This window comes from Trichosurus vulpecula, chromosome 3 (assembly GCF_011100635.1).
Source record: "Trichosurus vulpecula isolate mTriVul1 chromosome 3, mTriVul1.pri, whole genome shotgun sequence".
In the NCBI taxonomy this organism is placed as follows: Eukaryota; Metazoa; Chordata; class Mammalia; order Diprotodontia; family Phalangeridae; genus Trichosurus; species Trichosurus vulpecula.
Genome location: NC_050575.1, coordinates 391129534 through 391201622, shown reverse-complemented (window position 1 = coordinate 391201622; position 72089 = coordinate 391129534). Strand labels below are relative to the sequence as shown.

The 72089-nt window shown below is 45.4% G+C and overlaps 1 protein-coding gene across 1 annotated transcript; it reads right to left on the bottom strand.

The window, feature by feature from the left end:
• Positions 1–35874: 35874 nt before the first annotated feature.
• CPNE7 (copine 7) lies at positions 35875–71197 on the bottom strand. The gene is made up of 15 exons (XM_036751017.1): positions 71024–71197; positions 61060–61242; positions 60019–60093; positions 56489–56563; positions 56099–56182; positions 52247–52336; positions 51641–51739; positions 49762–49848; positions 48185–48244; positions 45709–45842; positions 45418–45472; positions 44410–44461; positions 43711–43844; positions 36652–36888; positions 35875–36012 (listed from the first exon to the last, which is right to left on the bottom strand). The coding sequence occupies exons 1-15, from the start codon at positions 71195–71197 to the stop codon at positions 35875–35877; spliced, it is 1677 nt and encodes a 558-aa protein (XP_036606912.1).
• Between the last annotated feature and the right edge of the window lie 892 nt (positions 71198–72089).

Sequence of the window (72089 nt, the reverse complement as noted above, 5' to 3'; positions counted from 1 at the left end):
CAAGCAGCCAGAAAGAAACAATTTGAGTATTGTGGAAACCCAATCAGAATAATCCAAGATCTGGCAGCTTCTACATTAAGAGATCGAAAGGCTTGGAATGCAATATTCCGGAGGTCAATGGAGCTAGGATTAAAACCTAGAATCACCTACCCAGCAAAACTGAGTATCACACTCCAAGGCAAAATATGGATTTTCAATAAAATAGAGGACTTTCAAGCTTTCTCAGTGAAAAGACCAGAACTGAATAGAAAATTTGACTTTCAAACACAAGAATCAAGAGAAGCATGAAAAGGTAATCAAGAAAAAGAACAAGAAAAAGAAATTGCAAGGGACTTACTAAAGGTGAACTGTTTTGTTGACATTCCTACATGGAAAGATGACAAGTATGATTCATGAGACCTCAGTATTAGGGTAGCTGAAGGGAATATGCATACATATATGTTTATGTATATATATATGGGTGAATGTGTATGTATGTATATATCTATGTGTGTGTGTATATATATATATAGAGAGAGAGAGAGGCGGGGGGAGAGTGGACACAGGGTGAGTTGAAGATGAAGGGAAGATATCTAAAAGAAATAAAATCAAATTAAGGGATGAGAGAGGAACATACTAAGAGAGGGAGATAAGGAGAGATAGAATGGGATGGATTATCTCCCATAAAGGTGGTAAGAGGAAGCAGTTCTGTGGGAGGAGGGGAGAGGGCGGATGAGAGGGGAATGAGTGAACATTGCTCTCATCAGATTTGGCCTAAAGAGGGAATACCATACATACCCAATTGGGAATCTTACCCCACAGGAAAGAAGAGGGAAGAAGATAAAAAAAAATGGGGGGGATGATGGAGGGGAGGGCAGATGGGGGTGGCGGGTCAAGGGAGAAAATTCAATAAAGGGGGATGGGTTGGGAAGGAGCAAAATATAGTTAGTCTTTCACAACATGAGTATTGTGGAAGGGTTATACATAATGATACACATGTGGCCTATGTTGAATTGCTTGACTTCTTAGGGAGGGTGGGTGGGAAGGGAAGAGGGGAGAGAATTTGGAACTCAAAGTTTTAAAAACAGATGTTCAAAAACAAACAAAAATGTTTTTGCATGCAACTAGAAAATAAGATACACAGGCAATGGGGCGTAGAAATTTATCTTGCCCTACAAGAAAGGAAGGGAAAAGGGGATGAGAGGGGAGTGGGGTGACAGAGGGGAGCGCTGACTGGGGAATAGGGCAACCGGAATATACGCCATCTTGGAGTGGGGGGGAGGATAGAAATGGGGAGAAAATTTGTAATTCAAACTCTTGTGAAAATCAATGCTGAAAACTAAATATGTTAAATAAATTTAAAAACAAAACAAAAAGAAAAAAAATGTTTAGTAGGTCTGGCTAGCTAATTGCTATCAACCGGTAATCACTAGCAAGCACACTAGTGGGGACCTCTGAGTGATTAGACTAGAAAACTACTCCCAATACCTGAAGCTTACCGAGAGTAGAAAAAAACCACATGCTCTCCGGGGACCCAACCTGCCAATATGAACAGGGACTGGGAATATAGCCCAGAGCCTGAGCTATACTTATATATGTACATGCTATCTCCCCTGAGAGAACCTAAGCTTCTTAAATGAGTCTTTATAGGATCCCCTCTAGTGGCTATTTCTGGCAATTTGCACTCATAGGCTACAGGCTGGGTCCCCAAGGAGGTTACTATTACCCAAGGTTCTGAGAGTATTCTGTAGGTCTGTAATCATTTATTTATTCATTCATTCGTTCATTCATTCATTTTTTTGAGCCTGGGTCTCTCTGCTTCATCGAGGGCCTGATCCTACTTTTGAAGGATATGGAAACTTTGACCTGTTCTGTTTGTGATCGAGGCCAGTTCAACCCTCCTTAGACAGCCTAAGCTAACAATGGGGTGAACCTTGTTCCCAGGGATTCATCCCATTGGTGATAGACTCAACACAGAGACCCAATCAGCTTTAGCCCTACTGTAGCTCAGCCTGAGTCTGAGACATCTACTGGCCTCCACCTCTCAGAAGTAGAGATTATAGGCATGTGCTGGTGGTCCTTTACTTCTAAAATTATGGCTTAATACTAGTGTGTTTACAACCATAATAGTCAGCCACTAGATATAGTTAGCCAAAAGCAAAAGCATTTACCAAGATGGCAAAGTAAAAACCATAGCTATTTTGGGTGTTAGCTTAGGCTAAGGAAGGGTGAACTGGCCTAGATCACAAATGGAGCAGGTCAAAGCTTCCATATCCTTCAAAGACCGAATCTGGCTTTCAATGACATAGAGACCCAGGCTCAAAAAAATAAAGGAATAAATATTTTGGTGGGGTAAGCCCAAAACCTGAGACCCATTGTCCAACAAATACACATAGTATCAATGGGTAGGGTAGGCACAAACCTAGAGTACACTGGTGGTAAGGGAGTTACGTGAGGAACATATCTGGCCAAGGCAGTTCATGGAACTCACCATAGGGTCATAAAGGCCTTTCTCATCTCATCTCACACCACTCTTTCTCTGGCCTTGGTGTCTCTGCTAAGCAGTTTGATCCCTAGGCAAGCTCCTCTCTGCAGCTCACATCCCAGTTGCAAGGACTAATTCTCTCTTTAAACCATTTATCCATGGTTGGCTCTCTTCTCTACTTCCAAGGGCTGCTTCTTTCCCAGAATATCTCTCTCTCTCTCTCTCTCTCTCTCTCTCTCTCTCTCTCTCTCTCTCTCTCTCTCTCTCTGCCTCCCTCCCTCTCTTTCTCTCTCTCTCTCTCTCTCTCTCTCTCTCTGTTTCTTTCTGTCTCTGTCTTTCTGTGTCTCTCTGTCTCTGTCTCTGTCTGTCTCCCAACTTCTCTGTCTGCCTCTGTGTCTCTGTTTCTCTGTCCATCTCTCTGTCTAAGCCTCCAGAGCTAGATGCTGTGTCCCCTACTTGGTAAAAGTAGTTTCAATGCAAGACTCCATCAAGAATGGGGGAGATGAGTTATGGTAAAGAAAAACATCATCTCTTTACTTTGCTGCCTTCTGGAAAAGGTTCAGAGGTCACACTCCCACAGCACCATTCCAGCAGTGACCATCCTGAAGGCTGAGGGTCTGAGTTTCTAATGACTCCCAGGGGTGTGGCCAGTCTTCTGACGGGCAGTAATAGCTTGCTCTTGTAATTCCATCAGAGAAACATTTTCACACTTTGAAAAGGAGTACCAGAGTGTTGATATCTCTTTAGGGGCAGGTAGGTGGCATTGTGGCCTGGCACTAGGCCTAGACTCAGGAAAACCTGAGTTCAACTCTGACCTCAGACATACTTCCTAGCTGTGTGACCCTGGGCAAGTCACTTAATCCTGTTTGCCTCAATTTCCTCATCTGTAAAATGAGCTGGAGAAGAAAATGGCAAACCAGTTCAGTGTCTTTGCCAAGAAAACCCCAAATGTGGTTACAGAGAGTCAGACGTGACTGAACAAGCTACCTCTCTCCGTGATTTGATCCACTGGGGTGGGGTGGAAATTAATTAATAAGGAGACAGTTACCCCCTTTGGGCTGGCTAACACAGTGCCTGATTCATGATGACACTCAACAAATATTATTAATCTATCGCAGATTCCTCCATGTCCATTTTATTATAATTGTATAGTAAAAAGAGGACTGGATTTGAGGTGAGAGAATTTTGACTTGAATCTCAGCTTTGCCATCTATTTGACCTTTGGCAATTCCTATAACTTTTCTGCACATCATTTTTTTCATCTATAAAATAAGGGGACTGGGAGTGATCAGTAATGTTCCCAGAGTACAGATAAATGTAGTCCCTATAAGCTCTAGGGATCCTTAGCCTTACAGGCAAGTTGGATGGTACAGTGGACAGAGCAACTGGGTCTAGGGCCAGCCTAGACCCGAGTTCAAATACAAACCCACACAAAATTCTACTTCTTGCAGGCCTCTAGGCCCTAGCCCTAACTCTGATACTTAATTCACTAGACGGACAGCAGAAAGGGTATTGAACTTTGGAGTCAGAAAAAGCTGAGTTCAAATCCTGCCTTAGGTCCTTATTAGTTGTGTGATCCTGGACAAGTCACTTAACCTCTATTTGCCCTGGGGATAATAATAGCACCCATCCCCCAGGGTTGTTGTGAAGCTCAAATGAGATAATAACTGTGAAGTTCCTGGCATGTAGTAAGAAATATATAAATGGTAGCTATTATTATTATCATGACGCCCACTCGGACTGATGAGTCAGGTCCCATAGAAGACTGGCTGCATCTCTCCCTTGGGTCCTAGGGGTATCGCTGAAAGATTGGCATGTATTTCTCTAATGCTCCCCAGCTTGAGTCCTCTTTTCAGTGTGCTCTCCCCAATATAAATTGCCAGGTACAGCCAGTATCTACTTTATGTCACCATCTAGTGATCAATGATCTGGATCACTTTGAGCAATAAACATCATTTTAGCTTTAACAAAAGGCTTTTTGCTGAGAAGACGCAGCAAGAGCATAAGTACAAATACATTTCCCTTAACATCAGGAGCCCATTTTCCAGCTTTACCATTTCAGTCCTTGAGGGGAGTGGGGTCAAATTGAAAGCAGTTGCTATAAGGGTCCCCCTCCCCACCCAAGTTCACTTCCCAATATGGCAATGAGTCACTATCTCTCCCTTTTGGCTGCCTTCCATCCACTGCTATTCTGGGTCAGGCAGGTTGCTCCTCAAAATCTACCTGCCTGCAAAGTCTGCAATGGACCCCACCTTTGGCAGCTCATCTTCCCCATCATTTAAAGTTCACAAGGGCACGCTATAGTCATATATTCCTCAGAACAGGAAAGAATGGGGGGGGGGTGGGATAAAGGAACCAAGGCCCATATTCAGAGGTCACCTGTTGGTTCAAGTGAGGAGAGGCTTAAGGCTTGTCTTCTTCACTCAAACCAGCCAGACAGGAAAGAAGTCCAAATCATCTGCCGAGTACCTTTTCTAAGCCAGAAGTCAACCAAAAGGTTCCTCTTTTTCATGCAGTAAGTAGATCTGAAACAATACCTGTGTATGCTCTGAAGTCCATGGGGATTACATAACCAGAGTAGTCAACAAGCATTTATTATGTGCCAGGTGCTGAGCTAACGGCAGGAAATAGAAACATAAGCAATGAGAAAGTCAGTGCTTGCCCTGAAGGAGTTTCCATTCCTAGGGGCAGCTAACATGTAAGAGATGCTTAAGGCAAGGTGGGGGCGGGGGAGAGTAATGAATCTTGGGGTGGGGGAAGAAATGATGGCAGCAAAGTCTAGAGGGCGGCCAGGTGAGAAATGAAGACCACCCCGTGCTTGCTCACGAGAACTTGGCCATTTGCCATTGCTCCTGCAAAGAAGTATTTAGGGCGACTGTGTCTGCAGAATATTGCGTATTTTGTCAAACTTGCTACCTCTATCTTCGCTTAACTGTTTTTGCTTAACTGTTCTTCAGTACAAGGAAGCATTCAGTTGCAGGAGTTCAGGAGGTGGCAGGGTTGGGGTGGAAGTAGATATTCAGAAATGATTATGATATAAAAATAATAGACGTCAATAAAGTTTATTTTTAAAAAATTAAATGAGATTAGAGCAGATTATCTCTAAAACAGCTTGAAAACCTATGATCCCTTTGTTTGGAAAAACCCATCTTGTTTCAGTCAAACTAAGGGGTAAAGAGGGATTTTTTCACACTTGGTCAATGTAATTTGGGGCAGAGGTTCTTAATCAGGAGTCCAGGAATGGATTTGAGGGGGAGGGGTGTCCATGAACTTGGATGGAGAAAAAAACCACATCTTTATTTTCACTATTTTCACTCTAACTGAAATTTAACATTTCCTTTGATTATTATTTTTTTTCAGTTTTTTTAAAATTTATTTAATATATTTGGTTTTCAGCATTGATTTTCACAAGAGTTTGAATTACAAATTTTCTCCCCATTTCTACCCTCCTGCCCACTCCAAGATGGCATATATTCTGGTTGCCCCGTTCCACAGTCAGCCCTCCCTTCTGTCACCCCACTCCCCTCAAATCCCCTTTGCCCTTCCTTTTTTGTAGGGCAAGATAAATTTCTACACCCTATTGCCTGTGTATCTTATTTCCTGGTTGCATGCAAAAACTTTTTTTGTTTGTTTATGAACATCTGTTTTTAAAACTTTGAGTTCCAAATTCTCTCCCTTTTTCCCTCCCCACCCACCCTTCCTAAGAAGGCAAGCAATTCAACATTGGCCACATGCGCATCATTATGCAAAACCCTTCCACAATACTCATGTTGTGAAAGACTAACTATATTTTGCTCCTTCCTAACCTATCCCCCTTTATCCAGTTTTCTCCCTTGACCCTGTCCCTTTTCGAAAGTGTTTGTTTTTGATTACCTCCTCCCGTATCTGCCCTCCCTTCTATCATCCCCCCTTTTTTATCTTCCTCCTTCTTTCCTGTGGGGTAAGATACCCAATTGAGTGTGTATGGTATTCCCTCCTCAGGTCAAATCCAATGAGAGCAAGATTCACTTATTCCCCCTCACCTGCCCCCTCTTCCCTTCCTACAGAAGTGCTTTTTCTTGCCACTTTTAGGCAAGATAATTTACCCCATTCTATCTCTCCCTTTCTCCCTCTCTCAGTATATTCCTCTTTCATGCCTTAATTTGATTTTTTTTTAGATCTCTGATTATTATTTTAAAAGCAAAACATCATTCTGAGAAGCAATCCTAGGCTTTATTATGCTGCCAAAGGGATCTATCCATAAAAAAAGACTGAGAACCTCTGGCTTAGGAAAACTAGCACCCCCTTGAGGCCACACAGGGTTATAGCAGAGACTGTTCCAGTTACCCAGACAGGGGACAGAACTGAGGTCAATAAGTGTCAGATTGCCAGTTGTTTTTGGCAAAGGTACTGGAGTTATTTGCCATTTCCTTCTCCAGCACATTTTACAGATGAGGAAACGGAGGCAAACAGCGTTAAGTGACTTGCCCAGGGTCACTAGTAAATGTCTGAGGTCAAATTTGAACTCAGGAAGATGGAGTTTCATGACTCCAAGCCCAGCGCTCTATGCACTATGATGCCACCTAGCTGCCCGTGGGTACCAGGGCATAGCTGTGATTGATGATTCCTTCCCATCTGGTGTTTCTCCTTAAATACATGAGCAGAACCTTTGAGGAGATGGTCTTTAAGAGCCCCTTAACCTCCTGTGAGGAAGGGAGGGTGGCTATTATTCTAGCCAGTTGTAGTGAAAAGACAGATGGGGTCAAAGCTGAGAAATGGGTCCAAGTGTGAGGCCTTCTACTTGCTACCCTGTTTGACCCTGGGAAACTCAAGGGGCCATAGATTTAGAGCTGGAAGGAACCTTAGAACATACCTAGTCTAGTCTTGTAACTCAGTTCACTGCTGAGGAAGCTGAGGGTCTGTGATGTTGTCTAAGCCATACAGGTAAAGACAAATCCAAGTTTTACCTCTGTCCTCCATGCCCTCCATGCACCTGTCCACTCAGTTTCTTCATTTGTGAAATGGAGGCATTGGCTTAGGTGGTGATCTCAAAGATCCCTTCTTGCTCTAAACCTGCTGACCTGTGGCACACAGTGGAAAAAGCAGGGGCTCTGGAATTAAAGAACCTCCTCCTCTGGTGCTTACTACCTGCGTGACTTTTGTGGTTCTGTCATTTCGGTAGTGCCTGACTCTTCATGACCCCGTTTGAGGTTTTCTTAGCAGAGATACTGGAGGGTCTGCCATTGCCTTCTCCAGCTCATTTTACAGATGAGGAAACTGAGGCAAATAGGGTTCAGTGACTTGTCCAGGATCACACAGCTAGGAAGTGTCTGAGGCTGGATTTGAACTCAGGAAGATGAATGCTTCTCTCTGCACCACGTAGCTGCCCTTAGGCAAATGTGACCCTAGACCAATCATTTAATGTCCCTGGGTCTCATTTCATCATCTGTAAAATGAGGAAGCTGGGACTGGGTGGCCCCTCCAGCTCTAAATAGGTGATGCTATGACCTCTCTCAGAGCCCTCTTTGCAGGTTGGGCATCTTCCTCATCCTCGACCTGTGATCAGGGCCCTACCTATAGCACCACACCAGCCAGGAGGGCCACTACTGTCCATGCCTTGGCCCAGCTCCCAAGGAAAGCTGGGGAGGGAGCTGGTGGGCCAGGAAGTTCTGCCCAAAGAGTCCTTGTTATTGCCAAGATCAGCAGACTCTTGAACATCACTGAGTGAGTGAGTAATGTGGGGGTGGTGGGGAGGGAGGGGGGAAGAGCAGGGAGCTGGTGAAAGGAGCCCATCAGTCTGTGCCAATTTAGCTGGGATCTGTTGAGCGTGGTCCAGGCAGCAATTATGATCGGCTAAGAGTTCCCCAGGCTGTCTCCTTTCTTCTCTAGATACTGTGACAAAGCGAGATTAGAGTCATTATTTTGCTATCCATTTCAGAAACAGCTGCTCCCCTTAAAGACTTTCTTCAAAGTCCAGCCCTAAAAGAGAGCAGCATTGTTCACGCCTCAAAAGGAGGCTTAGGATGTGCCGCTGGAAGGGCTGTCTACACAATTGCCCACTGGGTGCTGGCGGCTCCTGGGGCGGCCCCCCCTCGTTCTGTCTGGGGTTCTTCATTTTCTCTCTTCTTGGGCTCTCAGAATGTCCTTGGGATGAATGGGGCCTGATGCCCAAGTGGCCAAGCTCAGGAGAGGCCAGGCCCAGGAAAGAGGTGACAATCCTAGACTCAGGCTTAGAACTGAAGAGTTTGAAGCCAGCATTGATAACCAGAGGAGGTCTATGCACTCCTAGCCCTTTGGGACAAGCATTGTACCCAAGGAGCTCTGAGGGCAAAGCAAGAAAAAAATGAATGCCCCCAGTTGGAGACAGGTGCCTCCCACCAAATGAGAGAGGAGGGCAGGGGTGGTCAGAGATGTAACTAGGATGAGGCAACTTGTGCTTTGCCCTTGAGGAGCTGATTTTAGAGGGCACTGACAACACCCAGTCTTTTGGCAGCCTGGGATGAACTCCTCCCCCATCATGCCTTACCCATTAGCTTCTTCATATCCTGGCTATGTCTCTGCCAACAGGGTGCTATTCTGCCCTTCCCACACCTACCCCCCACCAACATGTGTACATACGCAACTAAGGGTGCCTTTCATGCTGCTTGCCCTGAACATGGCTTGGGGGGACTTGCCCCAAGCGTACAAATTTCAAGTTCTAATTCTGAAACTGGATAATCTTCTAAGAGGTGGTGGTGGTGGGGTTCCCCACTTCTAAAAGTTTTTATTAAAATAAGAATAATTCACATTTTTTACAGTGCTTCAAGGTTTGCAAAAGTGCTGTGTGAACATTATACCCTCGGAGGCAAGTGTTTACAAGGTAAACTCCTTCAGGGCAGGGACTGTTTTTCCTTCCTTCCTTCTTCCTTTCTTTCCTTCTTTTTCCTTCCTTCCATTCTTTATTCCTTTCTTCCTTTCTTTCCTACTTTTTCCTTCCTCCCTTTTCTTCTTTATTCCTTCCTTTCTTCCTTTCTTTCCTTCTTTGTCCTTCTTCCTTTTTCTTCTTTATTCGTTCCTTCCTTTCTTTCCTTCTTTTTCCTTCCTTCCTTCCTTCCTTCCTTCTTTCTTTCCTTCTTTCTTTCTTTTTTCTCTCTTCCTTTCTCTCTTTCTTTTCCCTGCACTTGGCAAAATGCCTACCAGATTATATGCCCTTAATGAATGCATGTTGATTGGCTGATCTTCATTTTTAGGTGAGTAGCCCAAGACTTAGAGAGGTGAGGTTATCTTGCCCAGGCTCATATAGCCAGGAAGCATCAGAGGCAGTTTTTGAACCCAGGCCTTCCTAAGTCCTAAACTCTACCCCTCTACCCTAGGCTGCTTCTTAAGCAGGAAGGCACCGGGTGACTGAGGGAATTCTTGTTCAGGGTAGGCTGGATGGCTTCTGAGGCCCCTCCCACTTCTGACAGTCAGTGACCTCCAGCCATGGTGGGCAAGGTGAATTACCTCCTGGTTAAGGCTTCCTACAAGACCAACCCCTGTCTCCACCTGGGAGGAAAGAGTCTTGGCTTTCCAGAGGCCACAGCCAGGGGGAAGGACATCTGCAGTAAGAACAACAGTGGGTACCTAAGCTCAAATTGCCTGGGAGCATGTTGGCACGCAAACCCAGCCTGATTTTATACCACCCACCACTCCTACCTGTCAGTCACCATCCTTGGGCTCCTTCTGTCTCATCCAGATAATCTCAGTGTCCTCCTAAACCCCTCACTCCCACTCACCACACACATCCCATCTGTTGTCAGATCTTGGGATTTCTACCTTTAGAGCATCTCTCCTGTATATCCCCTCTGTCCACATATGCAGACACTAGCCTCATTTGGGCTCCCATCATTTCTCATGTGGACCATAGAAATAGCCTCAAGTCTATTCAATCAACCAATCAATAAACATTTATTCAGTGCCTACTAGGTGCCAGGCACCATGCTAAGTGCTGGGCATACAAACAGAGGCAAAAGACAGTCCCTGCCCTCAAGAAGTTTACAATCTAATAGCGAAGACAATGTGAAAACAAATATATACAAAGCACACTCCATACAGGATAAATAGGAAGTAACAAAGAGAAGACACTGGAATTAATGGGGAGTGGGAAAAGCATCCTGGAGGAGGTAGGATTTTAATTGGAACATGAAAGAAGCCAGGGAGACTCCTGAGAGTCCGAGTGGAGGAGAGAGAGCATTCTAGGCATGGAGGACAACCAGAGAGAATGCCCAGAGCCAAGAGACGGAGCGTCTGGTTTGTAGAACAGCCAGGAGGCCAGTGCCACTGGATGGAAGAGTACATGTGGAGAAGTAAGATGGAAGAAGACTGGAAAGGGGGTGGGGGAAGGGCTAGGTTATGGAGGGTCAAACAGAGCATTTTGGATTTGCTCCTGGAGGCAGAAGGGAATCACTGGAGCTTACTGAGTGGGGGGTGGGAGGGGAGGGTGATGTGATGGAATCTGCACTTTAGGAAAATCACTGAATTTGGAGCAGGACTTGGGGTGGGGAGATTCACCAGCAGATGTTGCAATAGTCCAGGTGCACCAGAGCAATGGCGGTGTCAGAGGAGAGAAGGGCGTGTATTCTAGAGATGTTGCAAAGATGAAATCCATCCTCTGCTTAGATGCCAAAGTCATCTTCCTAAATCCCAAGTCTAACTCTCTCACCCCTTTGGTCCATATACGCTAATAGCTCCCTAGTACTTCCAGAATCAAATATGAAATCCTTTGTATGGCTTCTGAAAGCTTTCATAACTTCCTCCCATCTTTACTCACTACTCCCCTCTATGAATTTCTACAATCCCACTACACTTGCCTTTCTCTTCCTCACACATGACCCTCTATCTCCCAATTCTCCCTTTTCACCGGCTCTCCCCCATGCCTAGAATTCTCTTTATTTGTCTCCTAGCTTACTTGGCTTCCTTCAAGACTCAGCTCAATTCTCACTTCCTATGATCACCCTTTCCTGGTTCCTTCCTCCCTGCTTAGGGACCCTCTGAAATTATGTTCTGTACAAATGGTGGGGGCAGAGGGGGGGCAGAAAGAACACCTTACATTCACTCTTCCTTCCTCCCCTGGTTCCAAGAATTCTCAGAGCCCATTCAGGACTGCCCAAGGTGGAAAGGGCCACCAGAACCAGGAGGTGCCCTCTCCTCTTGCTTTCCCCTGTGGCCCAGCCACTTGACTGCTCATAGGATTTAGAAGCCATGGGAGTCAACAGTTCTATTTCTTCTGATGAGGTGGAGGACCACCAGGCCTTACCATCCACCCTGCTGTTGTCTCTTAAGTTACTCTAGACCTCATTATTTAACCTGCATCTATGCCCTGCAGTGCCATGGCACTAGTCATGTAATTTAAGGATCTCCAAGTGGTGTCATCTACACCCACGATGCACCCTTCCAACTTGAAAGACTTTCCATCATTGCTGCAGCTCAACTCTTTTAATATGTTGTCTCCTCCAGTGAGAGCTCCTTGAGAGGAGGGACAATCCCATTTTTCCTATTTGTATCCCCAGCACTTGGCACATTGCTTAATAAATATTTTCATTCATTCATTTTTACTGTACATAGTTATTTGCATGTTGTTTTCTCCATTAGAATGTGAGCTTCTTGAGGGCAGGGACTATGTTTTTGCCTTTCTTCATATTCCCAGGACATTAGCATAGCACCTACCACATAATGAGCTCTTAATAAATGCTTAATAACTCACTGACTGATTTCCCCACTGTGGCATCCCTCTCCTTCAAAATACGGTTGGCAGAGGCATTTCCCAATGGCCCTTTGGGTACAGAGACAAGTACAGAACAGCAGCTAAAGGATTCTTCTTAGGCAGAAAGCCTGGTGGGCTTAGTCCTAAAGGCAATAAGACAGTGCCAATGCTGTCTTTTAGATGGCAACAGAAAGCCATGAGAAGCATTTGGGCAAAAAGAAAAAGTTACATCAGTACTTTTTGTAGCAGCAAAAAAAATGGAAGAAAAACAGGTATCTATCACTTGGAGAATGGTTGAAAAGGAATGTGATGGTAATAGATTATTATTGGGCCTTAAGAAATGATGACTCTGAGGAATTTATACAAACTTAGGAAGACTTTTATGAGCTGATGAAGAAGGAAGCAAGCAACAATCTGGTACCAGCAAAGAAATAGAGTGGTGGATCAGCAGACTAGATTACATACACAATGCATAGTATTAAACGACCATAGTAATTTAGTGTTTGATAAACCCAAAGATCCAACCTTTTGGGACAAGAACTCACTATTTGCAAAAACTACTGGGAAAACTGAAAAAAAAAAAAGAGTATGGCAAAAACTAGGTATAGACCAACATCTCTAGGTACTTGATTTAGACATAAAGGGTGATACCATAAGTAAATTTAGGGGAGCATGCAATAGTTTACCTGTCAGATCTATGGATAGGGAAGAATTTGTGACAAAACAAGAAATAGAGAGCATTACAAAATGTAAAATGGATAATTTTGATTATATTAAATTTTAAAAGTTTTGCAAAAACAAAACCAATGCAACCAAGATTAGAAAGAAAATGGAAAGCTGGGGAAAATTTTTTACATGTATCTCTGATAAAGGATTCATTTCTCAAATGTATAGAGAACTGAGTCAAATTGATGAAAATATGACCCATTTCCCAGGTGACAAATGGCTAAAGGATGTGAATGGACAGTTTTCAGACAAAGAAATCAAAGCTATCTCTAGTCATATGAAAAAATGCTCTAAATCATAGTTGATTAGAGAAATGCAAATTAAAACAACTCTGAGGTACCACGTTACACCTATCAAATTAACTACTGTAACAAAAAAGGAAAGTGATAAATGTTGGGGGGGAGTTGTGAACTGATCAACCAGTCTGGAGGACAATTTGGAACTATGCCCAAAGTACTACCAAACTATGTATGCCTTTTGACCCAGCAATACCACTACTAGATCTGTACCCCAAAGATATTTTTTAAAGGAAAAATGGTGTACTTGTACAAAAATATTTATAGCAGCTCTTTTTGTGGTGGCAAAGGATTAGAAATTGAAGGGATGCCCATCAATTGGGGAATGGCTGAACAAATTGTGATATATGAATGTAATGGAATACTATTGTTCTATAAATGAAGATTAGCAGTCAGATTTCAGAAAACCTGCAAAGACCTATATGAACTGATGCTGAGTGAAGTGAGCAGAACCAGGAGAACATTGTACACAGTGATAGCAACACAGTGTGATGACCAGCCCTGATAAACTTAGTTCTTCTTAACAATACGATGATCTAAGACAATTCCAAAAGACTCACGATGGAAAATGCTATCCACATCCAGAGAAAGAACTATGGCTTCCGAATGCAGATCGAAGCACACTATTCTCTCTTTTTCTTTCTTGTAGTTTTTCCCTTTTGTTCTGATTCTTCCTTCACAACATGACTAGTGTGGAAATACATTTAATATGATTGTACATGTATAGCCTATATCACATTACATGCTGTCTTGGGGAAGGGAAAGGAGAGAGAAGAAAAAAAGTAGGAACTCAAAATCTTACAAAAGTGAATGTTGAAATCTAAAACAAAAAGAAAAATAAAAATAAAAAAAGAAATGATAAACAGGATGATTTCAGAAAAATCTGGAAAGACTTATATGAACTGATGCAAAGTGAAGTGAGCAGAACCAGGAGAACATTGTATACAGTAATATCAATATTACGAGGATGATCTGTGGATGACTTACCTACTCCCAGCAATACAACGATCCAAGACAATTTCCAAGGACTCATGATGAAAAGTGCTATTACTGTGATACTTGGAATTAAGATTACAGTTTAGATCTATAATAAAGAACCCTGTTTTAGGAGAAGTTGTTGACCCCTTCCTGCATTACAGCACACATCCGCGTACCAAGAAGAAAATGTCTTGCCACACATTCCCATAATCCCCCGAGGGACCCCCACTCTCTTGCTTCAACCTGAATTAGCACAAGACCCTGTCTCAAGACTAAGGCTTTAGGAACAAGGAACTGACCCACACCCAAAGTGAACAAACAAGTCCTGTTATGGATTCCCCAATCAGTAAAATAATAAGGCAACATGAATGCAGTTAGGCCTCGAGGGGCCTCAAGGCCTGTTCCCATCAGCTAAAAAGGATATGGTTATGCAAAGACGGACATTTGCTAACATCCCTGTTCCTTGTGCCCAACCCTTGAGCAACGACCCATACAGTCAAGAAAAATATCTAACTGCTGAACCTCTGCTTCTATACCCTTTTGCTTGCTCAACCATTAATAACATAAAAATCTCTCCCTGAGCTCTGTTCGGGGCAGCTCTGATTTGGGTTGCTTGTGCCCCGGATGGCCGCCGGCTAATAAATTCTCCAATTAAAACTTATACTCTGTGATGTGTCTTGCTCGCTGCCGGTATAACATTACCTCCAGAGAAATAACTGATGGAGTCTGAATGCAGATCAAAGCATAGTATTTTTCACTTTCTTCCTTTTTTAGGGAGGGAGTGGGGAGGAATCTGAGTGCTCTTCCACAAAATGACTAATATGGAAATATATTTTACATGATCACACATGTGTAATCTGTATCAGATATTGCATATTGTCTCAGGGAGGGGGAAGGGATAGAATTTTGAACTCAAAAAAATTTTAAATGAAAGTTAAAAATCATCTTACATGTAATTGGGGGGGGGAATAAAATATTATTTAAAAAGGAGGGATCAAGTACAACTTGCAAGTACAACTAGAACAATTTATACAATGTACCAAATAATGTAAAGGAATGTAATGTAAAGACATCAGAGCTCCGGCCGACGGAATGATGAGTTCTGACTCTAAAAACTGATGGTGAAACATACTTCCCTCTGTGCAAAAGTGCTGGACCACAGGCATAGAATAAGGCATATATTTTCAGGCATGACCAGTGTGCTGGTTCGTTTTGCTTAAATATTCATCTTTGTTAGAAAGGAGGGATCTGTAGGTGGGTGGATTGGAGTTATTAGGAAGTACGCAAGCAAAAAAAAATCAACAGTAAAACATTTTATTTTAAAAAGATCACAGGAAGGAAGTTGTTGTATAAATGAAAAACTCCCAGAAGATACAGGGAATGGGAATGGGAAGAATGTTACAAAAGCTGTATTCTGGGTAGACACCAAAGAGCCTCAAACCCTGGCAGAATCGCAGAGAAGCCTGCCATTTGGCAAGTAAATAAACAGTCATTAGTATTGTTTGGAGTTAACTGCAAAGGAAAAAGTTTAATGGATAACTGAAGACTGCTGTCTCAGTGGCGTACAAAAGGACTAGAGGGTCTGTGGGGAGGAAGCCCCTGGGCAAAATGGCTTTTCACTTCTAGGCAGGCTTGAAGACACAGCTACCAGGACATGGGATCGCCAAAGATCACTGTTTGGGAAATGGTCTTTGAGATGACTGGTTCTTTTTAGTCTTCTTTGGGAGAAGTAACAGCAGTAGCCAAATATGTGTGGCTTCCTTTCGTCCTCTTCTTGGGATCCTTAGCTTCCAAGGCTCAGCTCAAATGCCACCTGTGGGAGCCATCTCCAGTCTTCCTGATCTATGTTTTTCCACTGGACCCAAATGGCTCCAGAGGAAAGAGTGAGGCTGCTGACTTTGCACAGCCCTCCCTCACTTAAATCCAATTCACTTGCAATGTCATAGCATCACCTTCCTGATGTCATGGTCCTCTTCGAGAACAAAGAACAAACAACAGCAAATGCCACCTTACCCACAGGCTTCTCCTTAGGGCCCCCACAATTCTTAGTGCCCTTCCCACTACCCCACAAAATACCTGCGTATTCATTTGTATGTCTTTTATATTAACATTTCCACATATGTGTTGCTTCCTCACAATAGAACACAAGCCCCTCCAGAACAGGTTTTGTTTTTAGTTTAGTTTCTGTCTTTATAGCCTCATGGGCCTAGCCCAGTACCTGGCACATAAAAGATGCTTAATAAGTGATTATTGGGTAGACAAATGAATGAATGAGACCCTCCTTCACTTCCAAAAATCTGAATTCTTTCACTGATTCCAGTGATGCCTAGGGCAAAAGGAAAAGGCTGGCCTTGGGAAAACCTGCAACAAAGGTAAAGCTTACTTGGGCGCTCTCCAACTTCCATTCATTCCTTTTCTTACCATCCATATTTCTGGGGTTCTGCTTTATATCCCCACTCTTTGTCCTCTGCTAGTACCTCTACTTACTATATGTGTGTGCACGTGCATGCACATATGTATATGTGTGTATATATGTGTGTGTGTATACACAGCTATGTATACCCATTCATGTATGTACATATACATACATATATACAGAGAGACAGAGGAAGAGGGAGAGAGAGAGAGAGAGAGAGAGAGAGAGAGAGAGAGAGAGAGAGAGAGAAATACGGATAAGGACAAGAACTGGACCTATAATTTTACTTGCATAGGAAACTTCTAGATGAGAAAATTTCCTCTATAGATACAGGTCCACACCCCTGCAGCTTATAGTCTTTAACTGCCTAGAGTATTGAAAAGTTAAATCAGTTGGTCAGTTTATCAGTAAGCATTTATTAAGCACCTACTATGTGCCCTCAAGGAGCTCACAATATAAAGAAGGAGACAACAAACAAACACATATGTAAAAACAAGCTATACAGGGGATAAGTAGGAAATAATTACCAGAGGGAAGGCACTGGGGCCATCCAGCCAGAATATGCCCAGGTGGGAGGTGAATCCAAGTTGTCTTGACTCCAAGGCTGGTTCTCCATTTATTATTACACACACACACACACACACACGTATATACACACGTGTATGTAGCTCATCCATATAATTTTTATGTGTGCATAGTATGATATGTATGCATGTATACATGTTTGAGAGGAGGGCTTACCTTTCTTCTCAAATCATACAGTATGGTTAATATGGAGTTTAAAATTATCCAACCTATAATAAAAGAAACTGAGGCAGAGTTCTGAGCCAATGGCACTTTATTGGAGGGTCCATGGCCCCTCTAATGAAGCAGACCTCAGATCTTCCTCACAGTCTGAGATGCCCCTAGTCCCCAGGACCTTACTTTTATAGAGTGTGATACCCAAATATGCAAAAGAGTTATAGTAAAATACAGAATCTCATTGGTTGGTAGACCTTGCTCTTGACAGCCAAAAATGACAGATTATCAGGGGAGTCACAGGTTGGGCAAAGCACAAGACATCCCTGCTGACTAAGTAGTCATAAGATGGCTATAAGATGGTCCCTTCCTCATGTCGCACAAGAGAGAGTAGTCTGGAGATACAAAGATAAGTTGGGTTTTTTTTTTTTCCCAAAGAATCAAGGCATCCCACCCACACTAGGTTTGGACATGAGGAATTTGAGCAAAACAGGATGGAGATATCTTTGTCAGCATTCTTGCAGTTGTGCAAGTGAGCTTTATAACTGGTAAAAAAAAAGTAATGAACATTTTGTCAAAGTTTGAGGCCCACTCTAAAGGTCTACTATAAGAACCTATCTTACCTAGTCACCCCTATATGATTCTTGTAAAATATCAAGCTGATTAATACTGATTGGAATAGGTAGGGGTCCAAATGAATAATTTCTCCCATTAAGGGCCTACTTCATCGGCCCATAGAAGATGATGAAAAACTCCCCATCCCCATGGCTAGATACATCAGAGCCCAAGAAGAGCCACCACCGGGAGCCCAAAGGTGAGCTGCTCATTTCTCCCCAGCTCCTCCCTCACTCTGTCCCCCAGCCTTTTCCATCCTGTAATCACAAGTCATCAGACAGCATTCATGTGCAAAGCTGAATTCGGGAATGACTCATCTCCGGGGAGGTGTGTTTGCAGCATGGAGGGAGGAGGTCTGTGGGTGACTCCAGACTCATGCCTGGAAACTAGAAGACCTGTTGCAGAAATGCAACCCAGCTAAGCTGTCCCAGACTTAGGAATCCTCCCAGTTCCCCTGGGGTCCTAATAAGCAGACTTTCCCCCTGACTCGTCCTCAGAAGGACAGATTGTATCCTGGGGAGAGGAGTGATGAGTGAGGTCAGAGAGTTCTTCTCTCTTTGGTATCTCTCCTCACAGTACCAAGGACAGAGCCATGCAGCCAGGAGATTCTCAGTATGGGATTGTAGGTTTCCCGGAGGTTAAAAATACCCTGGCTGACATTCGGAGAACTCCCTCAAGCCCCTCATCTCTTCCTCTGCTCTCTGCTCTGCCCCACATCAGCTCTAAGTCCCCTTTGCCCGTTTTTTTTCAAAGCTTGCCTGTGTTCCATTAAATCACTTTCCTTTTCTGGGTCACAGAGCTTTAACTTCCCACAAGGATGAAGCTGGATCCAGGGCCACCCAGTTAAGTGAGGAAGATACCGAATGAGCATGGGGAAATCTTTTGAGGAGGGCGGGGGGAAGACAGGAACAAGAGAGACCTATCTGGGCAGTGACCCTGGATAAAGGCTTCAAGTTCATCTGGAGCTCCTTGGGAGGAGAGGAGAGGAGAGGTAGGCATTAGAGCAATTTGTCCCACCACAGAAGGATCATCAAGGCTGATGTCCCAAGAGGTTGGCAACCTCTGCCCCTCTCCCTGAGGTTCAGAAGCACAGTCTAAAGCCATTTCTTCATGGGACCAGATACCCTTCCCCTTCATGGAGAGCAAATGGAGATATCTGATGCCCCAAGATTTTCCCCTGCTCCCCTCCAATTCCTTGGCAAGGAATGTCATAGAGACTCTTTGGTAGTTGAAGGGATTCTTGGGTATGGGCCATTTCTGGGTACCAAAACAAATGTGGCTTCACAGGCCCAAGTGTTATTTTTTTAAGGCAATCAGGGTTAAGTGACTTGCCCAGGGTCATACAGCTAGTAAGTATCTGAAGCTGAATTTGAACTCAGGTCTGTCTACCTGACTCCACTGACTGTGCTCTTTCTACTGTACCACCTAGCTTCCCCATAACCCAACTGTTATGAGGATGAACATAAGTATGATAGGGACCAGACAAAACTGGGTGGGTCGGTGGGTGGGGGACAGGAGAGGAGACAAAAGGGAAAGAAAAGCATCTGGAACAATCACTTTCATAAGTTTATTATAGATTTTAGAACTGGAAGGGACCTTAGAAGTCCTCTAGTCCAGTCCAATACTTCCCTGAGAAAACCACAAATTGATATGTATTTTTATTTTAAAACAGATCCCTGAGAAAACCACCTAGAAACCCATTATTTATGTTGTATTGTATCTTTACATATTTTGTTAAACGTTTTCCAATTTCATGTTAATCAGACCCTCCTTGGGAATGTTGCCCTTAGCCTGTGGACTGCCCCTGAATCCAATACTTTTTCTCCTGTGCCACCTCATGGCTAGAGATAGAATCTCTTCCCCATGGTCACCCACCCAGCAAGGGTTATTTTACCATTCTAAGTGGAGGCTGCATCATGGAATCTTACCCTGCTGAGAGATGCCTATTCAGAGACAACCTTTCCTCCCCATATTTCTGCTCATGTCTCTGTGAGACAGAATCACAGCAGCCCCCGGCAGCCCCCCTCCACTGCTGGCTGCCTCCAGGCACCTCCACAGTTCCAACCTCCTTGCTCTTTCTCCAAGGGCTCTCGGTCAAAGCCCCTAATCTCACATTTTCTCTTCATTTTTGAGCCCCAAATAAAATAATAACCATAGCTGGCATTTACATGATTCTCTAAGGTTTACAAAGCACTTTATAAACATTATTTCAAAATCTCATTTGCTGAATGAGCCCAGGTCTGGACCTAGCACTTGGTATTGTAGTCTAACAGAAAGGGAGCTCATTGGAGTCTGAGGACTTGGGTTCAAATCCAGGCACCACCATTTACTGAGCAACCACTGGAAATTCACTTCCCCGTTCTGGGGCTGGCCTAGCTGGCCCCCTAGCTGACCTCTAAGGTCAGTGGGAGAGCTACTGATTAACTAACTGAGGCCTCTCAAGCCTGCTATGCATGTGGATGTGAGCTCCTTTGTGTCTGGGGGGAAATGTGAATTCACTTTCCTTTTCCACTGGTACATTCATGTCCTGTTTACTTCCTATCCTCCTCTTTCTTCTTCCAGCTCTCCCACCTCTGCCAAAGGCACTGTCAGCTTCTTGGTAAACATGTTGTAGATGGAAGGGCTGGGTGTCTTTGCCACCTGCTGCAGAGATACAGCCCCCACTGAGAGCAGTTTTCTGGAATTCAGTTACAGCTGGTGCAACAGGACCAACCACCTCCCAGTAAGCTACTCCCTGTAAGAGGCACAACTAGGGTGAGGCAATTAGGGCTTTTCCCCCAGGTGCTGAAATCTAGAGGGCACTGACAGTGTTTGTACAGGTAGAAATAATTGAACCTTTAAAAAAAATTACTGAACTTAAGTACTCAAGAGGAATAGTCAAAATAAGAAGCTGCCAGATGGTGTGCTTCCTTATCATAATTATCAAACCCCAGTTATGCTGCTCCCCCATTCTCTCACCACCCTATCTCCCCATCAGCAGCTTCACTGAATCCTCTGCCTCTCTGCCAGAGGGAGGCATCTTAAGGTCTCTTTTATGCTACTTGCCCTGGGGCATGTATTTTAGTCCTCTCCCTGGCAGCCAGAATTGCTAGTTATTTTTCTGGCATCTGGGAATATTGGCTATCACCATAGGCTCCAATTCAGATGGGGAAACTGAGGCTTGGTGGGTCGGCCTGCCTCAAGTCTCTCTCCGCTGCAATCCATCCTCCATCCAGCAGCCAAAGTGATTTTCCTGAGACAGCTCTGAGCATGTCACTCCCCTACTCAATAAATGCCAGTGGCTCCCTATGACCTTCAGGATTAAATGCAAAATGCTCTGCTTGCCATTCAAAGCCCTTCATAATCTAGCCCCTGCTATCTTTCCAGTTTTACTCTGCCTCTCTCCCCTCTGCATACTCTTCCATCCAGTGACACTGGCCTCCTGGCTGTTGCACAAACCAGACACTCCATCTCTCAGCTCCAGGAATTTTCTCTGGCTGTTCTCCGTGTCTGAAATGCTCTCCCTCTTCCTCCCTACTGACCTCCTTGGCTTCCTTTAAGCCTCAACTAAAATTCCATTTTCTTTGTTTTTTTAAAAAATATCTTAAAATTTTAGTTTATTAAATATATCCCAATTATGTGTAAAAATTATTAACTTTTTTTAGACAACCAAGGTTAAGTGACTTGCCCAGGGTCACACAGGCAGGATTTGAACTCTGATTCTCCTGACTCCAGGGCCAGTGCTCTGTTGGTGCCACCTAGCTGCCCCTGTTTTTTAGAATTTTGAGTTCCAAATTCTCTCTCTCTCCTTCTCTCCCTCCTCCCCCTTGAGAAGGCAAGCAATATGATATCACAAAATCCTATTTCCTACAGGAAGCCTTTCCCACCCCCTTTTAATTCTAAAGCATTCCCTCTCTTAATTGTTTCCTGTTTATCCTTTATACAGTTTATTCGTGCGCGCGTGTATGAGTGTGTGTGTGTGTGTGTGTATTTATATGCTTGTTGTCTCTCTCATCATACTATAAGCTACTTGAGGGCAGGGACTATCTTTGCCTCTTTTTCATATCCTGAGCGTCTAGCCCAAAGTAGGTACTTAATAAATATATGTTGATTGACTAACCTATTGACTCTTAGCTCTGAGCATTTAGGATCTGCTGAGGGCTACAGAGTCCTGGGTCAGTCCTCTGGCCCATAAGGATATAAGCACCACAGAATAAGACCGGGCTGCCATTCATCAAAGACAGCAGGAATGGAAGACCTGGGCTATAGATTAGTTTAGTAGGTCCCTTGCTCTCAGGGAACTGAGATCCTCTCAGAGCCTTAACTATATTGTCTATAAGAAAGGTTAAAGCCAATTGGCTAGAAAACCTTGGCTGGGCCCTGGGGAGAGTATGTATGTATATGGGAGAAGGGAAGAAAGTCATTACTGTTCCTTTCTTTTTATTTGGAGCAGAAATTCTTAACCTGCAGTCCTTGCACTTTTTTATTAATGCTTTGAGAACTGTACATCAAAACAATTGATTTTCTTCATAATCCAATGTATTTTATTTTATCGATTGAAAAACATTCTGAGAAGAGGACTCTGGGCTTCACCAGCCTTCCCGAGGGCTCTGATGCACATAAAAAGGTCCAGAGCCCTGTTCTGACGGGATCCAGAGATCTGGGGAGGCCTGGGATCGTAGAAGGACCACGTGCCTGGGCCACTCCCCTCCTTGCTGACTTCCAGTTCCTTCTGGGAGAAGGCAGGGCAAAGAAAGAATATTCAGTTGGCACTGAGGAGTTTTAGTCCCCAGCCTGCCAACATCACTTTGTCTCTCGAGGCCAAGGCATTGTTCTTAGAGAGGCTAAAACAGCACCAACTCCGGGCTGTGTGCTGCCCAAAAAAGCATGCTATCTCTGGACTTGGATTCAAATTCTGCCTTTGCCACTTATAGCTAGGTCTCAACTGGTGCCTAGAACCAGTTACATTTTATATAATTGTAACTTCTAATTGTGCAAATGTGGCCACATGTAACCCCTACAAAGGGATTCATTATTTCTACTAATCACTTTCTTAGGTTTCAGTCATCTAGACAGCTAGGTGATACAATTTAAAGAGTGCTGGGCCTGAAGTCAGGAAGACCTAAGTTCAAATCCTCCCTCACACACTTACTAGCTGTGTGGCCCTAGGCAAGTCACCTAATCTCTTTGTGCCTCAGTTTTCTCAACTGTAAAATGGGGATAATGATAACACCTTCCTCACACAGTTGTTGTGAAGACCAAATGAAACATTTGTAAAGCACTTAGCATGGTGCCTGGCACATAGTAGGTACTGTGTATGTATGTGTGTGTGTGTGTGTGTGTATATATATATGCTTATTCCTTTCCCTTCCAACTTACCTATCAAATGTGGATGATAATTTCTGTCTGATCTTACTCCTACATCTCTCTGCACTGTTTAATTAAATTCAATCTGAAAAATAAAAGATTTGGGCTTTTTAGTGGACCATAAGCTCAATTAGGAATCAGCAGTATAATGTGGCAGCCAAAAACTAATGCACTGGGACATTTTACTCTACTCTGCCCTCTTCAGACCTCATCTGGAGCCCTCGGTCCAAGTCTGAGCTCAATGGTTTAAGAAGACCATGGATAAGTTGGAGTGTGTCCAAAGGAGGACAATCAGGATGGATGGATGGACAGATGGACAGATGGATAGGTGAACAGGTGGGTGGGTGGATGAGTGGGTGGATGGACAGGTGGGTGGGTGGGTGGGTGGATGGATGGATGGAAAGATGGAGTATTTATTAAGCACCTTCTATGTGCCAGGTACTGTGGTAAGTGCTTTACAAATACAATCTTATTTGAGATGGTGAAGAACCTTGATTCCATGTCATACGAGGGTCATGAAGGAAATGAGCTTGTTTGGCTTAGAGATGACTCAGGGGAGACGAGATAACTGTCCTTAAGCATCTGAAGGGCCAGTGATGGGGAGGAGAGATCAACTTTGTTCTGAATGACTCCAGAGGGTGGGACCAGGAACCACGAGTGAAAGTTATAAAGAGACTTAGACTCAATGTCAGGAAGAGCCTCTTAACAGAGCTGTCCAAAGATGGAACGTACTGCCTCCAGAGGCAGCAAGCTACACCTCCTTCAAGGTCTTCAGCAGAGGATCACCTGTGAGGCGTGTCATAGTATGGTTGGACCAGATGGCCGCTGAGGTCCCTCCCAGCTGTAGACCTAGGATCCTGGTAAACCCTTGTTTCTGAGACTGGCTAAGGAGAGTAATAGTTGTAATGACGACAATCACTCTTTACCTATATTATCTCATCGGCTCTTCACTTTAAAATGCTTTCAACAGAACCCTAGATGGAAATTGTGGTGTCTGGACAAGCTTCCTAAAACATGCCTTCAAAACAACTTTGTGAGACAAACCCAATTGGAGACAGCAGGAGGAGAAACCTTGGGATACCAAAAGGCTGCTCTATGGAAGGGATGGGGTCAAGGGGGTCCAAGGCAGGGGCAGGCTAGGAGTTCACTGAGGTTATAGCTGCAAGGGAGGAAGAAGTTTCCTCTTTTAACTAATTATTCTTGTTTCCTTGGTGCTAAGCTTACTTGTTCCTATGCTGGAGCAACTAGGTGGCACAGTGAATAGAGTCAGCCTGGAGTCAGGAGGACCTGAGTTCAAATCCAGCCTCAGACACTTGACACTTACTAGCTGTGTGACCTTGGGCAAGTCACTTAACCCCAATTTCCTTGCCTTCCTCCCTCCAAAAAGAAAAAAGGCTTTGCCTTTGGACAAAGCCCTGGTCACCTTCCCCTACTTATAACTGGCTTTCTCATGGCCCTCCCCTACTCAGCACATGCACACATACACACACACACACACACACACACACACACACCAGGTCCTCAGTACCAATGCCAACATATCTCTCTTTTCACAGGGCATGGAGATAGAAGTCAATCTAGTCCAGCCAGGTCATTTTACGGGACTGAGATTCAGAAGGGTTAAGACACCTTCCCAAGGTCACACAGAGAGCAAATGGAGGATTCAAATGCAATTCTTCCAACTATATTCAGGGCTTTTTCCAGTGTACTATGCCCCCCAGAAGCCTTTGCTTTGGAGTCCAGGCTGAACCCCAAAACTAGATAGGTCACTGACATGGACCTAGGAAAAGATTTGTTCCTCCCTTGGTCCCTGACCGCCTTCTCAGACTGGAGGCTGGTGGTTTACCCAATTAGCATTGTATCCTGTCAGACTTAGGCTTAACCAGAAAGATCTTCCCACAGATGTAGATGTGAGATGAAATTTCAATGACCCGCCTCCTGTCCTACCTCCCTCAAGGCCTGAGATCTCATTAGTGTCCTTCCTTCTGGGTAAGGCATCTGGGTCATACAAGGCCCCTGTTAAAACTCAAACACCTCAGAAAGATTCATATGATAATAGCATCTTTTTTTGAGGCAGTTGGGGTTGTGACTTGTCCAGGGTCACATAACCAGTAAGCATTTAAGGTAAGTAAACTCAGGTCTTCCTGATTCCACCATTGGTGCTCTATCCACTGCACCACCTAGCTGCCCCTAACAATAGCCTCTTGAGAAATCTAAGGAATGCTGGATTTGGAATCAGGAAGACCCAAGTTCAAATCCTGCCTCACAGTTACTATAGGACAAGTCAAGTCAATAAACTCCAATGGCTCCCCATTGCCTCTAGGTGCAAATATAAAGTGCTCTGGCATTCAAAGCCCTTGATAACTAACCCCCTCTTACCTTTCCAGTCTTCTTATACTTTATTTCCCAACATGTACTTTTAAAAATATATTTATTTATAACATTTTTGTATTTTGAGTTTCAAATTCTCTCCCTCCCTCCATTTTCTCCCCCACCCACTGAGAAGGCAAGAAATATGATATCAATTATACATGTGAAATCATGGCAAATGTATTCTTATATTAGTCATGTTGTGGGGGAAAGCAAGAAAAATAAAGAAAATGAAAAAAATTTGCTTCAGTTTGCACACAGAGTTCGTTAGTTATCTGGAGGTAGATAATACTTTTGATCATGAGTCCTTAGGAATTGTCTTGGATGATTGTATTAACCTAAGTAGCTAAGTCTTTCACAGTTGATCGTCATTTCAACGCTGTTGCTACAATGTTCTCCTGGTTCTGCTCATTTCACTTTGCATCTGTTCATATGTCTTCCTAAGTTTTTTCTGAAACCGTCCTGCTCATCATTTCTTAGAACACGATAGTATTCCATCACAGTCACATACCACAACTTGTTCAGCCATTCCCCAACTGATGGATAACTCCCTCAGTTTCGTCTACATAGTTTGCTTTGTATATACTGTCTTTGTTTGCATGTTGTCTCTCCCATTAGACTTTCCTTGAGGGCAAGGACTGTCTTCTGCCTCTTTTTGTACCCTCAGCACTTAGCACAGTGCCTGGCGCATAGTAGGTGCTTAATAAATATTTATTGAATTGAAAATGTAACCTCTCTCAGCCCCAGTCTCCTCATCTGTAAAAAGACAATAATAAATAATAGCGCCTACTTGGCAGGTTGTTTTAAGGTTCCAATGAGATACCACATATAAAGTGGTTTGCAAACCTTAAAGCTCTATTATTATTTTAATGGAGATCTGTTTATCTCAATAGAATAAAAAGAGGATGGATCATAGACTGTAGAATTTTATTAATCAGAAAGAGATCTTTGAATTCATCTATAGAAGAGAAAACTGAAGATGACTGGAGACGCCAAAGAGAAATTTTGTCTGAGAAGAATGAGAGAGAAATAGGTTAAAGGATGAGCAAACCTGGAAGGGGGGAGGGTCGAGGCACAGAACGCTGAAGCCAGGGTTGAGAACAACAAACTTCCCCTGATCTCCGCTTTACCCACCCCCATGTCTGACAGCCCTGCCGCCCCCTCACCAATTACACACACTTAGTCACAATTTTCTCCCTGATTTGCCTCTCAGAAGCTAACGAAATAAAAGCATCAGGACTGGCTCCCACAAGCTCCCTCGCTCCAGTCTTCACACACAGCCTCTCAGAAGAGGCTCCCTGATGGATTCCATGATGGGCTGTGGGCAGAAGGGGAGGGTCCCTATGGAGGCTGAAGCAGCAGCCTATCCTCCCCAGAGACAGAATGGAAACATGGAGCTTGTGCCCTTCAAACACCACCCCCAGCAGCCCATGTTCTAGGCTATGGTCTGTTATTGGGGACTTTCGGGGGAGAGGCCCTAGCATCACAATGGGCCAGCCCCAGCTGGACACTTTGGGAGGAGTTTTAATGGAGGGTACATAGGCAGGGTAGATCCCAGAAGGAGACGGGGAAAAGGAGAGTTGGCCCAGTTCTGCAAAAAATTCTTCAAATGTTAATTTGTTTAGCCAACTCATTTTGCAATAGTTGACATTTCTCTCTCTCTCTCTCTCCCTCTACTCCCCCCCCACCTCCCTCTCTCTTTTCCTCCCTCCCTCCATCTGTCTCTGTCTCTCTGTCTCTGTCTCTGTTTCTCTATCTGCCTGTTTCTGTCTCTCTGTCTCTCTCTGTCTCTGTCTGTGTGTGTGTGTGTGTCTCTGTCTCTCTATCTCTCTGTCACTCTCTCTCTCTGTCTCTCTCTGTCCCTCCCTCCCTCCCTCCCTCTCCTCTCATTCTTCCTTTCTCTCCACCCATCTTCCTCCCAGGCCCTCAGTTTCCCCCATTCACCGAGAGGCAGAAGAGGACAAACAGAACGAAGCCATCCCTGACCCTTCACTCAAAGTGAGCACTGACCCTTTTACCACCTAGGCTGCACACACACTGTACTGCAGAGTATTTGCATGTTTTCTCCCCCATTAGACTGTGAGCTCCTTGAGAGCAGGGATTGGTTTTTGCCTTTCTTTTCCAACCCAGCACTTAGCACAAAGCTTGACACATAGTAGGCATTTAATAAGTGCTTCTTGATTTGACTTGCCATCAGTACACTCTCCATGAACTTGGGGTCAGGAAGCTCTGAGTTCAAATTCTTCCTCAGACACTAGCTGTGTGACCCTGGGCAAGTCACAAGTAACCTCAACCAGTCATAAATCTCCTAAGCACCCACTGTGTGGCCCACACTGCGCTAGGCCCTGGCAGAGGCATGAAGGGAAAAAAAGCCTTGGTCCCTGTCTTCAGGCAGCTTATAGTATAGTCCAAGTGACAAATAACCAAAACAGCCAAATAGAGTATAGAACCAAGCATTGAGTTGTGTGTTCTCCATCTCCTTTCCATGCCCACTATCCATCCCCCTCAGGACCAAGATTTGCTGCCAGTGAGGAAACTCAAAAGAATAGTACACAAAAACAATTACCAACGCAATCTGAGCAATTAGCAGAAGCATTCCTGGAATAAGTGTATAGCCTCCCAAGGGGACTTTTTTATATCTGCCTGGACATATAATTTGTTGTGCTTATTAAAATCTGTCTTGCTATGTTACGGTTTCATCTCATATTATTATACCATACAGAGATTTTTACTCTAGGGAGGGAGGGAGAGAGACAGAGACAGAGACAGAGACATAGAGACAGAGAGAGAGACAGAGAGAAGAGAGAGACAAAGAGAAAGAGAGAGAAGAGAGAGAAACAGAGAGAGAGAGAAAGGAAAGAAAAAAGAGAGAAGAGAAAAAGGAGAAAGAGAAATAAAGAAGATTAATAAAAGGAGAGGAAAGAAAGAAAAAAGGAAAGAGAGATACATTGAAGAAATGGAAGCAGTCATTGGCTTTCTAGGTATTTCTAGTCTAGTCACTACATCCCCCATGATTTGTTACAAAGCCACCTATTAAAGGGATTCAATTCAATAAATATTTATTAATCGCGTCCTATATGCCAGGCACTGTGCTAAGCACTGGGGATACAAATTTTTAAAAAGACAGTCGCTGCCCTCCAGGAGCTTACAGTGTAACGGGTTGTTGTGTTTGTCCTTAGTTCTTGAAGAGGACCATGACATCAAGGAAATGATGACATGACTTGGAGTTGACTTTGATTTGAGTGAGGGAGGGCTGTGCAAGGTCAAAGGGCAAGACAATACACAAAAGGAAGCTGGGAGGGAGGGGGCGCAGTGGGGCCTGAGAATGGGACACAAAGGGGTACCTGGGGTGGAGGCATCTTGTTCCATGGAGCTGAGACCAGGCAGAGCTTGTTATGGAGTGTCTGACTCCATAACAGAAATCCTTGTGACAGCTGGCAAAGATAGATGTCCTTTGCTGAGCAAAGTCCTATATAAAAGTGTCACCTACTACCTCCAAAAGTCATGAGGTCTGTGCTAGAATTCTTTATCACCTGGGAGAGGAGGCTGTTCAGCAAGGACAGTGAGCACTAGTAAATTGTACACGAGTCTAAGGTGCTATTTCTGTGGTTTAAGACATGACAAATGGGGCAGCTACATGGCTCAGTACATAGAGGACTGGCCATGGATTCAGGAGGATGTGAGTACAAATCTGGCCTTAGATACTGACTAGCTGTGTGACCCTGGGCAAGTCACTTCACCCCATTGCCTCCCCAGCCCAAAAAAACCCACAATATGATCTCCCTAAAGTACAGATCTCACCAAGCCATGCTCCCATTCACTTAACTGGCCCTAGAGTTGGGAAGATTCATCTTCCTGAGTTCATAGCTGGATATGGCCTCAGACACTGACTAGCTGTGTGACCCTGGGCAAGTCATTTCACCTCAATTGCCGCAAAACAAAAAGAAATGACAAGCAGATAGACATAAGGGACTCAGAGAAGCTTGAGAAAACCTTTGAATTGATACAAAGTAAAGTGAATGGAACCAGGAAAATGATCTATGAGATGACTACAACGGTCAACAGAAAGCTCAATGATAAAAAATGAAACTGTAATTGTAACAAGCAGTCTGGCCCCAAAGAAAAGATGAGCAAATGCATCTTCCTTCTTGGCAGATATAATGGTAATCAAGGTGGGACATTTTTACTGTTTTCTCTTTTGGAATGCTAAGGCAATCAAGTACCTTTGATGATTCTTGCCTTTCAAATGTAATGGCAAGCAAAGTGGGAGTTTTTGCTGTTTTGTGTTTGAGTGCTTCTCAGCACTGAGATAATCAAGTGCCTTTTGATGAGTCTTGTCTTCATTTCAATCAGGAATCTTTGATTAAATCAAGAGTCTTTGATGACCTGCTTAAGAAACAAGAAAGCCCCAGGCCCCACACCCTTTTGCTAAGTAGGTACTAAGCCCCAGGGCCCTGAGAAGGGTATATTTGATCTGAGGTTGGTGTTTTGTTTTGGGGCTCACTCACTGGAAGAGCGTAGTGTGATTTGACCAAACAAGACTCTGGGTAGCCGTTAAAGAGTTTATTTTCCTCTGTTCATAATTTCTGCTTGTAATTTCTGTTTGTAAGTCCAGGGTGCTGGCTTTTCCCCCTGAACTAAGTGAATGGTATATGTATGTTTAACAAAAGTAAGATTGTTAACCCCTTGAAGTTGCTTTCCTTCGAAAAGCAGATCAAAGAACCTGTACCAGCAGCCCTCCTGTGTGCTGGTGTTGTTAGTCTCACACCTCCACAGCAGCCGGAGTAACATTGTTGTTACAGCAGACAAGGAGGATTCTGGCTGTAGAACAAAGCATACACTGTCAGCTGGACTGGGGATATGTTGGTTACTTTTATTGAACTAATTTTTCCCCCTCTCTTATCTTCTTTGATAGAAGGGATGGCTTTCTGGGTGGATGACATCAGAACAGAAGATACCAATAAAGTGTGTGTGTGTGTGTGTGTGTGTGTGTGTGTGTGTGTGTGTGTGTGTGTTTTGAAGAACTAGTTATTCTCCTTGTGCAGAATAAGTCACAGAACCAGAAAGCTGGAAGTGATCTCAGAGGTCATCTAATCTAACCTATGCCAGAAGAAGAAGCATATCACTTTTTTTTTGGAGGCAATGGGGTTAAGTGACTTGCCCAGGGTCACACAGTTAGTAAGTGTCTGAGGTCAGATTTTATCCCAGGTCCTCTGGACTCCATGACCAGTGCTCTAACCTCTGCCCCACAATCTTGACAAATAATCACCCAACCCAGTTCTAGCAAGCAACCCACTCCCCTCAAAGCCAGCGAATTCTACTTTGAGATGGTTCTAATTGTTAGAAAGTGTTTCTTTATATTGAGTCTAGAACTTCTTTGCAACTCCTACTCGCTGCTCTCATCCCTCTTCCACATGGAATCCTTCAAATCCTTCAAGAAAACATCACAGAGAATGAAAGCTCCTGTCCTATAGAATGGAAACTCCTTGAAGGCAGAATCTTTTTTTTGTTCATTGTATCCTTAGTACCTAGCCTAGTCCATATAGTAAGAACACAACAAACACTTGTTGAATTTAATGGATTTCCACCCCTCCTTCCCTTTCCCCCATCCCAGGCCTTCTCTTGTCCAGATTTCTAGTTCCTTCAATCGTTTCTGACAGGGGATAGTCCTGAGGCCCCTTATGATCTGGGCTACCTTTGTTCATACACCCACCAGCTTGTCAAGGACACTAGGCCCTTATCTGAGCCTGGTGTGACCATCCAGTTCAACTCACTCACTTCTCCCTGACAATTGCAATGCTCCAGAGTTTGTTCAGCATCATAGAGACCAGAGTAACACAGCCTCCCTACGAACTGCCTTCATGAAGCCATTTCTTAGAATTATGTCATAGTAGTGCCAGTGCTGGAAGGGACCTCAGAGGCCATTTAGCTACCCCCTTTTGTTTTGCAGTTGAGGAAACTGAGGCCCCCAAGAAGTAAAGGGACTTGGCCAGGCTGTCACAGCCAGTAGGTGTTGGAGGAATGATTTGAATTTAGTCCCTCAGCCTCTAAAGCCCTTCCCATTTATTTTTGCTTCTGAGAAGGGCCCAGGGATTGTCAGACACATTTCACAGCTAGAACATGAGGGGTCAAGGGAACTTCTCCATGGTCATACAGCAAATTAGCAATGAGGTCAGGATTTGAACTGAGCTCTCTCCAGCTCCTGGTTCCGAAACCTTTGTCCCTTCTAGGCTCTGAGGCTTCCCAGAGGGAGTCCTGACCCGGGAGGGCAACCTCAGGAGAGGGGCTACTCCATCCCAAAAGGGAGAGAATACTTCCATCAGGAATTCACCCAGCACCCATGTTGCCATGGTGATGTCTATTATGCCTGCTTAAGGGGAGATGAATCAGGAACTATAAATAATCTGTGAAGTTGATTGATGGAGGAGGTCTAGAGGCTGAGGTGAGACTATTTATTTTTCCCAGTCAGGCTAATTAGGGGGGATTTCAATCAGGAAGTCCCCGGCAGCTGCCCTCCTTGGGGCTGGGGTATGAACAGCTGAGCTTGAGGATGCTGCTTTAGGCAACATCCAGATGTTAGCCCTTGTTCCCCTTCCCAGCTGAGGGGAGGGGTACCTCTAAAGAGAGAGAAAGAAAGGGACAAAGGCTCAGGCCACAGGGTCAGAGATATAGGGCTGGAAGTCATCGGGTCCAACCACGTCATTTTACCACAGTCTAGACCAGGCATGGGGAACCTGCAGCCTTGAGACCACATGTGGCCCCCGGTCCTCAAGTACAGCCCTTTGACTGACTCCAAACTTCACAAAAGAAATCCCCCTAGTAAAAGGATTTGTTCTGTAAAACTTGGACTCAGTCAAAAGGCCGCATCCAAGGACCTCGAAGGCCACGTGTGGCCTTGAGGATTAAGGTTCCCCACCCCTGGTCTAGAAAGATTAAATTACTTGTCCAAGGTCACAGAGGTAGTGAGAGAGAGAAGCAGGCTTAAACCCGGGTCGTCTGAGTTTAAATCCAGTGTGATTCCAACGTACGTTACTGCTAGCTAGAGTCCTCTCAGTGGGAGCGGAGGAGACGATGTGACTATTGATTAAACACCTATACACCAGGCACTGTGCTAAGTGTTTTAATCCTCACTACAACCTCACTGTTCAGTCAATTAGCCATCACCCCATTTGGGGTTTTCTTGGCAGAGATACCAGAGTGATTTGCTGTTTCCTTTTCCAGCACATTTTACAGATGAAGAAACTGAAGCAAACGGGGTGAAGTGACTTGCCCAGGGTCACACAACTGGTCTGAAACCAGAGCCCCCAACCACCTCAGACATGAGCTAATGTTTCTTTTATGGATCTCCCTATGGTTACAAGTCACTCTGACCGACCCTCCATTCCCACTGCTTCCCTCCACTGCCAATGAACAGAGCTAGCTCTAAGGTAATGAGGTAGAACCCTGTAACTCCCTGCTGTTGAGGCTGAGGCTGGTAGATCCCTTGAACGTAGGAGCTCTGAGGCGCCTGTAGGGAGTAGGGCTAAAGATCCTCGGGTGTCTGCGGTACATGTGGCACCAATATGGTGAGCCCCAGGGATGGGTGGGGGAAGGCTAGGAACAAAGTAGGTCAAAATCTCTCTTATGCCAATCAGAAGCGCATAGGATTGACCAGTGAGTAGATGCTGCTCTTCCAGCCTGGGCAAGATAGAGAGTAAAACAAAATAGTCAAATGTACCCCACCAGACACTCAGCCTGGGAATCCCAATGTCTGGGACTTGTCCCCAGCCACTTAGGACTTTTTACCATTATGATCCCCTCCTTAAAACATCCCTGATGGAGTTTCTTACACTGATCCATTCATAGTTCTAGACCCACCAAAAAAACTGGCCCCAAAGCAGAAATGCAGAAATGTAGCACCCTCCCCAAGCTGGAGAGGTGGGGAACCATGAGCATAAAATGTGGAATAAATATCTGGGTGGTTTGTTGTTGTTTTGTTACAAGTGAAGGCATGGGAGGTGGGGAGGAGGGGAGATAATATAAAAAAAGAAAAGGCAGCTATGGAACTTTCAAAATGAAACATCTCTGGCCTGTACAGAGCTGGGGGAGGAGGGGGAGAAAGATGCCAGGTTTCTCTGACTTCATGATTGTGCCCTAGGCTTATCACCAAGAAAGCCAGCCCCCAAACAGAACAGAGTGCCGCAGAGAGAGGTGCAGAAGTAAAAAGGCCAGGCTCCAGAAGGGAAAGAAAACCGTTTATTGGGTTACACTCTCCCTCCACATCCTCCCCATCCCCCCCTCCACCCCGCCTCCTGAATTTCTGGAGAGGACACCACTGAGAACAGATACAAGCAGACACCACAGGGAGGGGGCAGGAGGGAGCTCATAAGAACACCGAGATTTACTAGGTTGAAAAGTAAACAAACAAATCTGGAGGGATTTCCCAGTCTCTGGGAGGTTTTTTATCATGCATATTTCTGAGAGGGATACTGAGCCTCGTTTCCTACCCACTGGCCCAACAGCCCTAAGGGTTTGGGGAGTGGGAGGGGTTGTGAAAGGGGTTCTGCATGGATGAGTTTGCATAATGGGGCTGCCCTCTGGGTGAGGCAATAGCTCTGCCCCGTTACATTCCACCCCACCTCACCTATAACTACACAGGCCCATGAGCCCAAGTCAGTAGTGACAAGAGTCCTGATCTTGGTGGCCCCAGCCAAGAGAGAAGCAGGTACCTGGAAGGGGAGGGAACTTCACTACTAATAGGGAAGATAATAAGGGAGTAAAGGTAGGCCCTGAAGCAATTGTGGTCATTTTCACTATAAGATCCTTGGGGTTTGGGGAGTAGCCACAGCTGGAGAAACAGTCCTATGGGCAGAAAGCTCAACAAAGAGAGAAAGAGCAGAGAGCAGAGCCATAATTAGGGAGGGGAGACCACTAGGCTTTGCCCCCAGAATAGAAAATTTAGAAGGTACCAACTGTACCGTTACAGGGTAAACCTTTCCTCACCCCTGGTGCCACCAGCACTAGCCCAGAGTATACCTCCTGTCCACACTTCCTGCTCCCAGCAGTCATGGGCTTTGCAAAGTAGAGGAGGGGGTGAAGGGAGAGTTAGAGGAAATCCTCCCTTGACTGATCTGTCCCTAACAATGGTAGCCTCCTCCCAGGGCTACTTCCTCCTCCTCTGACAGTACCTTGTGACATCCCAGAGAGCTCTTCCTGTCCCCCATGGCCATGACCCAGGTGAGCATTTTCTTATTCCTCCCTGTGCCCCTTGTCCCAGGTGCAAAAAACCCCTGCTAATTACAGATCTGAGAGAGAGGGAAGCCACCCAGGCATCTGAGCTGCCTGTCTTCTTGAAATGGGGGGAAGATAAATTTCAAAGTCTTTCCCTATGCCCACCCTCACTTGGAAATTCTTTGGCGATGGGAGAAAGAAGGTAACTGTTTTTTTCCTGAACAGCAGGGAACAAAATGTAAGGTCATTGGCTTTACCTAACTCCTTCAGTCTAGAGTCATCCTGTCCTACAAATTAATTTCTCCCACTCCCCCTCCATTCCTGAGCCCACTGATGAGGGATGGGAAGAGCAAGTCAGGTGAACTAAGCCTAAGGAGACCAATCAGGTCAGTCTGACCTCCCCAGAAGCAATGAGGAGGGAGTATTACATTGGGACTTGGTATCCAATCTCTCACCATTACCACAAAGGGAGGGGGTTCAAAATAGGAATGTGGGGCTAAGAGGTAAGAATGGGGGGCTCCCTCAGACTATTCTGAAGGGGAGAAGCCCACTCTGCTCTTTGGGGCTCCAAAACCCCCTCTCCTCCCCCCTCAGTATCTACTCTCACATTCTGTGCCTTTCTCTCCTCTGCTGAGGGGATGCCAAGGATTTATTGCCTAGACCTTGGATCTCACTGGAGCTGGATCAAAAGGGGCCAGGATTCTCCCGCTAATTTTGATCCTTTCGTCACACACAGACCATGGTCCCTGGTCCAGACCTCTCTAGAGCAAGTCACCATGGAAACATAAGACGTAAGGGGAGAGGAAGAGAAAGGGGGGAAGTCAGATGTGAGCATCAGGGGAAGGGGAGGGCAATCTGAGAGGCCCTGGAAAGTGTTTGAAACAGAGACAGGGAAAACAAATACCTTCTCCCTCTCCTACCTCCCTGCCCCATTTTGTCCCCCTCCCTATCTCCAGACTCAGCATTGGAAGGAAAAGTGAAGGGTGGTGGCTGGCTGGAGGTTGATGGCACCTCTTCACTGTGGAGGGCCAGGGCTGGCATCAGGGGAGTCCATATTGGGGCAGCGAGGAGGAAGCTCCTTATGGCTGTAGTATTCAACCACCTGCTTGGGCACCTCAGCCAGGACACACTTGGCCAGAGCTGTCGCAGAAGCCTGGGGAGGAAAAGGAAACAAGAAACATTTTATGCTTGTGACAAATGCACCCTCTTCAAGAACTAGTAGGATTGTGCACTCACGAGTACACACCTAATCCGGGAACCAAGATGTTTCTGCATGAAAATGAAAACCTGTAATCCTATGGATTTGTACATGCTTAACAAAAGAAAATGGGGCCTTCTCAGAGCAAGTTCCTGTCACTTCTCCATGCCTCAATTTCCTCATTTGTATAATGGGGATAATGCTATTTGCCCCACTACCCACCTCAAGGCACTGTTCAAATGAGGATAAAACGAGTTAATGTACATGAACGTACTTTGGAAAGTATATAGTATCGCATAAATGTAAGGTATACAATCCCTGGGCACTGGAGATCTCTGAGGGCCACACAGTGATACTAACTCATAACTGTAACCTCTCTGCATTTTAGTATCTAAATCCTCTTGGATGGGATTTGAGATAGGCCTTTGGTAAACCAAACTGACAGACCTATCACGGTCCAGTTCCAGCACATTTATCTAGACCCCATGCACCCCATTCCAATGTCACCTGCCAGCATCCCTTCCCTCTACACCGCCAGTAAGCTCCAGTACTCGTTATCCTAAAACAAGCTGGTTTTCACCCCCAAGCACTCACATTCTTGAATTCTCGGAAGGGGACAAACTGTACAATGTCTCGGAGGACAGGCTCTCCCTTGGGGGAACGCAGGACCCCATCGTCCCCATCCAGAATCTGCATGTCTGTGAAGTCAGCATTGCCCACACCTACTATGATGATGGACATGGGCAGGTAGGAGGCACGTACAATGGCTTCCCTTGTGTCTGCCATGTCGGTCACCACACCATCAGTCAGGATCAGGAGAATGTAGTATTGCTGCGTAGAGAGAAAAGACTCAGAACACTGGAGAGAATCCTTATAGCCTCCCTGCCACTCCACCACCCCACCCTGGATTAGGGAGAAAAACCCAAAGTAGGGGAGGGTCTATGTTCTATGGGAAGGAAAAGGCTACAAGTAGCTCCTTTCCTTTCTCATGACCTCTAGTAAGAATCTCCGAGGCACAGACCTTTATTTTCTGTTCCTTCCAAAGTTCTCCTTTCTCTTTACCCCCTCCTACCACCCAATGATGCTCTCATATGCCCTTTGGAACCCAAAGTGAACTAACTCATTGTAGTTGGCTATTGGACCCCAAGGTATTCTTTCCCAAATGGAAACATTGGCCAAACTAAGAATATCCCTTCTCCCAAGTATCTCCAGCTTGCCATTATTCTTCTGTCTCTGGAGGACCTAAAAAAGGAGAGAGCCTATGGTCCTTCTAGCCTGGCATTTTGGTTCTGACAAGGACACTAAGGGACATATAGGAAGGCATCAAAGCAGGCGCCATACTGAGCACTTGGCTGCAAAGTAAAAGCAAAAACAGTTCCTGTCCTCAAAGTAGGGACAAAACACACACCATATAAAAAGTTCTATTACTGGTAGGTCTCCAGGATTGAACCCAGCTCATCTGTCCTTGGTCTACACATGAGTTACACTTTCATAGCTCATCACGACTATCTAAAACTTTTTTGAACTTGTATTTTCAACCTCGTGTCATCTCTTGGTAAAAGTTCCCTAAGTTTATCTATCTTCTTTAAAAGTAGCATAATGATCCTTTTTTGGGGGAGCACTTTAAGCTCATTTTCTCTAGCTTTGAGAGGACCCCCTTATCTTTATATGCATGAGTTTGATGAGTAAGCCTGTTTCCTCATCCAAACCTTTCCATGAGTTTAGAGACTTTGCTCACAGAGCTCATCTACTCTTAGGCTTTGCTTTCCACCTTCTGTCCCAGGCTCAGGTGATGTCTACAAAAGCCCAAAATATTAGCTCTCCTTTTCCTGTCTCCCCTAAACTCCTCTGAGCATCTCATTATGGTCAGAGCCATCATCACTCTGGAAGGTCTGGTTGCCAAGTGGTATAGCCCTCCTTTACTCATTACTGCCCTTTATCCAGGGATGAAGGAGGGATGGGGCTGGCCCTCATCTGACTGGTGCAATATTATCTTCGACACAGACAAACCTGATTTCAGAGAAGAAATCAACATATGGACTTCAGCCCCATTTCCATTTATATATAGTTCATTAAAGAGTTTATAATATCCATAATTCTCTGCCTCTCTAGGAAACACTTTACCCTGGAGATTTTTTAATGCATTTTACTGTCACTTTTTTCCTATAAATAACAGTTGTTTCAACACCTACGTCAAGTCTTATGACAAAGAAAAACAAATAAACAGAAATATTCAATGTAGCAACATCTGGCAATGTATACACTATTCTTTCCTGGTCATTCCCCACCTCTCTTCTGTGGGAAAGGAAGTTAGGTTTCATTGCCTGTTCTCCCTGGGCAATTTGATTCATAATCTTTGTGTCACATCCTGAGTGGATAGTTTTCTCTGATCCTCCTTGGGTCACTAACTTGGAGAGAGTGCTAAGGACTTCTCTCTTCCCACAGAGACTTCAGGCTCTAATCTCCATAGACTTGGGAAGTCTGACTATCCTTCCACTATCCATCATGTTTTAAATAGAAACAGCAAACGAGCTCCAAGTAAGGAGAAGGAGTAGGTCAGGATATTAATGCCTATAATAAGCAACGTGTCCTACACTCATTCTCAACTTCAGTTACACAGGCTGCTTGCTCTGTATGTACACAGCTGTTTGCTAGGGGCAGCTAGGTTGTACAGTGGATAGAGTGAAAGACCTAAAGTCAGGAAGATTCATCTTCATGAGTTCAAATCTGGCCTCAGACTCCTACTGGCTGTGTGACCTTGGTCACTTCACCCTGTTTGCCTCAGTTTCATCATCTGTAAAATGGAGATAATTATTGTACCTACTTGAAGGGTTATTGTGAGGGTCAAATAAAATACTGGGCACATAGTAAGTGTTCTGTAAGTGGTGGCTATTTTTTTTATTGTTCCCCGCATTAGACTGTGAACTTCTTGGGAGCAGGGACTCTCTGTATCTCCAGCTCTTAGCAAGTCTTTAATGAATATGCTTTTCTGACTGACTGTTTAACTAAGTCCTCTGTTGACAGACTAGAATCCAGCAGAAGGTTGAGAGGAAAGCCTTTTAAACCAAAATATCTATATCCTCCAGCCTCCAAGGAAGATATTAGTCAGAAAAATGGGAAGCTTAGGGAAAAGAAGAAAGGTCACCCTTTGCTGCTTTCCATCAGTCTGAGAGGTGATGCTATCCCTCCCCGGCATGGAATAGGAAATAGGGAGGGGGCGAGGGCAGAACATGGCCAATTTCCCGATATTTCTTAAATCGGCTCCTCCTCTTGGAGTTTCATTATTTTGCTCCTAATGAATCCTCAGAACATCGGCCACATTCACTTTCATGGAAAGGACAAAAAATGCAACCCCCCAAATGAGTTTTGGATCCCCTATTCCAAGGCTGGCCACCATGGGCCCAGACCCTCCACGTGAGCCAGAATCTTTCTTGTTAAAGGAGGCTCTGCTGCTCCTCCCTGGACAAGGGTGCCAGTGAGGTTGCCAAGTCAATCCTCGATGCTGCACATGAATCACACAGATGCTTGCCAACCCCTGGGTAATTCCTGACCTTTCCCTGCCCCCTCTTCCCACCCCACTGGTCACATCTCACCAGCTGCTGTCTGTTGACTTGCCAGGAGTGATGTATTAACAGAAGAGGTCCTGGTGGCGATTAGCAGCTGCTCAAATGTTGCTAAAGGGCAGCAGAGAGACTGGGAAGCAAGCAGCAGGAAGCCTCTCCACAAAGCCAGTGGGGGCAGGGTTCTAAATGCCTGCCCAAGGCTCCGGCTCACCACCAGCCTGGGTTCTGCCTTGGCCTTGACAGGCAAAGTTGGGCAAAGGAAGGGTGCTCGGAGAATGAAGACAAAAGTATCCCTTAGGCCAGGGCTGGGGAACCTGCGGCCGTAAGGCCACATGTGGCTTGTTCTATAAAATTTGGATTCGATCAAAGGGCTGCACTTGAGGACCTAGAAGGCCACATGTGGCCTTGAGGCTGCAGGCTCCCTACCCCTGCCTTAGAAGCTGATCACTTTCCTTCCCCAGCTTCCCCAGCTTAGATTCAAACAGTCTGCATTTCTATGAGATAATATATGTAAAGTATTTTGCCACCTGATACTAATTCCAAAGTATAAAAGCTAAATGTAAGCCCTACAAAGAAAGCTCTCTTGCCAAGGCTGGGGTAGCAGTCTTCTAACTGGTCTCTGCCTCAAGTCTCTCCCCACCCCAATCCTTTCTCCACTCAGCCACTAAGGTGATTTCTAAAGCAAAGACCTGAGCATGTCACCCCCACCCACCCACCCATCAACCCCAGGAGACTCCAGTGGCTCCCTATTATTCCCAGGATCAAAGATAAAGTCTCATATTCAAAGCCCTCACAACTAGCTAGCCTTTTCTGACCTTTCCAGTCTTCTTCAATCAATCAATAAACATTTATTCTTATGCTTTACTCCCCTCCACACATTTGACATTCCAGAAACATGGGCCTATTTGCTATTCCCTGAAAATGACGTGCTAACTCCCAGGTCCCCATTTTTGCTTGATCTACCCCCATGCCTGAAATGCCCTCCCTCCTCACTTCTCCCTCCTAGCTTCCCAGGCCGCCTCAAGACTCAGCTCAAAATATCTCACCTTAGAATATTTTGCACATTTGAATGTGTATAATCTCTAACAAATTGCTTCAGGGAGGTTGGAGGTAAGGGTGGGAGACAGAATTTGGAATTCAACAACATTGAATGTTAAAAATTGTCTTTACATGTTAACTAGGGGAAAATAAAATATTATTTTAAAACTATATCTCACCTTATGCAGAAGGTTTTTCCCAGTCTCCCCAGCTTCTAGAGCCTTCCCTCCTGAGCTCACCTTTCATCTCCTCTGTGTCTATTTTGTACGTATCTAGTTATTTACATATGGTCTCTCCCATGAGACTATGAGCTCCTTGAGAGTAGAAGCCATGTTTTTGCCTCTCTCTGTATTCCTAACTCTTAGCACGTTGCTTAGCACACAGGTGCTGTTAACAAGTGCTTAGGTCACTGATGGACTGCTCACAACTAACCTTTGAGAGAGGTAGACAGGTTTAACTCCATTTTACAAATGAGCAAACTGAGGCACCAAGAACTTACCCAAAGTCACACAGCTAGTAAGTGGCAAAGCTAGCACATGAATCCCAGCCTTTTGACTTCAAGTCTAATGATTTTTCAATTATCCTTCAGATAGTTTGATATGGTCTCACAATCCTCAAATGCTCTAGGACTAGAATACTTGGGTCTCTTAATATCAAGTTCAACCAAACTCATTTCACACCTCTTCCCTCCCTTGGCCCTCAACATCGATGGTTATTGCTGAAATCATCCCAGTTAATAGCTGTGCTTGCTTTCTGAGGTAGCCACAGCTGGAGCTTCAGAATCACAAGATCCCTTTCCACAGCACAAGCATTTTTGTCTTTGTCTTTGTATCTCCAATGTCTTGCACGTTATAGAGGCTGAAAGACTGTTGGTTATCCAGCCTTTGACTGGATAGAGAGCGAGCAAAGGGGGAACCCGCTACTTCTCCAACACCAGCCATTCCACATCTGGACAGCTCTTAGTGTCAGAAGCGTTTCCTTTCATCAAGCCTACATCTGTCTATGCGCTGCTCCCAACCATCACTCCTACTGAGCCATCACTGCCCACTGGGACCAAGCAAAACAAAATTAGCCCTTCTTCCATGGACAGCGCTTCAAATACTTGAAGATGGCTGGCATGTTGTTTCTAAGTCTTCTCTGTGTTCAACATTTCCACTTCCTTTGGCTGTCTAGGTAAATCACACTAACCCCTTATCAAGTCCAACTGTAACCCTAACTGAATAGGATTAGATGTGAAGAGGGGCAGGCAACAGAGAACCATTCTTTCACAGAAATTCAGAATTAGAATAACGGCAAGCATTTACACTTCAGTTTGCAAAGAACTTTGCAAATCTTATCTCATTGGATCCTGATAACAACTCAAGTATGCTATCATTATCTCTATTTTACAGATGAGGAAACTGAGGCAGACAGTGGGTTAAGACGTTTCCAGAGTCACACAGCTAGTAAGTATATGAGGTCCGATTTGAACTCGAGTCTTTCTGACTGCCTCTAGTTAGAAAAGGCATCGGAGGTTTTCGAGTCCAACCCCTAAATAAAAGAGGCAGAAGGGCATAGCAGACACCAACACTGGACTTGGAGTCAGGAAGACCCACGTTCAAACTCTGGCTCAGAAACCTGGAAAACATTGTACACATTAACAGCCACATTGTGCAATGACCAACTTTGATAGACATAGCTCTTCTCAGCAGTACAATGATCCAAGACAATTCCAAAAGACTCATGATGGAAAATGCCACCCACATCCAGAGAAAAAACTATGGAATCTGAAAGCAGACCGAAGCATACTATTTGCTCTTTTTTTTCCTCTTTGATTCTAATTCTTCTTTACAACATGACTAATGTGGAAATACGTTTAATACGATTACACATGTATAGACTATATCAGATTGCATGCTTTCTTGGGGAGGAGGGAGGGAAAAAAATTCAAAACTCAAAATCTTATAAAAGTGAATATTGAAAATGAGACCTAGAGATGAAAGGAACCTTAGAAGACCAGTGAGTCCAACCTTCTCATTTTACAGATGAAGAAACTGAGGCACAGAGAGGTTAAAGGATCTACCCAGGTTCACACAGCTAGTAGGTATCTGAGCCAGAATTTTTAAAAATATTTAGTTAGTTTTCATTTTCAATATTCACTTTTATAAGATTTTGAGTTTTAAATTTTCTTTCCCCTCCCAGCAGTTATCATTATTATGCCTCGGAGTAAATCCAGGCTGGAAATCTCCAACAATAGGCAGAAGTTGCCTGAGATCACAACAATTTGCTAAGCCCCAAGGGCAGGACTGCTCCTCCCCTCTATCCTAGCAGACAGCCTTAGGGCTTGCCTTCTAGGGACTTTTCAGTCAACCATATGTTAATAGTATATAAGAAGATAACATAACTCAGATTCAATTACATGATGTTTTAATCATAATTCACATGTGTCTGATGCTTTAAGGTTGATAAAGAGCTGGCTCACTGTGGAGCCTTCTGGGAAAGCCTTGGCCAGACGTTGTTTAGAGAATAGTCAAATAAACTGTCTTAGATAAGTATAATAGAATTGTCATGGCATAGAAAGAAATGATGGGTATGGAAAATGCTGAAAAACATGGGGAGATTTCTGCGAACTGATGCAGAATGAAATCAGCAAAACTAAAAAGGCAATATACACAGTGACTACAATAACGTAAATGAAGACATCAAACTGTAATTGAACAATTGATAATGGAACCCGGGAACATAATGAAACAAGCCTCCCTCCATTAAGCAGAGAAGAGTCTACGAGGTTAGAGGGCTGGTTACACTGTCAGACAAGGAACATTTTGTTTAATTGTTTCTCTTTGTTACATGAAAGGGTTCAATTTGGAGGGAAAGGGGAGGGAAAGGAAGAGGGGAAGAAGGAAGAAAAGGGCAAATATTTTCAGAAATGACTGTGATGTAGAAACCAAAGACATCCATAAAACTGTTTTGTAAAGACAGAAATACCCCCGAGATCAGCCAGATACTGCTCTAAGTTTACTGCTCAAAGTTGCTCTTTTCTTGTACCACCAGGTACATTCTGGGTACGTACAGAGGCCTCCCCAGTTCTCTCTTCAGCTGCTGCCATCTTGGCCACCTTGGCAATGATGGGTGCCACATTGGTGGGGCCATAGAGCTGGATTTTGGGAAGGCAGTTCTGGTACGATTCCACCACTCCCTGGATCCCTGTGTGGGGTTGGGGGTGGGGGGGAATAGAGGAAAAAAGCAACTTATGCCCATGTGACACTGACCATCCTCCTCCCCACCTCCCACAATCCATACCAGAGTAACTTGCCACCTTCAGGATGCATTCCTTCCTAACCTACACCCAAAGACCCAAATGCAACAAAAGACAGGTAATCATCATCAGAGCCCAGACCACTGCAATTGCTGGGAAGCAAGCATGGTTCCCCTGGTACCCTAGAAACCAGGAAGTGGAGCTTTTACTAGGCCCTTGGAGATAGCTTAGCATCTACATCTGAAATCTGAGGACCAGACTCTCAGCCAGTGTGGCCCGGGGCAAATCACTCAACCTCTCTAGGCCTGTTTCCTCATCTATAAAATGAAAGGACTGAACTAAATGACCTCTAAGTTTATGATACATACAGAGCAGCAGGGGCATTGGGAATAGACAACCTCTGCTGGACCTGGCCCCTCTGAGGTGAGAGACAGAGCCCAGGCAACTCAAGGTCATGTCCTAGTAAAAAGCAGTAAGTCTAGTCCTCTTCACCCCAAGGACCCTGCCTCTTACCTTCACACTCATCATCATCCGGGTTGAAATTAATGGCAAAGTCATGGGAGACCTGCAGTGGAAAGCGAGAATGGGGGTTGGCTTGTCAATGAAATCATTTTTCCAATGGGGGGAGAGGGTGGGGATTAAAGTTTGTGCTACATCATTCCTGCTTAGCCTGCTCAGCCTTGCCACCCCTCAATGCCTGGGGAAAGAAATGCCCTTGCTCAGGAGGTTGGAAGATTCTAGGAGACACTCAGTGAAGCCCCCATAGAATTATGGGTATTTATGGATTTGCTGGGTGGTTGCCCACCTCATTTTGGAATGATATTGAGATTACATCCTTGTTCTCCATAACATGCACGATGCTTGGCACATGGTTTAGTCGTTTCAGTCATGTCTGACTCTCCATGATCCCATTGGAGGTTTTCTTGCCAGAGACTAGAGTGGTTTGCCATTTCCTTCTCCATCTCATTTTACAGATAAGGAAACTGAGGCAAAGAGGGTGAAGTGATTTGCTCAAGGTCACACAGCTAGTAAGTATTTGAGGCCAGATTTGCACTCAGGAAGATCAGTCTTCCTGACCTCAGACCCAGGGCTCTTAGCTGGCCATAATAAATTCTGACTGAATGAAGAGAATGAAATGAATGAATATGGAATGGATGATGAATGAATATTGTTCTAATCATTAGATCAAGGGTTCTTAACCTGGTGTCTGGGAACTTGATTTTTGGTTCTGTGGTGCTTTTTTAAATTACTCTGATAACTGGATTCCAATGCAATTATTTTCTATTCTATAGTTTTAAAATGTTTTAAAAATTAATTAATTAATTAATTAATTATGGTTTTAAAAATATTTAAAAATGTTTATTCTGCAAAGGGGTCCATAGGCTTCACTAGACTGCCGAAAGACAGTCACAGAATACAAGGGGCTAAGAACCTTCCGTTAGAGAAACAAGCCCTAGGCTAGTGCTATAGAACCAAGGCTGGGGATCACAGCTTTACAGAGATATGTTCACAGGCTCTGACCTCATACTTGGGAGGAATCCGGGCACCAAATCCCAAAGCAGAAAATTTCTTGTCACTGGAAGAGAATCAATGTCAGCTCCAGCACTCCCATCCCAGCTTGCTGACTCCCATGCTCCCATCATGCCTTGCTGACCCCCATGCTCCCATCATGCCTTGCTGACTCCCCCTCCCACAGAGTCCCCAGGAGACAGGAACAGTGACAGTGAAAAGCCAGGGCAGGGAGAGAGGAGGTGAACCAAGGTGGGGCTAGAGGAAGGCCGGTACAAGGGCAGTAGTGAAGGGACACTTCACCTGTCATAGTCCTGGCAGATTTCTCCCACTGCAATGAGTGCCTTCAGGTACTCATTGGGCTGGTAGGGGTTGATATAATGGAGAGAGCAGCTGTTACGGGGGTCTCCATTGGAAGCTGTGAAGTCAATGGCCACCTGGGGAGCAGGAAAGGAACACTGAGTCAGCATATCCCTACATGATCATAAAAACCACCTGGCAAGCTCCCCAAGAGGTCTCATCCCCATTACCTCCTTTGATTCTCACAACAATCTTGAGGGGCAGACATTATCCTATCCTTATCATTTGACAGATAAAGAAACTAAATTCGGATATGTGAAACAAATTGTCTGAGGTCAGGCACAGCCTGGACTAGAAGCTGGGGTCCAGGTGAAGCAGGCAAGGGTTGGGCCACCGAGTTCATGGTAGGCAATGTTGGGACTATGGCTCAATGGGCAGAGTCAGGATGACTGCTTTGCCTCTCCCAATTCCGAGCAGGCCAGACCACTTTATGGACCAGGGATCTGGAGCTGGACAGTGACTCAAAGGAGCCCCTGAAATGAAGACTGGAAGGTGCTGGCACCACTCCCTAGCAGGTGGATAGAAAGAATTGGGGATGTCTAGCCTAGAGAAGAGACGACTCAGAGGGAAAACGGAGGCTGTTTTCATATAAGTAGAGGGTGACAGACGGGTGGTGCAGTAGATAGAATCCTGAGCCTGGAGTCAGGAAATTGTTGTTCAGGATTATAAAGGAAATGCATATACATATACATAAACATATATATATATATTATATATGTGTATGTACATACACATATTGTTAGTCATTTCAATTGTGTCCAACTCTTTGTGATCCTGTTTGGGGTTTTCTTGGCAAAGATACTAGAGTGGTTTGCCATTTCCTTCTCCAGCTTATTTTACAGATGAGGAAACTGAGGCAAACAGGATAAAGTGACTTGCCCAGGGTCACACAGCTAGTTAAGCATCTGAATCTGGATTTGAACTCAGGAAGATGAGTCTTCCTAATTCGGTCCTGTCACTCTATCTACTGCACCAGCTAGCTGCCCCACAAGTTGGGAAGACCTGAGTTTGAATCTAGCCTCATACACTTCCAAATTGTGTGACTCTGGGCAAGTCATTTAACCTTTGTTTTCCTCAGTTTCCTTAACTGTAAAGTGGAGATAGTAATAGGAGTTACCTCATAGGATTGTCACAAGAATCAAATGAGATAATATTTGTAAAGCACCTAGCCAGTGCCTGGCACATAGTAGGTACTTAATAATTGTTTATTTCCCTCCTTCATGTGAAAAAAGGGATAGGATTTGCTTTGTGTGTCCTTAGAGGACAGAACTAGAAGCAAAGTTTCAGAGACTCAGATTTAGGTGGAAGTAATTCAAGATTTCCTGAGAATTAAAACTGATGAGAAGTAGAATGGGTTCTTTCAGGGAGGGTTCCCCTTCCTGGATATCTTCAGGCAGAGGCCGAATGGCTACTCTAAGGAGATGCTATAGATAGAGGGGCTCCTGTTCACGTCCAGCCTGTGCCCTATGACCTCTGAGGTCCTTTCCAAGGCCCGATTCTTTGATCCATCCCAGAGGCTCAGATACACTTAGCACAGACATTCTGCTCTTCCCCCACCTTCCGCTACCATCAAAGCCACCTGGGGGATGTGAGAAGCGGGGGTAGGCTGACAGGCCACGATGCTGCGCCTTGGGGAATGTTGGGGGTTTTTTCCATCCTAGGCCACCTTTAGTATATGTACATAGCTTGGTAAATACAGCACTGGACTTAGAGGATGAAGACCTGAGTTCAAATCTTGCCTCAGACACTTATCAACTGTGTGAACAAGGAAAATCATTAAATTTCTATCAGCCTCAGTTTTCTCATCTGTAAAATGGGGATAATAATTATCAAATGACATAATAATTGCAAAGCACTTGGAACAGTGCCTCGTACATGGTAAGAGGCTATTGTCAAAGTCAGGATTTGAACTGTTGTCTCCCAGAGTTGGAGCCCAGCACTCTATCCACTATAACATGCTGCCTCAAGAGGGCTGTGCCCCCAGTTAACCAATACTAATGGTTGCTTCTGTTACTCTGGGCAATGATGTGAAACTAGCTGTGGATAATCCCAAAGTCTCATTTTTGGAACACCCCTGAGTTCAGTATATGACTTGCCTTCCATGGCACACTGATTTGCACATTATGTTTTGCTTAGGCTAATGTTAAAATTAGTTTACATTCTCTGAGTATCCAGCCTCTGGGCAGAGAAGGGAGGAAGCCCAGAAATATAGATCACCATGCAATGGTTAACTTAGCCGGGCTCAGAGGTCCTCACTGCCCCTGCTGACCACCAAGGTCCTGCCCAGGAAGTGCCTGCCTCCCCCAGCCCAGCCCCGAGATTCCCTTTCAAGCTGTTTCCAGCACAGTAGAGTGGGCGACTCTGCTCCTGGCAGTGTTCCCAGCATCACCAAGGAGGTGACAGAGAAAGTGTTACTTACAGTGAAGTGAATCTGGCATCCACCCATAATGTAATCCAGGAAGGAGTAGACCCTGTGGATCTTCCAAACAAACAGCATTAATGGGGCTCATTGATGGCTCCAACCATCAGGCCTGGGACTCCAGAGATCAGTGAGGAGATCTCTCAAGACACAGGGGTGAGGGGAACTAGCCAAAGGGAAGGGAGGGCATGGGTCAGAGATAAAAAGCAAAATATTTCAGGCTGGCAAACAACTGGGGAAGGGGAAGGGGCAGAATGTCTCCTCTTCCATTCACCCACACCTACCCATACAAACACCTGTCCATCTTCAACCCTTACTCCCATATTCTCTACAAATCCACGGTCCTTCCTCCTCTCTCCCCGATGATGTCCCCCATTGCCACTCCATACTCCATGAATAAGGCACAGAGAAGAGTCCAGAGGGTAAATGGGTCTAAGACAGGGAAGACTTCCTGACATTCCTCCAACCCTAGTCCTTCTCAGCAAAAATCAGAGAGAGCCTGAGATCTGAGAATAGAGTAAGACATGCCTTCCTCTCCTCCCTTAAAACTACCACAACTCAAGGATAAGGAAGGGGGAAACCTGAGGGTACTTATCAGTTTTCTCACCGTATAGGGTGTTGAACAGTCGACCCATATGAAAGAGGAGAGGGTCACATATAGGGTTCCTGACCTTAGAAAAGCACAATTGTTAAAACAACTCTGAGGTATCACTTCATACCCATCAGATCGGCTAACATGACAGAAAAGGAAAATGATAAATGCTGGAGGGGATGCGGAAAAATAGGGATACTAATGCACTGCAGATGGATCTATGAACTGGTCCAAACATTGTGTAGAACAATTTGGAACTATGCCCAAAGGGCTATAAAACTGTGCATTGCCCTTTGATCTAGCAATGCCACTTCTAGGTCTATATCCCAAAGCGAGCAAAGAAAAAGAAAAAGGACTTATATATAGAAAAGATATTTATAGCAGCATTTTTGTGTGTGGTGGCAAAGAATTGAAAATTGAAGGGATGCCTATCCATTGGGGAATGGCTGAACAAATTGTGGTATATGATTGTAATTGAATCCTATTGTGCTATAAGAGGTGAGGAGCAGGACGATTTCAGAAAAAATCTAGGAAGACTTATATGAATTCATGCGAAGTGAAGTGAGCAGAACCAGGAGAAAACACTGTGTACAGTAACGACAATATTGTAACAATGATCGACTGTGAAAGAATTGGCTACTCTGGTCAATACAATGATTCAAGACAAACCCAAAATACTCATGATAAAAAATGCTATCTACCTCCAGAGAGGGAACTGATGAACTCTGAGGGCAAATTGAAGCATAGTTTTCTCACTTTCTTCATTTTTCTTGCCTCTTCTGGCAACATGGGTAACATGGAAATATGTCTTGTATGACTTCACGTATATCATTGATATTATATTGCTCGCCTTCTCAGTGGGTGGGGAAGGGAATGGAGGTAGGAAGAGGATTTGGAACTCAATTTTTTTTTAATAAATGAATATTTAAAATAAATAAATAATTTTTAAAAGGAGAGCAGAAATGTGAATCCCTCCTAGCCTCACCTTCAGGTCTGACAAGATGACCACCCCTGAGTTCTTATAATTCCGTTTCTTAGTTTTGTACTTGGGGTTCACACAGTCCCATTGAACCTAAGGATACAAAAAACAGGACAAAGGCCTGGTGTCTATAGAGCAGATCGCAGAAATACTCACCTGTGTGATAGGTCCTAAATTATTACAGGACAACGCAATCATAACCTTCTAATTCACACACAGTTTGCAGTGTTAAGGATGCAGAACATTATAGACATTTCAGGTGGGAAACCTGTTCAGATGGGTTTCCTTCCCATCTTAGAATATAAGCTCCTTGAGGGCAGGGACTGTTTTATTTTTGTCTTTGTCTCACCAGGGCCTGACACAGAGTAGGTACTTAATGGGTGCCCATTGAATGGATAAAGGGCATAATAAGGATGAATCAGAGTTTCTGCCATATACAAATATACATGTGTCTCACTTTATACAATATGACCCAGAAAAAGGTTGAAATGAAATTATTATAAAATAAATCATACACAAGTTCAAAGAAGTGAGTGATATAAAGGACAATTCCCTTGTAAAAGTAATGGTAATCTTGTAAAGCAAATATGGCCCCCTAATTTATCTTTTTGTGCAAATCCAATTCTTCATTTATTGGATTTCTGTAAAGTGGAAATAAACCTGTATATAACAACGCCCATGCAGAGAATCTGAGGTTTCACTAACAAACACAGTGTATCCCTTGCACACAGTGTATGTATCCCATGCATATGGCTTTCCTGGACTCTCTAAGATAAGATACACTTTGCCAGAGGGATGGCGACCATGCATCTTGGAAGCTTTGCAATGGCCACCCACACAGACCAAGAGTCCTAATTCTCATGTAAACCTCCCCCTTTAGATACAGTGCATTGAATGGAGATACAATGCATCTAACGCAGAATGGTACTGAAACAACTGCATGACTTTGGATTTCTTTAGACCCCACCATTACCTAGGCCTGTCCCCCCAGGGTCTCAGGACACCTTCTACCTTGGCCCTTGTACCTTATACCATCTTGTACCTTGGCCCTTGTACCTTGTACCACCTTGTACCTTGGCCCTTGTACCTTGTACCACCTTGTACCTTGGCTCTTGCACCCTGTACCACCTTGTACCTTGGCCCTGTACCTTGCACCTTGGCCCTCATGGATTCTCCCTCAGGTAAAGGATTAGCAAAGGCAGAGAAATGAAGCACCAGAGGGAAACCCAAGTCTTATGACCCCAAGGGAGCTAGATGGTGAATTGGGAATAAAACTCAGGTGTCCTTACTCCCCAACTAAGCATCCCACCCACTCTACCCACTATGCTACTATTTTTATAAAGTACTTCAGTCTGGGAAACACCTGGAGATTGGGAGAAGGGGCAGTGTATGGAATATTCTCCTTTTCCAATCACTCACATCTCTGGTGTTTAGTTTTCAGTCATGTCCAATTCTTCGTGACCCCTTTTGGGGAACCATCCATTAATCCACCATCAGTCCAAACACACCCCCCACTCCCAAACTCATTGCAAACCCTCACTTATAGTGTTCCCTTCTCTCTCCTCTATGTTCACCATTTTCTTCACTCCCTGAGTACAGATTGATCAAGAGGAGGACTGAAAGACCGTGGGATACAGCTAACACTAACTGCTTCACTCTGCCCCCAAGTACTCCAATTATATGGTCTGGGGATGGGGGGGAGACAGACATCACATCCTCCTGCTCTCTGGTGTTAACCATATGCGGAGATGAGCAAAAGGAAGAGGGGCCAGCCCTGGTCTATCTAGTTCATCCCTGCTGCCAGTGGTCCCTTCCTCTGGCTATACTCAGATGGCAGCCCTTCAGCATGGACCCCTATGCCCTAGGTCCACCCCATCCCATGTACCTTGTCCTCCTCAAGCGCCTTCTGCATTTCCTCGAAAGTGGTGGAGAATTCACCAATGAAGTCATGTTTGCCTCTAGAATCATAGTCCCAGACCAAACACTGCCACAAAACAACAGTAAATTTTAGCCCAGACTGCCCAAGGGCATTCTGGGAGAACTGGCTCAGTTCCTGGATCACGTGGCCTGTCCATCCATCCCTCCCTTTTTCTTCCTCCTTCTCAATACCTATCTCTCCCCGGACCCAACCTATCCCTTGACCAGAGACAGAACTGTTCATTCTGTGCTACCTACCTCACAAGGATTAAAGCCTAAATAAAGCCTGTTTACCATTATGCTCTAGGTCCATCTAGTATTGGTCCACATCCCACTGAGCCCAACCCCTACCCCACTCTTGGCCATAACCTTGCTCCTAGACCAAGTTCTTCCACCTCTCCCACCAATGAGGACTTTTCTTCCATCCCACCTGTGGCTAAAGGCTAACTTCTGATCCCCTGCCCAAGCAGAGGCTGGAGCAAGAAGGGAGATGATTTCCTTTTCCCAGATCCCCTCTCAAGAGGGCAGATGGACTCCTTACCAGCCCCATTCCTCAGATCCCAGGCCCAACTACCTTAAGAGGCCTCTTCTCCTCACAGCTACAAAGAGAATTGAGGGAAACTTTGAATGTCTCCCACACAGGATTCAGGTTATTCTTCACAACCTATGGAAACCAGATAAAACCTAAGTCAGGGCTCATGGGGCCTGACCAGTGATGCCAACACATTCACCTTCAGGTTAGACTAGTTATTGAATTACTTCCTCCTTTGACCTCATCAGGGTCCTGTCCCCAATGCTGGGATGTAATGACTGTCTCCCACCTAGGAGAAGATTCTCTCCTGCGAACAGCTCTGGTCTTTCCTCTAGGAGCTGAGTCCTAAGGCTTCAGCCTCATCTTGTCAGGACTACAGATATTACCCAATCTAATCTCATTTGACAGAGGAAGAAATGGAGACCCAGAAAGGGGTTGGTTGTTGTCCTTCATCCTCAAAGAGGACCAAAATGACATCACTATGCTTGAGTCAAGATTTAATGCATCCAACTGTGGCTGATCAGGCCAATACAAGCTCAGAATGCTCTACCACAGGTTGGGCACACAGTGACTTGTCCAAGGTCATATAGCTAGTAAGTGCCAGAACCAGGATATGAATCCTAGGCTTGACATAAGGGAACGTGTGAGAGGGGTGGAGAGTTTTATTCATTTTTTATTGACATCTTTTGTTTTCATATCCCTACCCTACACATCAGGCCATCCCCTGTCTCTTTTTTAAAGAGACAGAAAAGAAAGCCATTCGGTAAAAACCAAGCAATACATCAGGTGTCTCAGCATAAACTATATTTCAAACCCAGAGTACTCCTGGGCATACTTCTGCAAAAAGGAGGGAGGGAAATGAATTTTGTCAACAATAACAAAAACCTGCTTGACATTTACAACTGTCTCCAGATGCAAAGAGCTGTAGCAGGTCCCGCATTACTGGAGATCTTCAGTGGGTGCACTTTTCAGAGCATTTTTCACATCTGGATTTTGAGGTCAAGAACCTGGTTTAAAATACAGGTTCTGATCCTTATTCTGCTCTGAGCACTGAGTCCTCAGTACCCTGTGCTGAACTCCCCCACTTCTTGGCTCCCAGACCTTGACCTTGCTCCTAGATCTACCTCTTTCCCCTTATCCACCAATCAGGACTTTTCCTCCATCCCACCTGTGTCTAAAGGCTAAATTCTGATCCCCAGATCAAGCAGAGGCAGGGGCAAGAGGGGAGATCATTTCCTGTGAGTAATACTCTGTGTATTACCCTGGAGAAGCCTCTATGATCTTATTAACTTAGCTCTTAGAATTCAGTAAATAGAATCAGGAGAACATACACATACTAGAAATAACGTAAACCAAAACAGCATATAAAGGCAATTGGATCCAGACTAATTATAATGACCATCTTAATCCAAGAGAATGGATGATGAAATATATGCCCCTCCTCTCAGGAGAGGTGGGGGACCACAGATATTGAATAGGGCGTACACTGTCTGACTGTGTCAGACCCAGTTGCTGTGTTAGTGTTGCTTAAGGGTTTTTTTTCTTTGTCACAAACCCTGGTTCAATGGGGAGAGTGCACGTGAGGGGAAATTTTGTAAAAACAAAAACATCATGGAAACTCAAAAAACCCATATTGGTTTTAAAAATGTTGCTTCATTTTACAATCTGGTAGAGTGAATATACTATCATTTCCTTTTGTGTGTGGATGTAATCAATTTATAATAAAAAGTATGCTTATATACACAGATATCAATTCCATCTTATAAATAATTAACACTAGAACCTCTTCTTGTATTATATCATACTGTCCTGTGCCATAATTACTATAATCTGCAGGTTCAAATTGTGTGTATGTGTGTGTCAAGTCAAGATGCATTTGTTAAGCACTTACTATGTGCCAGGCACTGTGCTAAGTATGCTGTGTATACATATATATATATATATATATATATATATATATATATATACACACATATGTGTGTACACACATTTGTTTCAGTCACGTCTGACTCTTTATGACCCCATTTGGGATTTTCTTGGCAGAGATACTAGAGTGGTTTGTCCTTCCCTTCTCCAGCTCATTTGACAGATGAGGAAACTAAAGCAAGCAGAGTAAAGTGACTTGCTCAGGGTCATACAGCTAGTAAGTGTTTGAGGCCAGATCTGAACTCAGGAAGATGAATATTCCTAACTTCAGACCAGGCACTCCATCTACTCTGCCACCTAGCTGCCTGCGTACATACATACATACATACGTCCATACGAATACCTGTTGTCCCAAAAGCCTAGTTCCATTTTAAGCTATTAAAGCTTATGCTACTTATTAGTTATTTTTAAGTTATTCAAGCTTAAAACTGCACTAAGAATTTTGGGATACCATGTGTGCTTTTATGTGAGTGGATATGTGCATATACATACATACATACATACATACACTACATAGTTTTAGTCAATGTGTATAAAGTATTCCTGGTTCGACTCTTTTTTTCTTTGCATTCCTCTGCATATGGTTTGTATTGAACATTCTTTCTGATGAAATAGTATCATCTCTGGACCCCAGTTTCTTCCTATATAACATAAGGGGGTTGCACTGGTGGGAGGTCTCTTGGTGCCTTCCAGCCTTAAAGTCTTCTGTCCTTATGGGATCATACTCATCGGGCTACCATGCTTTTCTATTCCCCAATTTTCTAGGTTATTTCCTGTTTTCTTCTACTACATAGAGCATAAATATAGGGTTAGGATAGACCTGTGATTCCACTGATACCAGGAATTCCCAAGTCAGGAACCTCCTCCCACCAATATAGAGCAGCACTTTCTTGGCAATGTATAGTCTTAAAGAGACACTAAGATGTGTGTCAGAAGGAAGACTGAGACCAGGTCTTTCTGGTATCATCTACTACCTCATGATGTAAGGAGAAACTGCCTATCAGTTAGAACTGTCCAATGGGCTGCCTCATGATTAAATGAATTCCTCGTTACTGGAAATCTCTTGGCAGAAATAAGATGGCCACTTCTAAAGGGATATTTGTTTTTGAAGAAATTCTTATTTGGGTTAGACATTGGAATGGATGACCACTGAGATTCCCTCTAACGCTGAGATCCTGGGTGACCAATCATATAGCCCAGGGGTGGGGAACCTGTGGCTTTAAGGCCACATGTAGCCTCAAGGCTAAGGATTTGCTCTGTAAAATTTGGATTCATTTAAAAGGCCACGCTTAAAGACCTACAAGGCCACAGGTTCCCCACCCCTGGCTACAGCTCCTTTACAAATTAGAGAATAACACTATTTGCCCTAGCCCTATCTCAACAAGACTGTAGGAAGGAAGGAATGCCTTTGCAAACCTTTAAGGTTTGTGTATGCAAGGAGCAATAAAACTGCGGGAGGTTATTTCTTCTGGCAAGCTCAGGCTGTCTTCTTCTCATAAAAGGACTATTGACAGCTGTTCCAGCCCCTCATTCCCCTGAGAGGCAACCGGTGACCCAGCACTGGGCCTAAAGTCAGGAAGACCTTAGTTCAAATCTGGCCACAGACACTAGCTATATGACCTTGGGCAAGTCACTTAACTTCTGTTTGCCTCTGTTTCCTCAACTGCCAAATGGGGATAATAATAGCACCTACCTCAAAGGGTTGTTGTGATTAAATGAGATAATGTTTGGGAAAAGTGCTCAGCACAGTGCCTGATGCTTAGGAGGCTCCATACAAATGCTTTTACCCCTCCCCCCTTTACAAATTTCATTCCTGTTTGCATCCCTCATCCGTGAATTGGCATATTCATATTCCAGGGAAATAAAATTACATCCACCTGGCACCTATGGCCATTTACTTCCTCTATCCCAAGTGTCCCCCCAATATTTCATCACCACCATTCTAGACAATGACTCCCTACAGCTCACCTCTGTCCTGTATACCAGTTGCTCACTCTGATCATCATTGATCCGGTAGATCTCCAGAAAAGGATCTGATTTGCTAAAGAGATCCTGGTAGTAGCAGAAGAGAAATACAGTTAATTCCCCAGTTATAGGAGGAGATGTTTGAGGGGGAAATATCCAGGAGGCAAGTCACTTAATCTTTATGGATCTTAATTCATCCTATCTGGAGAATCTAAGTGTTCTGCTTTTAAAAGTAGTGGCTTAAAAGAAAATTAAATTAAAAAGTAGCAGCTTAGGAAAAAAAAAAAAAAGATAAAAGCAGTGACTTTTGATAGGTACCTATCACTAAACTCCTAGTCCTTCTGGAGGGTCTCTAGGGTCAGCCCTGAAAGAATTTCCTTCCTTTCCACTTACCTTGTCGTCAAGCTTCTTGGCTCGTAAAGAGAGTTCCACATAACCATTGTTCCCAGAGATCTCCTCTGCTATTACCTGGGGAGGATGAGAATGTCCTAGAATCATAAAACCCTGTGCCAGGTCTTCTCATTAACTTCCCCTATTTTATGGATGTGCCCCAAGAGAGCTATGTGGGAAGGCTTCCAAGTCTTCCCAGATAAGCCAACTGGGTCCCACCATCCTAAAAAGACAAGTGAAGGGTGCAGTGACTGGGAGAGGCCTCCAGACCTTGGTTAGGGTGAGGGGATACTCCTCAGTGGGAGTCAGGAGACCTCACCTGGGCTCTGCCCATAAGTAAATGTCTTCACCTCCCTCACCCTAGTTTCACCATCTGTTAAATGGAGATCATGATGCCTGCTCCATTTAATTTGAAGAATATGTAAGAGTCAAATGAGAATGTTTATTTAAAAGTGCTTCATTAAGTGTAACTAGTTATGCAAATAGGCATTAAGAGCAAGTGGAGAGAGCCTAGATTTGGAGACTCCCCTTTAACACTTACTGGCTGTGTGACCTTGGCCAAGTCAGTCAACTCAGAGCTCCCATTTCATCATTGTAAGATGAAAATAACTATAGCCCCTGGCTCACAGAGTTGTTGTGAGGATCCGATGAGATAATGTATTTAAAGTGCTCTATAATCCTTAAAGCTTTATATAAATGTGATTATTATTAATGCAAGCGGTTGTCCTCATGATGGTTATTAATTATTAATGAATCACATTCCAGTGATGTCAGATCTTATTCAGATGCCTCCTCTTGGAATGAAGATGATCTGCCCTCTCAAAGGCTTTGGCAGAGCTCACCGAGCTGGATGTCTATCTCTCACCAGAGGACCAGCCCAGCTAAATTCTAAAAAAGAGCATCTTCGCCACACTGGCCTACCAGGTCACAAGGTTTTTTGGTCGCAGAAACTCACAAAGCCTATCTGCAAACACTCAGAAGTGTTGTGAGGGCAGGGATAGGGTATACCGAATGATGGACTTGAAGTCAGGAAGATATCTGCATCACCTGCCTCCGACACTACCTTCTCTGATCCTTAGTTTCCTCATTTGTAAAGTTCAAATGAGATCATGGATAAAAAGCACTTTGAAAAATGTAAAGTGATGTATAAATGTTAGTTGTAAGAGTTATTGTGATTGGTGGACAATCAAGTGCCCATCTCAACACATTCTTGGATTCTTGAAGTGTTTGGTGGCCGGGAGGCGGGATGAGGTGGGGGTGGGGGGGTGGAGAGAAGTGGAATAAGGGGTGGAGTCAGGGTCCTGTGATATCACTGGCTTAAGGAGTTCTGAGTTCCACTACTATTAGGCAATTTAGAGCCTCAGAGTGCTTAGACAATTTGGGCTCTAGCGATATAAAAAAGGAACAAAGGACAATCCCTACCCTCGGGTGGCTCACAGCCTATTGAGAAAGACAGCAAATATATACTATGTGTATGTATATGTGTATATATATATACACATATACATATACATATATATGTATGTATATATATACACACACACACATATATATGTGTATACATACACACTTACAAACAAGCTACATACAAGTTAAATAGGTAACAATTAACAGAGGGAAGGCAATGGAATTAAGAAGGATTGGGAAAGGCTTCCAGTAAGAGATGGGATTTTCGTTGGGACTTAAAGAAAGCTAAGGGGGTCATTAGTCAGAGTGAAGAAGGGAGAACATTCCAGGAATGGGGGACAGCCAGAAAAAATGCCCAAAGCCAAGAGATGTAATGTCTTATTTGTAGAACGGCCAGGAGGCCAGGGTCACTAGATGGAAGAACATGTGGAAGGGTGTAAAGTGTAAGAAGACTGGAAAGGTAAATGAGGGCTATATTATGAAGGTCTTTGAATGCCAAGCAGAGATTTTTGTATTTGATCCTGGAGGTGATAGGAAGCCACTGGAGTTTGTCGAGTAAGGGGTGACATGATTGGACCTACACTAGGAAAATTACTTTGGTGGCTGAATGGAGGATGAATTGAAATGAAGAGAGACTTGAGCCACTTAGACCCACCAAAAGGCTATTGCAGTAGTCTAGGCATGAGGTGATAAGGGCCTGTACTAGAGTAATAGAGAAGGGGGAGAGAAAAGGGTATATCTGAGAGATGTTGCAAAGTCCTTGGCAACAAATTGGATGGGGATGGGGGGCAAGTTGAGAACTAGTGAGGAATCAAAGATGATATCTAGGTTGTGAGCCTAAGAAGCTGGAAAGATGGTGTTGCCTTCTATGGTAATAGGGAACGTAGGAGAAAGGGAAGGTTTAGGGAGAAAGACAACAAGTTTGGTTCTCGATTGGTTGAATTTAATATGTCTACTGGACATCCAGTTCAAGATGTCTGAAAGGAAGTTGGGGATGTGAAAATGAAGGTCAGCAGAGAGGTTGGAGCAGGATAGGTAGATTTGAGAACTGTCAGCATAGAGACAATAATTAAATCCATGGGAGCTGATGAGATCACTAAGGGAAGTGGTATAGAAAGAGAAAGGAAGATAGATCAGGACAAAGCCCTGTGGGACACCCTCCATTAGTGGACATGACCTGGATGAAACTCTAACAAAAGAGAATGAGAAGGAGCAGTCAGGTAGTTAGAAGACAAGGAGAGAGTGGTGTCCTGGAGGAGAGGACAATCAACAGTGTCAAAGGCTACAGAGAGGTCAAGGAGAATGTGGATTGAGAAAAGGCCATTGGGTCAGACAACTAAGAAATGATTGGTTACTTTAGAGAAAGCAGTTTCAGTAGAATGGTAAGATCAGGAGCCAGATTTTAAGGGATTAAGAAGAGAGTGAGAGGAGAGAAAATGGAGTTAGCTAGTGTAGTCAGCCTTTTCAAGGAGTTTAGCCACGAAAAGCAGAAAAGATATGGAATACTCATGAGTGAGGGTGAAGGATCAAGTGAAGGTTGGAGAAAGATGGGGAAGACATGGGCATGTTTGTAGGCCGTGGGAAATGAGCCAGTAGAGATAGAGATGGAAAGTCAGTGATAGAGTGGGAATGACGACAAGGGACAATCTATTGGAGGAGATGGGATGGAATGGATTGCTTGAACAAGTAGAGGGGTTAGCCTGGGCAAAGAGTAAGGCCACTTCATCCTGTGAGGCAGAGGTGAAGGAGAGAGAGGCAGAAGACATCTGAGTGTTGGGAGATGAGGAAGGGGAGAGAAGAGGGAGCACATGGTGAATGGCTTCAATTTATTCTGGAAAATATGAGGCAAAGTGCTTGCCTGGGAGGGAGCTTTGGGAAGCTCTATCCATTAGGCCAGGATGCATCTCCTGAAGTAGCTTAATTAATAATAATAAATAGGAAAAGAGGAGGGACATGTTTCTATTGGGTACAATCTCCTAAGCCTCCAGACAAAAAGGTCCCAGGGAAAGATGGGTGATGGACGGAGCTGGCAGCTCCCAGAGGGGATGCTTCAACCTCAGGACTTTTGTGGGGAAGCAGATGGAGAGGGAGGCAAAGAAGGGCAGGAGAGCATAGGGCACCCATACCGTAATGGTGGATTTGCCAGCATGCTTGCCATTTTTAAGGAGCAGGGCTCTGGTCATCTTCTTTTGGGCCACAATCTACAAAGAGAAGAAGAGGAGTCCCATTGGTGAAGGGAAACCAGCATTTCTCAAGGGTTACCCTCTAATTCTCCTATAAACTTAGAAGTTATCAGGATTTCACAGAATCTCAGAGATGGATGGAAACTTCTGGGTCATCTCATCCAATCCACACCCAAACCCCCTAACACATACATACACACACACACACACACACACACACACACACACACACATCCCCTAATCTACCCCACCCTCCCCCCCCCCCACAAAAAAAAGGAAGCAATCAAGCATCTGGCCTCTGCCTAAGACTCTAGTCACAGGGAACCCATCTCAGGCAGCTCATATGCTTTTGGACAGCTCCAATTCTTAGGAAGCCAACCAATCCTGCTGAAATCTTCATCCTGCAACTTCCGCCCACCCATTGCTCCCCTCTGGGGCCAAACAGAACAAATCTAATCCCCTTCCATATGAGAGCCCTTTAAATTCTTGGAAATAGCTATCATGTGAATCCAATGCTGTTGCGTTTACTGTTGTACTCATTTCTCCAATTAGACTGTAAGTGGTTCTTGGGCAGAGACTGCGTCTGATACCAATTTCATCTGCCTCCCCCAAGGCTGATCCATCCACACTTGTTGCCTTACACTGAAGGATGGGGGTGGAGAGGCGATAAGCATCTTAATGAGTTATCTCTCCAAAACAGGTATTTTACATTTCCTAGCCTTAGGAGGAAATTTCAAGCAGAGATTTCAGACGCCTCCAAGGCATCACCCTTGGAGAAATGGCTTCCAAGCCAGGAAGGAGTAAGGAGTCCAGTGATGTAGCCTACAACATCCTGGGCAGGACAAGATACAACTTTTGTGTCTGGGGCAACACTAATGAGTCTTAGCTCTCCACAGGACCTCAGGTGGCCCCTTCTCTCCCTCTCTTCAGCACTTCAATCTGAACCCCTATTCCACCCACAGTCTGCACCCAGAGTGTAGCTACCTGCCCCAGAGTGCACTCCATGCCTCCCAGGAAGTCATCATCCTGGGAGCCAATGCTGCAATGTCCATGAATGTCGTAGGCCTCAAACCGAAGCTTCTGTACTTCCTCAAAGTAGTAGTCCAGAGTGAAGACCTTGGAGAACACCGGATGTAGGCTGCTCTTGATAACCTCAGTCCTGTCCACCTAGAAGCAGCAGGGCACATTGGAGCAGGGCCAGCCCCTGCCCTACAATTCCCAAGACCCTCCCCCCATGGCAGGCAGCCTCCCAAAGGGGCCTCTTCATGGCTGGATCAAGTTTTTCTCCTCCTTGACCCTCATTTCTTTGCTGCAGGACCATGAGCAGGCTCAGAGTCCCATGTCAGGATCTTCTAGGTTCTAGGAAAGAGAAGTATTAACAGGCACTACTTACAAAGGCAAGAAGTCGGGGGCACTAGGCTTGGGTTCACAAGAATCATCAGCCATAGGATTTGGCATGGGAAGGACCATTAGAGATCTTCCCTCATTTAACTGAGGGGCAAACCAAGGCCTAAAGAAAGGAATGCCCCAAGGTCACACAGGCATTGAATCCAGATGAACCCAAGATACCACTCTGAATCAAGGACGTTTCCCCCCTTAGAACACTGCTTCTCACAGGCCCAGGTTCTAGCCCTAACTCTGGTACTTAATTTACTAGCTGGACAGGTGAAAGAATGTTGAACTTTGGAGTCTGAAGGATCTGAGTTCGAATCCTGCCTTGGATACTTTCTAGCTGTTTAAAACCTCTCTCAGTCTCAGTTTCTTTATGTGGAATTGGAATAATAATACCACCTACCTCCTAGGACTATGAAGATCAAGTGAGATAAAACATGTAAAGTGCCTTGGAAACCTTAAGTGTTATAGAAAAGCTAGCTATCGTGGTTGTTAGTTGAGCTGGGCTAACACGTTTAAAGGGCAGCTAGGTGGCAAAGTGGATAGAGTGACAGGCCTGGACTCAGGAAGACCTAAGTTCAAATCTGGCCTCAGACACTTACTAGCTGTGTGGCCTTGGGCAAGTCACATAACCCTGCCTGCCTTGGTTGTTTCTTCTGTAAAATGAGCTGAAGAAGGAAATAGCAAAGCACTCCAGTATCTTTGCAAAAAAGAAAAAAGGAAAGAAAAGAAAAACCCAAATGGGGTCACGAAAAGTCAGACATGACCAAACAACAAAACATATTTAATCTCCCTAACTTGTCCCAATATGAAAGTGTTCTTAATCCACTTCACAGGGATGTTAAGAGGATGAAATGAGGTAATTATATCTGAAAACGCTTTCCACGAGTGAGCAGTAAAGCAAAGCTCCCACACTCCTCTCCCTCCTTCCTTGCCTCCCTCCATTCCCCTCTGAGCTCAAGTCTGCACCACCCCCCATGCCCCAGCCTCTAGGACCACCAAAAGCAGCATTAAGCTCTCCACTACACTCCCCACCTGCAGCCCCCAACTCTAGGCAAGTCTCTTCCTCCTGCTCTGAGATGATGAAAGCTATCCCTGGTCCTGATTGCCCACAGTTCAGATACAGGCTGGGAATTAAATTATCACATGGTGAACTAGGGACCTCTCTTCTCTCCGGCCTTCCCCTCCCCAGACAGTACCCTAGCACTAAGCTTCGATCATTGGCATAAAGTGGAGATAGAATGTAAAGTCCTTGAGGGCAGTGACTATTTCAGGTTTTTGGTTTTGTTTTGTTTTAGGAGGGAGGTTTGTTTTACTTTGTAGCTTTAGGGGCTAACACAATCAGTGCCTGGCACTTGGCCAGGGCATAAGAAATGCCAGTTGAATGAAATGAAGGCAGAGTAGAGGGCACAAGAAGGACTTAGCAGGGACTTAGCAGGGATTCCCACACCATTGTGGGGATGACCCTCAAAGCTAATGCTTTTAAGAACCAAAGCCTGGGCCCAACATAGCACCTGCACACCTAGAGGTGCTAACCTTGGCCTACAAGGGACCTTTCAGCTCAAGGGTCCTCCAGCTGCAATCACCTCTAACAGCACTGACAGGGGCAGCAATCTCCCAAGAGACATTGGCAGAGGAGCTACTAAAGCCTGGCATTGGATATGGTCCCAAACCATCCATCTTCAGATGGCTGCTTCAGGAAAACACAGGAAAAAAAGGCAGCCTGATGCAAATCTCTCTAAAGCTTCATATTTTTCAGGAAGGAGGATCCACCAGAACTGCTAATAAACCCCAAGCCTGGGATCTCCACCCCTGGGCAGGTTGCCTCCAGAAGAAGGTAATGGTCAGGAGGGTTCAATAGACCTGCTCCTAAATGGAATCAAAGGTTTAAGAGATGAGAAAGTAAGGCAGGAGAAAAGGAGAATCCACTCTGGGGATCCTGGAGAGGAAAAAGGAGAGAATGCCTCTCTCAGCTGAGCAGTCCACTCTAAGGAACCTAAATGGAGGGGGAAGGTGAGGGGCTAGAACTGATTTAGAGACACCAAACTCAGTCAAAGGAGGATTAAGTTCCCTGGCTGAGACAATCAGGAGCAGGACCCCTCTGTCCTGGACTATTGGAATAGCCTCCCAAAAGGCTCCTCTGCCTCTAGTTTCCCCCTTCTCCAGTCCATCCTATTACACAGCTGACAAATACATCTCCTAATGTGAAAAGCTAATCATTTTGCTCCCTTGTTCAAAAGCTTTCCCCAGCTTTCTATTGCCTGTAGGATAAAATAGAAACTCTTTATCCTGGATTTCAAGAGAAAGCTGGTTCAGAAACCTGGCTCTCTTCACCTCTCCAGCCTTGTTTCACATTACTCCCTGCCCTGCATATCTGTTTCAGCCAAACAGATCATTAGCTATTCCCCATCTCCCAAACTGGGAGTAAGTCTGGCTGGATTACAATCCTCCCTCTTCTCTGCCCCTTGACTTCTTCTAGTTCTCCAAGATCGAGCTCAGACCCTACCTAGCTCCTAGACCTGTGATTTCAAGAGTACAGGACATTCCTGAATTAAGAAAGTCCCTCCACCAATGGAAATCAGTATCTTCTCTCTAACCTATGGCTCAGAAGAGTTGCCTAGAGCATTGGGAAATTCAGTGACTTGACCAGGGTGATGCAGCCTATATATGTCAGAGATGGGACTTGAACTCAGGTCTTCCTGTCTCTGAGGCAGACACTTACCACTAAGCTGTTTGGTGCCTCCTTCTCCTCCCACCAAAAAGGATTCTCTACTTTCTCAATTTTTCCTAAAGTACTTTATCTAGATTTCTCCTATTCCTTTTATCATATTTGACCTTAAATTATGCATATTTGTGTGTGTATGTGTGTGCGTGTACTAATCACCCAGCTCACTCTGTGCCCACACTTCCTACCTCAGCATCTCATGACCCAAGATGTCTCTAACACCAAAGTCATGTTAAATCTCCCTTGTCAGTTTAATGCTACAAACAGAATGGAATAAACATTTGTTAAGTTCCTACTATGTGCTAGGCACTGTTAAGCACTCTACAGATTATCTCATTTGATCACTCTTTTAGCAAGGCACTGAGAGTTCAAAGATAAAAAGCAACAATTCTTGTCCTCAAGGAGTTTATAGTCTCTCTCTCTCTCTCTCTCTCTCTCTCTCTCTCTCTCTCTCTCTCTCTGTGTGTGTGTGTGTATGTGTGTGTGTGTGTGTAGGGGGGATAGAAGATATAGGTATATTGATATCACACACACACACACACACAAGCTGAAGACTCATCCTAGTGGATTCTTCTGGAATAAATGTTTTCATCCCAAACACTCTCAAAGACTTGAAATAAGAAAGCACCTTTAGGCCTATTGTGCTACAGCTTGAAAAGTAAGGGTGAAAAGGAGGCCACTCCTTGTCACTTCCCCAGAGAGTGGAAGCCAGCCTTCCTGCCCCATTTTCTGGCTGAACAGAAATAGAAAAGGAGAGACAGGTAGGTGGCCAGCCTTGTACTAAGGTAGACAGTTCAGAGTTAAGGACCATGGCAGATCTGGACTGCCTAGATATGGGCAGAGACTTCATGGAGCTAAAGATGAGGCTAGTTAATATGGAATAGATCCTGGTAGATTTCTTTAGTCCCATTTTTAATTACTGCAACCTCATGTATATTACTTCTGAAATTAAATTTTCCCCTTGAAGATCATTATCTTTGCTTAAACTCAAGATGGGTGGAATTGAGCAAAGGAAAGAGGGCAAGTGGGATTTGCATCTCATGTGGCGATACTTGGTGTGGGGGCTCCTGATCTCTAGAGAGTGAAATTGGGGGCTCAAGTACTAGGGATCAGTCCCAGCAAAAAGTGAGTCTGGTAACTTTAAGGGGAATTCAAATTCTTCTGTGCTGGTGTGAGGGTAGTAATGTCGTAATCACTGCAGTGGATAGAGCCCTGGACTAGGAATGAGGAAGACTCATGTTCATGAGTTCCAATCCATCCTCACACACTTAGTATCTTTGTCACCCTGGGCAAGTTACTTAACCCTGTTTACCTCAGTTTCCTCATCTGTCAAATGACTGGAGAAGGAAACGGAAAACTGCTCCAGTACCTCTGCCAAGAAAACTCCACATTGGCTCACAAAGAATCAGAAATAACTGAAACGATTGACGACAACAACGTCATAATCCCATCACACCGAGCAGTAGAGACAGTATTAGGCACTGTTCTCCTCTGAGCAGTTAAAGACTGGAGTGGGTAGGTAGGGAGACCTGGAGAGGGAGTCTTGGATCTTTCCTTGGCATACTAGGTTAGAAGTCCCCTTTTCCTTTAAGCCACATGATGCTATGGGAAGATTCCTGACCTGGCAGTCAGGACACCCATATGCCTAATTCTCTACATGACACCAACTCCCTGGGGTGACCTGGGGTAAATTATAGGATCTACAACCACCCAGCACCTTAGAGATAATGTAATCCAGGGGTTCATAATCTTTTGTGTCTTTTTTAAATAATTGAAGGAAATAGTAAACTTCAGGATTGGTGAAAATAAAGATGTATTTTTTTAAACCATCTAAATTCACGGACTCCCAGAAATCTTATCCATTCCTCTAAGTTTACAGATGAGGAGACCAAGGCTCAGAAAGGAAGAATAATATACTCGATGAAATACAAAGCTAGGATTCTGACTCCCAATCGAGTGCTCTTTCCCCCATGCCCTTCCCCTGATTCTGGACCTCAGTTTCCCCATCTGTAAGAAGAATTGAACTTGATTATTTCTAGGGGCCCTTTCAGTTCTGTTTATCTATGGTCCTAAATAAATCATTCCAGGGGAGGATGCTGACTTCCAGTGGCAGGGGACCTGGAGTGAAGGGCATTTAAAGGTACTGGTGCTTTAGCTTGGAAGAACCCTAAGTCTGGTTCCTTTTACTCCACCCTCAACAGTATGGTCCCAGGCCTTAGCTCAACAATAAGGGTTCCTTTTGTATCATGGACCTTCTAACATTCCGTGAAGCCTATTCTTATAATAACAATTTTAAATGCAGAAAATAAAATACATAGGATTACAAAGGAAATAATAATATTGAAATAAAGATGCCTTTTTTCCCCATCCAAGACCCCCTGAAAGCTATCCAAATAGACCCATTGGTGTTCTATGGATCCCAGGTTACAAACCCCAAAGATGGCACATCTAGGATTCAAACCCAGGTCCTCTGACGTCCAATGTATCAAGTGAGTGAGCTTTCTGCTGCACCACAGTAGCCTGTCTCTCCCACCACGGGCTCTTAGCCAACCAGGCGGAGTGAAGCAACTGCCAAGCACTCCCACCAAGGTTCATCCAAGCTGGGTCCCTTTGTTCCCATCCCTCCGCCCCACTCAGGCTCGAAAGCTCCGCTGTTGCCAGCTTCCTTTGAGCCAAGAGATCTGATAACTCCATCACCCTCAGCCCTTCTGGACAGAACATGGCAACCTTCAGAGGGAGTTCACTTTTCTGAAGGGCAGAGTGGCATATAGCCCAAAGGGATGCATTATAGAAAACAGAACTGGAAAGAGCCTTGTGTATCAGCTAGTTCAAAATTCCTTTTACAGATGAGGAAAATGAGATGAACTAACCAAGGTCAGTCAATGGCAGAGCTGAGACCAGAAACTGGGTGTAGCACTCAGTAGTGAAAACACTACACCAAGGGGCAGCTGGGTGAGGCAGTGAGTAAAGCACTGGCCCTGGAGTCAGGAGGATCTGAATTCAAATCCAGCCTCAGACACTTGACACACTTAACCTTAATTGCCCTGCCTTCCTCCCTCTAAAAAAAGAAAAGAAAAGAAAACACTACACCAAGAGTGGAAAACCTGCAGCCTCAAGGCCTGATATGGTCCTCTAGGTCCTCGGGTTCAGTGCTTTGACTAAATCCAAACCTCACAGAACAAATCCCCTTTATAAAAGGATTTGTTCTGGAAAACTTGGAGTCAGTCAAAAGGCTGCACACAAGGACCTAGAAAGACACCTGTGGACTCGAGACTGAAGGTTCCCCTTCCCACCCCCAACAAAAGCATCTTAATTAAGGAAAACAAAGCAGGTGTATAGCCTAGATTTTGATGGGGAAAGGCCTCCCAGGGGCCAGCCACACCCCTCTGAAGAGATTACCTAGTACTCTCCAGTCTGGTTCTGTGTGGGGGCCTGAGGCTAGGCCTAGATTAACTATAAACTCAGAAGGAGGATGGGGAACTTCCATTCCCAACTCCACAGGAAAGCTCCCACTTAAACAGAGGGAACAGATCAATTAATGAATGAAGACTGTTTCTTGATGAGGAGACCGAAGGGCACCAGAGCAACCTCTGTCCTTGAGCCGGGTAGTGACTCCAAACATCTGGAGACATCCCTGCCCTATTTTCTCCAAGGACCAGGGACTTCCCCAGCCTTGCCACAATCAGCTGGAGTCCAGTCAGCCTTCGGAGGGCCCTCCCATTGTCTACGATCTGAGAGGTACGACCTCCCCTAGGACACTCTGGTCTGGTCCCCGGGAGCTCCTGCCGACTCTCCAGGAGGTGGGGTTCCCTTTCCCATTCCCCACACCCCTCTTTGCCTCAAAAAGCTCCTGCTGCTTTTCCCTTTTTTGTCCTTCTCTATTCATGGACAGCAGCTCCTAGGGCCTGTCAAATCTATACACAGCAAACGGACTACACTGTCCTGGGTCCCAAGACAGTGGCTTGGGATAGACTGAGGTGCCTTTCCTCGGGACTGCTGGGCCCAGGCCGCCCTCAGTCCTTCCAGGTTCATGCCCACGCCTGGCACCAACGCGGTGGGCTCTCAGTCCCGCCTGTCTCTCTGGAGCAGCTAGCCTGCCCAAGCCTCCTTTCTCGTGCTTGGAGGCGGGTGCTTCTAATCAGCCCCTTTCTTCTCCTGCAGCTTCTTCCCAACTCCGTCTCAGCCCTCGCGATCCCGCCCCATCCAGTCAGAGGAGGGGAAGAGGAAGGAGGCGGTGGATGGATGGATGGATGGATGGATGGAAAGGAGCAGATAGACAAACCGCAGCCCATTAGTGTGGCCGAGCCATTAGCAGACCCGACTGCTGGCTCCCGGGCTTTTGGCCCAGGCACCCAGGCTGGGGGCAGATCCCCAGGGTCCATAAGGCCCGCAGTGTGGCCCGCGGCCCAGGGAGGGGCTCAGGAGAGAGAGCGAGATGCTCCAGAGGCACTTTTGCTTCTTGGACTGTGGAAGGATGTCGGCTCAGCCGGGGTCAGGGCAATCGAGTCCGCCAAGGACGTGAACATCCGGGATTCCCAGAACAAACTGGTCATAGGATCTGGAGAAGAAAAGGGGCCCCAGCAGGTGGATCCCACCACACTCTCCCTCGACCAAGAGTGGCTCTAGGTGTCTCTTCCCTTCTCTGTCCCTTCATCATCCTGCCCCGCCCCCACCACAACACTCTAGTCCTGCATCAGCAGGACTGATCGCAGGGAGGCAGATTGGGCCCTCTGGACAGCCGGGGCCAAAGCAGAGAGGCCCAACCCAGAGAAAACTGAGGAGCCTGAGTAACAATTAGACTTAAAATGTTAGAGCTGAAAGTTAATTTTAGAGGTCATCAGGTCGAACTCCCTCCTTTTATTTATAACCGGAGCTAAAAGAAAGAAACTTGCGAACTCCTCAAGACTACACAGAGACAAACTGAGATTCCAATCCGGGTCATCTGACTTCTAGGCCAGTGGTCTTTCCACAGGACCCCAGTGCCTTAAAACCACTCACCCTCTTGTTCTCCCCGACCCAAAAACAGAGAATAACGGTAGGGTTGCAGGTTAATTCTCCCATAGCTCAGTGGATTGGGGCAGTCAAGTCGCAGTTAATTCAAGTCGTGTAGTAGTATCATCACTTGCCCTAAACTGGTCTTTCTAAGAGATCTTTGCCCCCCCCCCCCTTCACTAGACTCCGGCTAAACTCTCAGCCTTCCCTCCAGCTTCCTCTACTTTCACTGAACCCAACACCCACCGAAAAAGCCAACCTGGCCCCTCACCTCTCTCGCCCCCACCCCCCACCTGAGAAGAAATGAGACCATAGATTCTTCGGTCTTGGCCTCCTGAACGGAGGGTGGAGTGTAGAGACTAGAGTAGAAGGAACGTAAGAGCGAGTCTTGGGAGAGTGCTGATTTCCAGGTAGCCTTCTGGCAACCCTCCCAAGAATCTCAGGTGCACAAAGTCAGCCTGCCCGACACACACCGCTCCTTGCCCCAGCCAGGTTTAACTCCCTTGTTTCTTCTTATAATATTCCCCAGAGCCTGCATTTCTAAAGCAACGGAATCAAAATTCCATTAAAAGATTCCACCCATCCTGGCCCTCCTGGGACGGGATATTCAGGGGTCTAAAGACTCCTGTCTAGTTTTAAATGTGGTGCCCGTAGCCTCAGGAAGGTCAAGAGATTATCGGCCTAAGATGAGTAGGGCACAGGGACCTTGACTGCTGGCATCTGCCAAGGATCAAGTCTGTTCCAGGCATCCGACACTGAACCATCCTAACAGCCCCTGGGGTCAGCTTCACCGGCCATAAAACCAACTGCTGGCGCCACTGGCCGTGGCTACACTCCTTAGAACCTGAGCCCGGAGCCTCCCTGGGCCGTGTGGACACCACGTCAACCCGGAGGGTGACCGTGAGATTGGCCACACCCTGAATGGGGCCAAAAGACCGGACTCAAGTCTGCGCTCATTCGCTCCGAACGCCGGGCCCTGACCCTTGCCAGCTGGGGCGGGTGGAAAACTGGGAGACTGGGAAATTGATAAAGTCATCAGAGAGCTGAGAAGGCTTGGGGATGAAAGGAGGGAGGTGTCTATAAGCCCCTCTCCCCAATCGGGAAAGGCTAACCACCCTCCCCCATCCCGGGGCAGACTCACTCCTCCTCCCACCTCAACCCCAGATCACCAGGCCAGCCTCCCTAAGCCGTTCGGACTCCTAGGCACCTTTCCTCCCCGTCAGGGTGGCCTTCACCACTCCGACATCAAAAACTAATTTTCTAATAGATAGGGCCCAGGGCGCAGGGACCCAGGCAGCAATCTACCACCTTCCGGAGCCGTAAACAAGGATGGAGGTGTGTCCCTTCATTCTCTTTCACCCCCCAAAAAACACACACACCCGGATTTCAGTCCCTCCTCTAGCTTCTAAGGACCCAGCATCATTGGCAGGATGGGGAGGAGGGGCGCAGCATTCCCACTAGGGTACCTAGAGGGAACCAAGCAATCCCCTAGCAAGCAACCTGTTACTGCTCTGGAGCGAAGGGGCACAGAAGCCTTCCCGCCCCAAAGGGAGTGTAAAGGGACTCCTCCGCTAGCCCTCCTCTGCTGGGTGCACCTGAGCTCTCCGAGGAAGGGCTTCTCAGTCGTCCCGCTAAAAGACCTCTGCCTCCAAGGGGACCGCTGAGTGCCCCGCAATTCACCATTCCCGCCCCCTCCCAGCCCCAGATTCGTCCTGGGCTGGGCCACGTTCCCCACTCCCAGCCCTAGCCCATCCTGAGTCCTCCGCCTGACGCACCGCTGCCTCCCTCTCCTCCCAAGCCGTCTCTCTCCCCGCAGCCGCCGCCACCGCCGCCTCCTACCTCCACCCACTGGCCCTGGGACTGCATTAGCAACACCACGCTGGGGTCCGACTTGTTGAGCGGGTCGCGGTCCAGCAGATGCCGGCAGCTGAGTCGAAGCTCCACCTTGGAGACGCAGGTGGCGGTGACCACCCCCAGGGCGGCCGGGGCTCCCTGCTCGGAGCCTGGGTTCATCTTCGCTCTGGCCGGCACCTGGTTCTCCCCGGGAGTTCGCAAGTAGACCGGCTTAAAGGAAATGAAGGGGCACGGAATGGGGATGGAGGTGGGGGGGCTCAAGCAAGGAGCGTTCGGAGAAAGTGGAGATTTCGACGGCTTTCCGGGGTCGTGCAGGTTCAGGCTGGGAATCACTGCCCCTCAAAAGGTTTCCACCTCTTTGTTCTTTCCGTATATCTCCCCGCCTCCCCAGGACCCTTCCTCCACCACGGCTGGGGGCTAGGAAGGGGCCACTCTCTGAAGCCCCAGGCAGTGAGTGGGACTGTAGGCGCTAGGTTTCCCCTGGGAAAAGAGAGAGTCTAGGGGAGATGGTTCTTTAGGAAATGAAGCACAGCCCACAGCTTCGCTGGCTGGCTCTCCTGTGCCCTCTGTCCCCTCCCTAGGGGCGCGGAGCTGGCGCCCGAGCTGCTAGAGGCTCAAGGCAGGGCTAGTATTCTCCGGCGAGGAGGAGAAGGACCCCCTGAGCGCGGGTCTTCAAAGAGGGAGAGAAAGCCCCTATCGGGCGCGAAGTTGGCAGCGGGAGCAGCACCACTCAGTGCCCGGGCCAGCTCTGGGCAGACAGGATGGAGGGCAAGCAGCTAGCCAGCCCGCTGTCGCTGTCCGCGGAGCTCCCCAGACGCGCCACTGAGGGAGGCGCCTGCTCCCAGCCGGCGGGGCGCAGCTGGACGGAGGGGGCCAGAAGGGGCCAGGGCTGGCAGAAGGCAAGGCAGGGCGATGAGGTGGGAGTAGGGAGGTGGGAGCGAGGGGGAGGAAAATTCTCCTAAGAGACTGGGGGAGGGAAGAGGGACTCGGAGCCCCTGGTCCAGCTGCTCCCCCTTCTCTCTGCCTCTGCGCCGGGGGAAATGGTGGCCAG

What these genes read in the sequence shown, in the direction of transcription:
- CPNE7 (XM_036751017.1), bottom strand. Translation starts at nt 71,197, where the DNA reads ATGAACCCAGGCTCCGAGCAGGGAGCCCCGGCCGCCCTGGGGGTGGTC. An exon ending in TCATCTTGTCAGACCTGAAG is followed by an intron (nt 48,245 to 49,761) that starts GTGAGGCTAGGA and finishes TTTGTTTGGAAG; the next exon opens with ATCCACAGGGTCTACTCCTT. An exon ending in GATGCCAGATTCACTTCACT is followed by an intron (nt 45,843 to 48,184) that starts GTAAGTAACACT and finishes CCTGCTCCCCAG; the next exon opens with GTGGCCATTGACTTCACAGC.